Raw genomic sequence first — 70852 nt, 5'->3', positions numbered from 1 at the left:
AAACAGACATTTCTCCAAAGAAGACATACAGATGGCTAACAAACACATGAAAAGATACTCAACATCACTCATTATCAGAGAAATGCAAATCAAAACCACCATGAGGTACCATTTCATGCCAGTCAGAATGGCTGCGATCCAAAAGTCTACAAGCAATAAATGCTGGAGAGGGTGTGGAGAAAAGGGAACTCTCTTACACTGTTGGTGGGAATGCAAACTAGTGCAGCCACTATGGAGAACAGTGTGGAGATTCCTTAAAAAACTGGAAATAGAACTGCCTTATGACCCAGCAATCCCACTGCTGGGCATACACACTGAGGAAACCAGAAGGGAAAGAGACACGTGTACCCCAATGTTCATTGCAGCACTGTTTATAATAGCCAGGACATGGAAGCAACCTAGGTGTCCATCAGCAGATGAATGGATAAGAAAGCTGTGGTACATATACACAATGGAGTATTACTCAGCCATTAAAAAGAATACATTTGAATCAGTTCTAATGAGGTGGATGAAACTGGAGCCTATTATACAGAGTGAAGTAAGCCAGAAAGAAAAACACCAATAGAGTATACTAACACATATATATGGAATTTAGAAGGATGGTAATGATAACCCTGTATACGAGACAGCAAAAGAGACACTGATGTATAGAACAGTTTTTTGGACTCTGTGGGAGAGGGCGAGGGTGGGATGATTTGGGAGAATGGCATTGAAACATGTATAATATCATATATGAAATGGGTCGCCAGTCCAGGTTCGATGCATGATACTGGATGCTTGGGGCTGGTGCACTGGGATGACCCAGAGGGATGGTACAGGGAGGGAGGTGGGAGGGGGGTTCAGGATGGGGAACATGTGTATACCGGTGGAAGATTCATGTTGATGTATGGCAAAACCAATACAATATTGTAAAGTAATTAACCTCCAATTAAAATAAATTTATATTAAAAAATAATTCCCCTAAGGTGCCACAAATGCAGGTTTTCCTAGACAACGTACAATGGCTCCTCTTCCTTTTGTCTGGAATCCAGTGGAAGAAAGGTCTAAAATTCATCTCTAGGTTTGCTATGCCAGAGCCTGCTATCAAGATAATTGAGTCCCCAAACCTGGAAGTTTAATAAAAAGAAAAAAAAATACAGTTGAACCCCTTGCTTGAGAGGCAAAGGAACTGAGATGACAATCAGGGTGCCCAGAGTCTTAGAAACCTTTGGGGCCTCAGGCTTGGGCCTGGGAGGAAGTGAGAGAGAGGTGAGGAGGATGCCAAGGGGTCCAGGTGAAAAGAGGTCCCTCTGGGACCTGGAATGCTGCCTGCTTGGGCAGACAGGTGCAGTGGGGACAGGAGGCAGTGAGCATGACCACGCGGCCTCCAGGCTGGCAGATGCCACCGGCTGGCTTTTCCCTTCACTCCATCTAACTGAAGGGATAACATGTGCCAGCAGCTCTCACCTCCCGCCTGGTGGGTGACAGCCTCAGCCACAGGGGCTTCTTGGGAAGATGAAATCTCCTCTCGGCCTCTGGAGGATGGTGGTAGGAAGCAGCTTCATCACTTTTGGGGCAACATGTGATCCTGTTTCCTCTCTGTCCTTCCCAGGGGTTTTCTGAAGCGATGCCGTAAGCCAGCTTTCCTTTGAACTCCTTTTTCAATGGGACTTTGATTCTGGAGCAGTTGCGTAACATCAGTTTGGACCAACCTCCCACCATCAGGCTGCCTGACTGACCTCCTGTTTCTGCTGCGCTGCTGGGTCTTCAAAGAGAAGTCAAGGGCAGCTTCCGGCTCTGGGTAAGTGCGCTCACAGCTGAGCTTTTCTCAGTTCACCACTCCCTCAAGCGCTGGCCTCTACCCACCTTTCCAAAAGCATTGCTGCTAACCCTTCACATGTCCAGGCTGCAGCTAAATGCTATACATCCTTTCTCCCAAGCCTCTGGGGGCTGTGCTCTCTCTTTAAACTCCCTGCCCTCCAGCTTTCTAGAGCTGCAGACAAAGAGACCCTTCAAGTCAAATTCCACCAGGTCCAGAGAGCATCCCTGATTCCTTGTAGTTGGATGAGGACACAATCTTCTCTTCCCCGCTGTACCTGACCTGCAAGTTTCCAATAGCATGGATCACAGGCTGTTTTCTGCTTGTCATCTGTTCCCTGCCTGGTTTTAATACCACCACCACCGACAGCACCCTTGACCCTATGAACCTGTGTGTCCAGCCCGCATCTGGTGGACATGGGGACTCACTTCCTTCAGCCATGCGGGCATGGTCAGCAGACAGAGCCCAGCTCTCCACTCCTTCAGGGTCTGCACTTCCCAGGGGAAGGATGCACCCAATGACCAAGCAAGATGGGGATGTAAAGGTCCAGTCATTTCAGCCCAAGATGGACAACTATACTGAACGATGTTCCCTCCTGAGCTCAGGGGTGGCCAGAGCTCTGGGGAGCTGGCACTCCCGTTCCCCTTTCCCATCTGCCCTCATCCTGTCTCCTCTCACTTCCACTCATGGTGTTGATCCCCATCAAGGGTCTTCTACCCCAAACTCCTACTCAGCGCTGCCTGCTTTCTGAGAACACAATCAGCAGCACTGGGCCTTCTCCTGGGCTTCTTTGCTTCTTCTTTCATTCAGCAAATCTTGATCCAGCCCTGACCACACGCAGACACTGTTCTGAGCAATTGAAATTTGGCAGCAAAAAATGTGGGACTTGAAGATACGTGGGGAGAGAGATGAGAAACAGCAAATAAACAAATAAGATCATGAAAATGCTGTGAGAATACACAGGTAATGGATCAGAGAGTGACTTGTAGGGAACCAGCCTGGATGGAGCAGGAGGGTGCGGAAAAGCTTCTCTGAGGGAGAGAACTTTAATGTGAGTGATAAAGGTTGAGAAGGAGCCAGACATGGGAAGCCTGTTCTGTGTGGTTGTTTTTGTCTAACTGCCTCCTGGACATTTCACCAAGTGCTCCCAGGCCCCAAGTGGCCTCCCCCGTCCCCAGTCCTTACTACACTCCTCTGCTTGTATTCATGATCTCAGGAGATGCCACCTCTGTCACCAACGACTCAGCCCAGATCCCTGCAGTCACCGTGCCCCCTCCCTGCCCCTCATCACCAGGTCCTGACGCCACTAATCCACTGTGGTGACCACACCCCCAAGCTGCCAGCACCTGTCATCAGCTGTTGCAATACTCACCTGACAGGTTGCCCTTCTCTGTCACCATCCTTCTCGCTCTTGAGATCCAGATCCAGTGTCCCTTCTTTATAAAACCCTGCATCTGACCCCACCCTCACCTGTCTCACAAAATGAAGCGCTCCCAACTCTGGGATCACCCATCACCTGGTGTATTACCGTGCTGGGGCCAGTGTCACAGGGAACCTCAAACTGGGAGGCTTGGACAGCAGCGGTGTATTCTCTCACAGTTCTGGATGTGGGAAGTCTGAGATCAAGGTGTCATTGGGGCTGCACTCTCCTGGGGACTCTGGAGAGGATCCTTTCTGTCTTGTCCCAGCTTCTGGTGGTGGCTGGAAGTCCCTGGTGTCTCTTGGCTTGCAGCAGCATCAGTCTAATCCTTGCCTCTATCATCACGTGACACCCCCTCGTGTCTCTTCACATCATCCTAACTCTGTGTGTGCCTGTCTCTGTTCAAATTTCCTCTTTTGGGAAAGACACACGTTACATTGGGGTAGGGCTCACCCAAACGGAGTCATTTTAACTTAACTACTATTGTAAAGATCCTACTTTCAAATAAGTCGCATCCTGAGACATGAGGGTTGAAGACTTCAACACATCATTTCAGCCCATGACACCTGCCAGGCTCCTACCTTAGTCTTACATTTTGGCATCACCTTCTTCCCTCCTCCATTCCCTTTCCAACATCTAGATTTGCAACAAAATTATTATTATTTTTTTATTTTTCAGCACAATTCTTTTTTAAAGCACAATTTTATATCCCACTCTGATATAACGAACACAAAGGGGAGATGCTTTCTGATTAAAAGGGAGGGTGGTAAGGACTGAAGGTAATCACCCTGGCCATGGCACCTTCACCAGCTGGCCTTTGAGGTCTGGGGTGCCATGACCCACAGTGGAGAAGCGTGAACAGCGAGACCCTTGGTAGTGAGCCTGGACCTTGGCCAGTGGGAACCCGAGAAGCCCAGGCATGTGTCCTCACTTCCTCAAACCTAAAATTCAGCTTCAGCGTTGTCCCCCTGATGACATAGGGACAAATAGTAACACCCAGCTTTCTCTCCCCCAACCCTGTCCTGCTTTATTTTCCTCCCTAGCACATGTCACCCTACTTATTTGCTGTTTGCCTGGCACTAGAATGTAACTTTTGTAAGGACAGGCACCTCCTTGCTGTTCTTCCAGTGGCTAGAACAGTTTCTGGTAGCTGGTAGAAGCTCAGTAATTATTTGTTGGGTGGATAACATTTTTCTTTTAACAGCTTTATTGAGAAATAACTCTCATTTCAAACAACTCAGGCATTTGAAGTGTACAATTCAAATGAATTTCAGTGTACTCATCACACTTGGGAAAACACAGTAGACCATCATCATGATATTTCCTTCTCTGAATGACAGTAGACACAAGTTACTCAACACTAGCTGAACAGTTTATTATGTATATTAGTTCATGAAAAAGGGAAAATCAGGGGTTTTGACTACGAGATGAGCATTGACATGGAATTTTTTGTAGGTAATGTTTTTCTCTTAACTTGTGAGAAAACACAGGCATTATACTAAGAAATCAAATACTGTATACAAGCTGACAGTTTAGGAATAGATATTAAAAGTTGTATAATGTTGTTATTCAGTGAGTAAGTCATGTCCAATTCTTTGTAGCCCCCTAGACTGCAGCATGCCAGGCCTCCCTGTCCTTCACTATGTCCTGAAATTTGCTCAAATTCATGTCCATTGAATCCACTGAGTCGATGACGCCTTCCATATTATACAACATAAAAGTTGTATAATAAAACAACACAAATTCATTAAATTAAAAAAGTTGAACAGCTGTGCTATGTGTATGCAGTCGTGTCCAACTCTGTGACCTCAAGGACTGTGCTCCACCAGGCTCCTCTGTCCATGGAATTTTCCAAGCAAGAATACTGGAGTGGGTTGCCATTTTCTCCTCCAGGGGATCTTCCAGACCCAAGGATCGAACCCGAGTTTCTTGCGTCTCCTGCGTTGGCAGGCAGGTTCTTTACCACTGCACCACCAGGGAAGCCCTATAAGAGCTGTAGCTGATGTCTTTTATTTTTATTTGCTGAGAACCCGTTACCCAGAAACTTCCCCTTCCCTATCTCTGGATGTTTTCTGTTGCTATGGCAGCTGCCACAATGGTCCAGTCAGTCAGTTTAGTCACTCAGTTGTGTCCAACTCTTTGCGACCCCATGAATCGCAGCACGCCAGGCCTCCCTGTTCATCACCAACTCCTGGAGTTTACTCAAACTCATGTCCATCGAGTCAGTGATGCCATCCAGCCATCTCATCCTCTGTCGTCCCCTTCTCCTCCTGCCCCCAATCCCTCCCAGCATCAGGGTCTTTTCCAATGAGTCAACTCTTCACATGAGGTGGCCAAAGGATTATCAGTCCTTCCAATGAACACCCAGGACTGATCTCCTTTAGAATGGGCTGGTTGATGTACCCAAATCTGTACATGACTGATTAGTCCCAAGAGAGCTCCAGAGGCGAGCTGGGCTCTTCAGAATCTGGACTCCAAACTAAGTTATGCTTCATCTGACTGCTTGCTGGATAAAAGAGATGTGAACGTGGAGCTCTTGGCGATTTTGCTTTGCTATGTGGACTAAGAGGGGATAGATTAACTGGTGTACAGTAAGAAAGAAATATAAAGCAATAAAAGAAGGAAATGGAGAGGGAGACAAGGAGGAGAGAGTGATAAGGGGAAGAGGAAGGAAGAAGAAGACAATTCAAAAGCACCCAGGATGCTCTCAACAGTGTTTAGGGGATCAGTTATTCATTCCCCAATAATAACAAACAACCATAGGACTTCAGTGGTATAGGATCAGCCTTGCTGGTGTGTCAGGAAGTTGGCTGACTGCCAGCTAATCTAAGCTGGCTTCCCCCAGTGTGCCTGAGTGCCGCAGCTGTGTTCCACTTCTCTCTCACTCTCTTCTAGACCAGCCTGCCCATCTTCTTCTCCTGTGATGGCAGAGACAAAAGAACTCAAGTGGAAACATGCAAGGCCAGGGCTGAGAACTAGCCACCTTAATCTGTAGATCAGAGTAAGTCTTGCTGTCGAACCGGGATCTGAATGGACCGTACTACACGTTGATGTGCAAAGCACATGCGTGAAGGTCGGGGGGCGGAGTCGGGGTGGTGTTTGCAATCTACACCACGGATGCTTGACTGGGATCATGACAACGTATAAAAATGAAGATTTTAATGGTCTCTATTCTCAGTGAGAGTGCTGAGTGAACCCACTTCAGATGTACCTCATTGCTCCTCTGCGTCGATAAAAGTGATGCTCTCTCCAATCCTCTCTAGCAGTGAGAGCTCCTGCCTGGTCTCCCCGGACTCACAGCCTTTCCCAGATTGCTCAGGGCCTCCAACCACAGTCTGCGCTTCAGTTCGATTCATGGTCCTTCTCAGTATGGCCCCAACTTGCTCTGCTTGCCTCATGTCTCCTTTTTCTGCGCTTTCTACCCTGTGGTTCAGTCAAGCAGGATCACTGCCCATCCTCTGCCACGTCTGCCAGGCCGCGTGCTCCATGTCAGTCACAGGTTGGCTGCTGGTCTGCTCCAAAACATCTTCACTCTGGAACCCAAACTCCTTCCCAAACACTGTCACGCTGGCGATGGGAAATGCGAGCAGGGTGAGCTGCGCATGCTCGTAAAGCTTGTTCCCAGAAGAAACACGCCATCACTTCTGCACTTATTTGAATGTCCAGAGTCAACACGTCACCTTTTCCCAGGGAAGGCACACCAGTATACGCCAGGTTCAAAATCTCTGAAATCCTTTGTTGGGGGTGGGGGGGAATTAAATAGGTTGGAAAATGTTGTTGCCAAGTGTTTTCAAGTTTACAAATTAGATTTTTACAGGTAACATATTTACATGGCTATCAACAACAACATTGGGTAAAAATAGAAATGTTTCTTTTCAAAAGATTTCCAAAGAATGAGGATGGCTTTTGTTTTTTGAAAACTGTTACTTTCTTACTACCAAGTAAAACCTCTTTTATATCAGAGACAGATTGTTTTCTGAAAACAAATCCAGTTGGGAATGAGACCCACTTTTATTGCAAAGGAAAAAAAATCAACAAATTTGAAATACCTATCCTGTGTAAAAAAAAAAAAAAAGAACAAACAACGCAGCTCATCTTTAAGAATGATACTTTGAAGTACTTTACAAAAGATAAGCTGAAAATTTCTCTGTAGTATCAAAGCTTTCATATAATTCCTTATTTTCTGAAGAGTCAGTCTGAAATATTCTTTTTATAAAACTCATTATATTGATAATATCTTTCAAATCAAGACTTTGAAAATGACTATCTTACTATAAAGTGTATTCTGATAATATAACACATTGATGGTATAGTTTGCTTATGTATATAAGAAAAGAATTTCACATGTGTTACTTCTATAAATATACCCTAAATCCTTCATATCTTCCAGTCTAAACAAATACTGCATCTGTGCCTACACTCTTTCCCCATAAAAATATTGTTTTGACTTAAGAAATAACAGTGTTGAAAAATATTCTCCAGTACGCCTTTCCTTTAGTCTTTCACCAAAAATAATAGTTTTTTTTTTTTTAAGGCATATTTCATTGCTGAAGCAGCATCTGAAAATCTAGCAAACATCCTAATGTGAGACATATTAGTCTCAATACTGTCATCCAACTATAAAGCAAATCATCCACATGAGGAATTTGTTTGATTCAAATCCTTGTTTTGAATCTTCAGCAATGTTTTCTCTGGTTCATTAAGCAGTATCTGCTAACCAATGGGCCCATCTTAGTTTATTGTCATATTATTTTTCCATATATTAGTTTAGTCATTGTTCTAAAACAAACAGTATGTGATCTTTCACTTTCATTATTAAGAAAGATATGTAAAAAGAGGCTTCTTGTGGGAAACTGGTCACATTATCTTTCCTGATCTGGGTCCTGGCTATTTGGATGGGCTCGGTTTGTGAATAATTAATGAGCTGCACACTTAAACAATATGTGATTGGTTCTATATGTGTATTATACCTAAATAAAGCATATTTAAAGAGATTCCTAAAATGTGTTAAAATGTGTTAAATTAGATAGCATTTTACAACATAACTGATTGAAATATACATGAGTTTAAACACTGCTGAAAAAATCTAAAGGTTGGTATTAGTTTTTAAATAGCTGGCTAATTGTGATTATTCCACACAGTTGGAGCTAATATTGCAAAGAACAACATTTGCTGAGGAGTCAACCATCTAGAACTGTGTTCTGTAGCAAGCAACCCAAAACTTGATCAAATAACAGCTTAAACAAATGAGGGCATTTTTTTTTTCATACAGCAGAAAGATAACAGTGCTTGGCATCACGCAGAGATATCAGGACTAGTCTTTACCACTGCCTTGTCCTTTCTCTCAAGATCACAAAAGAGCTGCCACACCTCAAATCATCACATCCGCATTCCAGAAAGGAGGAAGGAGGAAGGGTATCATTCACACTACAAAGAAAAAAAATTCTCCCCAAATCCTTAGAAGACGTTCCATTATTTCTCTCTAGCCAAATTGCTGCTTGATTATCATCTTTAGTAGCAAGTGCATGCTAAGTAGCTTTAGTCATGTCCAAATCTTTGCGACTCTATAGTAGCAAGGGAAACTGGAAAATGGGCTTTTTTGTAGCGCACATGGCTACTCTGTATAAAATCTGGTTTCTGCTAGCATGAGAGGAGGAGCTGGCCATTGGAGAATCACTGGGCAGTGTCACAAGGCAAGGCCTGGAGTGGTTGATTGTGAATGTAAATCTGTGTTTCAAATGGTCTTCGAGGCCTCTTGAGCACTTTGGCTGATTCCTTGTGAGAAATGGCTTGAGTATCAGAGCCCCGTGTGATGGGGCTGTTGGGGGACCAGTACGAGAAACAGGAGAGGGAGGTGGGGAAAAGGCATTCTGTCTAGGAGGACACAGCCCTGCACTTGGGAAGAAGGACTGGCCCCTAGAGTGTGGACTGATGTCTGCCGCCTGCCTCCTGTCCAAGTGCCCTTGTGCAGTTTGCAACCTGCACAGCTGTGTCCAGCAGCCATCAGAGCAACACATCCTGGTCCTGCCAGTTCCTATGTGAATAGTTCTCTGTGCATAGTAAGCTTGACTATCCATAATCCACAGCTGCCTTGTAGGAATCTCTTTAAGCGGGCTATTCATGTTGTGAGAGTTACTTCAATTAACCCCTGGGTAATATATTCTGCATATTCTGTCAATGCGCTGAGCCAGGCATCCAGAAACTACAATGTGAACCAATCATCAGAAGTGGAGCCAAGGACCAAGGATAGCACTGTGGGGTGCCCCCATCAACATAACGTGGATTCTGCACGTGGAGTATGCCTGGGTGTCAGGTAACTGAGTAACGGAGCCAGTGTTAACCCATATATTATATAGGAGTAGAACTTCATTTCTTTTGAATTAAAACAAGAAAAGGTAAACCAAAAAACCTGGTATTTTCTTCTTGCTCCAATGGATCATCTCATATGCTTTGATTTGGAGACCCTGAGATCCCTGTAGAGCCAGGTGTCTGCTCTCATGAAGGTTACAGCGATGAGAGAACAGATTCTGTATGATTTCAATATCCTTTGTTGTTCTTGTTCTGTCCCTAAGTCATGTCCGACTCTTTGCAACCCCATGGACTGCAGCACACCAGGTTCCCCTGTCCCTCACAATCTCCCAGAGTTTGCTCAAACTCAGGTCCACTGAAATGGTGATCCCATCCAACCATCTCATCCTCTGTCATCCCCTTCTCATCCAGCCTTCAATCTTTCCCAGCATCAGGGTCTTTTCCAATAAGTCGACTCTTCGCATCAGGTGGCCAAAATATTGGAGCTTCAGCTTCAGCAGCAGTCCTTCCAATGAATATTCAGAACTGATTTCCTTTAGGATTGACTGGTTTGATCTCCTTGCAATCTAAGGGACTCTCAAGAGTCTTCTCTAGCACCACAATTTGAAAGTATCAATTCTTCAGTGCTCAGCCTTCTTTATAGTCCAACTCTCACAACTGTACATGATTATTGGAAAAATCATAGCTTCAACTATATGGACCTTTGTTGGCAAAGGTCTCTGCTTTTTAATAAGGTGTCTAAGTTTGTCGTAACTTCCCTTTCAAGGAGTAAGTGTCTTTTAATGCCCTTAGACTGTGAAATTTTTGCACCTTATTTTATGTCCCTGGATATGTTCCAGTGTCTCTTAGTTTAGTCTATGGGAACTTCAACAGAATTTGTATCCTACTGCTGTGTGAAAACTGTATAAATCTTGCATGCATGTGCTAAGTCACTTCAGTCTTGTCCAACTCTTTGCGACTTCATGAACTCCAGGTTCCTCTGTCCATGGGATTCTCCAGCCAAAACTACTGGAGTGGGTTGCCATGCCCTCCTCCAGGGGATCTTCCCAACCCAGGGATCGAATACAACTTTCTTTATGTCTCCTGCATTGGCAGGTGGGTTCTTTGCCACTAGCACCACCTGGGAGCCCCAGATGAATCTTAATTATGCTTAAATATATATATATATATCATACAACACAGGAATATAGCCAATATTTTATAATAATTGTAAATGGAGTGCAATTTTTACATTTTTCATTAAAATATTTTACTTAAAAATAAACTACAAAATAAAAATACAAAAAAATCTAATGAGGTGAAATGGCAAACAGATAAACAACAGATAAATGGGCATGGTGGCTGCAAGTAGAGATCACTGCTTTGAAGAGACAATGGGACAGTAGGATTTGGAGTGACTCTGGGGAGAGGCTGGGCAAAGCTCTTTCCATGGGTGCCCCCAAAGACCTCCCTAAGGAGGCCGATTTGAGCAGAGACCTGCACAGAAAAGGGACCCACCTTGGAGGAGTTCCCAAGCAGGGGCAATCGGGCGTTCAAAGGCCCTAGGGTATGGCCGAGCTTAGTGTGTTGGTGGAACAGAAAGAAGGGCAGGGAGGCCGGACTGGAATAAGTGAAGGGGAGACTGGTGGGAGGTGAGACAGGAAAGGAAATGAGGCTGGGCCATTGATGCCTCCTGGGTCATCACAAGGACTCCGGGTACCATCTTGCAGGAAACATGAGGCCTGTGGACCTTGGAGCATTAGAACCTCCTCTTCCCCAGACATCCATGTGCAGTGAAGTCTGCAGACTCCTTGGGAGCAAGGAATGTGCCTGGTATTGTGTCTCAGGGCCCCGCATTTCAGGGGACTTAGTGAGGACTGGGGGAATGTGGGCTGCCTGGCCTTCAGGCTCCTCCCAGTGCACCTAACTCATGCCAGTATCATCTCTCATCCCATGTAGGTGCCTCCTTCCCTCAGCCAGGCTTCAGAACCTCATCTCCAGGGCTCTCATCATCCCTGTCTTCTCTGGCCATGCTCCCTTCATCTGTATCCAAAGGAGGGGCACCTGGATGGGACCTGTTAGAAACAGGCAGAAATTGGGCAACTTTCATCTCTTTTATTCTAGATTCTATTCTATTTTTATTTTTTAAATTTTTAAAAAATTTATTTATTTTAATTAGAGGCTAATTACTTTACAATATTGCAGTGGTTTTTGCCATACATTGATATGAATCTATTTTAATGCAACTACCTTATAGATATGAGACAAACAGAGTAACACTGAGTGCCTATTACATGCCAAGCAGGTCATGCGCATGACTTAATGTACGCCTAACCACAGCCCTATGGGGTAGGTGTCCCCACCAATAAGTGAGGAATCTGAGGCTCAGAGAGCCAAGGGACCTAAAGGGCACCCAGCAATTTACAAACAGAGGTGAACTTCAGCCCCTTAGGACCACCATGCTTCCAGAAGCCTCTTGGGATCCGGAGATACTGTCTGGCTTCAGAAGCCTCTGTTCAGATGCCTCATCCCCAGAGGGAAACTGCCCCTCTCTCTCTCTCTGACAGTTTCCTTAGCTCTGCTTCACCCTCTAGGAAGTTTTTCACTCTTTTTGACCCGCTGATGACCTTCCATCACTCTCTTCCATCTCCTACCCCTGCTTTACCATGCTTTTGTTACCTCAGCCCCATCCCAGCAAACCAAGGCTCCGTGACTCCTTGGTGGAGAGGGCAGACGGAATGAACACTACCCACCCAACCAGGTTCTGACCCTGCCTCGCCCCTGGATCCTCACGGGCCTTATTAAGTCTCGATTTCCTCCAAACAGTTGGAATCGGTCAGCTGATCTCCATGCTGGCCTTGGTGGTGACCCCTTGGAAAATGTGGTGAGGGCTGAGGATCCTTTCTGAAGATCAAAACACAATTAAAGGACCCCCAGGTGGGCCCATGGGAAGCTGATGAGAGAACCTCTTTGGGCTCAGTGAGGCAGGCTCTGAGATACAAGGGGAGCGGGGAGGCATGGGTGCGGGGCAGACTAACGAGTAGAAGACAGGAAACCCTGAAAACCCATGTAGCAATATTGTCACCTGGAAAATGAGCCCAGCCAGGATCATCTCTGTCTGGTAAAAACCTAACAGAGACAAAAAATGAGGGCAGTGGGGGTGCTGAGGCTAAAAATTCCAAAGGTTTATCAGTCTCAGGACTTTGAGGGATGAGGGAACTAAGACAAAAAGCAAAAAGCCCTCACAATTTTGCCTTTCATAGGGAGAACATGATGACATCACCTAATTGGCTGCCCAGTTCTTCAGTGAGTCATGGCAGGTGTCGGCTCTTCCAAGTTTAGGAAACACATCCCCATCCTTTACCTGGGGAAATACATCCTCCAGTGATGCAAGGGAGCATTATTACTCCTGTTCACGGATGAAAGAACCTGCAGCTCGGGTGAGGGATGGACTCGGCCAGGCTGAGCCGGTGAAGATGGAAGTCAGGGTATGTTGGAGTGTCAGGCTTCAGATACTCCACAGAGGAAGGGCGAGCACGGAAGCAGTATCCATGAAGACAGTGCACCTGCACGAAGCAACCTGGGCAAAAGTCGGCAGACACTTGCCCAGCATCTGCTCAGAGAGATGCAGGCAATTCAGGTGAGCCAAGGGCTCTCCATCTTGCAACCAGAAGATGAAATCACAAAACTTGCCTACATCTGCTGTTCTTCAGACGCATTGTCCATGTTTTCTAGGCTGTCCTAAATGCATCTTGATATTTGTTCACCTGTTTTACAGTAAATCAATTCAGAGGGCTTATGATTTATAAGAAAGGTCTTCTCTAATGGAATCTTTTCCTCCCAGGCTTCTGATCATCTATTCTGGGGATCAGCAAAAAGGCTGAATTTCTGATTATCTGGTTCTGCACTCTTAGCAGACATGACTAGTTGATTCTAGGACTCTTATCTGCTGAGTATGGCACTTCTCAACCCAGTGCTCTGGGCAGCGTTAGTATCTGATCAGGAGGCAGTGTCAAAATGCAGCTATAGCTATTGCCCATCCTCAGATGTGGAGGGGCCGGTTCAATCCAGTTCAGCCAACTTTTCCTGAGAACTTCTGTGGATGCAGGGAGAGAGACAAAGAAATCAGACCCTCTGCCCTCAAGCGTAAGTGCTTTGTAAACCCTCATCGCAGTTTTCACCTCATCTTATCACCACATCCCATAACCATGCTGGGAAGCCACCCACACAATTAAACTCTCCCTCGGTGTCCTCAGTTTACTCATCTATAAACTGGGGCTTCTCAACCTCGGCACAGTTGACATTCTGGGCTGGATCATTCCTGGTCGGGGAGACTGTCCCGTGCACCCTAAGGTGTTCAGCCGTGTCTCTGGTCTCTGCCCACTGGGTGGCAGTATCAACTTCTCAACTGTGACAGTCCAATGTCTCATAGGTTCCCTGGGGGGCAAAATCTAACGCCGGCCCCACAGTTCAGAACCAGGGCACTAAAGCTCCTTTCAGCATCAGATTCTCAGAGTAACTCAGGTCACAGAGAAGAAAGCAGCAACCACAGAGGCCTGGGAAGGATTTTTGCACCATCTGCTGGTGACTCGAAGCCTTGTCATTGGCTGAGCCTGGTAAGCCGCACTGCAGAAGGCCAGATGCAAACACCCCTGAGAGGTGGACGCTCTGAGGCTCAGCCTGGGGAAAGTGCTGGAAAAGAAAACGGAGAATGTAAGACTCGTGTCTGTGCTTTGTGTAAGATTCACAAGTTAGAGCAGAAACCACGGCTGACGGTGTCCTTGGTGAGGAGCTGCCGGCTTCTCTCCCACTGTGTTTCTCAATAGGAGCAATGTTGCCTCCTGAGGGACGTTTGACAGTGTCTGGGGAGGTCTGGGGTTGTCACAACTCGGGGGGCATGCTACTGGCACCTATGGGTACAGAGCAGGGGTGCTGCTAAACATCCTTCATTGCACAGGATAGCAACCCCGCCCCAAGAAAGAATAATCCAGCCCTACATGCCAATAGAGTTGTGTTGAGAAATTCCATTCTAAACAAATCACTGAGCTTTCTAGAGTGTTCCTTGCCTCCAGGGGCAGACTGGGCCTGAGTACTCATAGATACATTCCAATGCACACCTGCGGAATGTGGGGAAGTGCACAGACTTTATGGGAATTGCATTTGGAATAAGGTATGGTAGCAGGGTTAGAGGGGGTTGGAACAAGGGCAGACTTGCTTTAAACCCAGCCAGCAGGGTTGTTTTCCCTCCTTATGAAGCAAGCCTTCCACCCGTAGCACATTTACCTGACGGTTCCCACAGACCCAGCCCTGGGCTGAGTGGACAAGTGAGTTGGTCACCCAAGTTGGCATTTCTGAGGAAAGAAAGACTGTCCTTGAACATTGGCTCAGCCACTTTCTCACCAGTGAGTTGGGGAAAGGACTTGACCTCTGGAGACCTCAGTTTCCTCATCTGTAAAATGGGCATAATGCCAGCAGTACTAAGCTTTCACAGTAGTTGGGCTCATTTGAAGGAAGTCGTGGGGGAGGAAAGAGCTGGGCAGTGGCACCATCAGCTCACACTCAGGACTGGACCTGCCCTGGGCGCCATCAGCTCAGCTTCCAGGCCCTCACGAGGGGGTGAACGTCGCTGCCCTGAGGGTGACTCAGCTGCTGTCTGCCTTGGGTGCTCCTGCCTCTGCCTCCCCAGGTCCTCTGCAGCCTCCAGCTCCTCCTCACCCTCCCACATTAATGCACTCTGTGCGTCCCTGAGCAAGGGGCTCTCACCAGTCAATCAATCATTGGCCAGGATCTGGGCTCCCAGTGACCCCCCCAAGGCCTGTGGCGCCCCCCAAGGCCTATCCCCCCACCCAGGCCTGTAGCCCCTGTGGGAGGGGGTGAGCTGCAGGTGAGATTCCCCACCCAAAGCCAGGGCAGGGAAGTCAGTGACACACAGTAGGATCACTCTCAGTGGGCCTGAGGTCATAGGTGCCTCAGCACCTATGCAGAACGTGGCCACGCACCTGCCATCAAGGTCAGGATGATGCCGTCAGTGCAGGGAGAGCCGGGTGAAGGGCAGAGTGCTGGCTCTCTGTAAAGGAAGGAGGCACACAGGGAGCATGGCCGGTCCCCACTGAAGGGCATGGGATAACCAGGTGTCAGCATTTGGGCTGAGCTTGGAGAGCTTCGTCTTCCAGCTGATCCTCGGAAAACCCTATGCAGTTGGAAGGACAGCCTTCTTTTCCAGATGCGGAAACTGAGGCCCAGCCCTCAGGGAAGGAAATCCCTGCCCCTGGAGGTTATAAACAGCAAGTGCCAAGGCCAGGGCGGATGGCAGGTCTTTCTGATTGCAAGCTTGGCACAGCACAGTTGCCTGGACTCTAGGTCACCCAGGAGGGCAGATGGAGGCATCCCCACTGCAGCCCGGAACGTCCCCTCCACCGCCCGGAGCCCTGGCACGTTAGCTTGGGGGGAGCGCAGGCTGCAACTTGGCTGTGACAGGGGCATCCAGGGCAGGGCTGTGACATCCAGGGGCAGGGTGAGCCTGAATAAATGCTGGTAGACCCCGCATATGTGCATGGTCGACTGCTCAGTCACGTCCAACTCTTTGCCACCCCATCAACTGTAGCCCACCAGGTTCCTCTGTCCAAGGAATTTTCCAGGCAAGAACACTGGAATGGGTTGCCATTTCCTACTCCAAGGGATCTTCCTGATCTTGAGATGGATCTCGAATCTCTTGTGTCTCCTGCACGAGCCGGCAGACCCTTTACAACTGTGCCACCTGGGATTCCCGGCAGACCCTGAAGAGGGGAAATTATGGATGTTTGGCAGAATGCTTAAATGTGGAGGACAACACGGTCTAATGCTGGCTGGAGAGGGCAGGGCAGGAATCCCCATGTGTTAGATTGAAGCATCGACTATATGAATTTCTGGCACTTGCCATTGTTCACTTAAACATCCACAGTGATATGAAGGAGCATCTAGAAGGGGCGTCTCCAACTTGGCGCTGGGAGCTGAGTGGTGGGATCAGGGAAGAGAGGGGCTGTGGATGAGCAGGAGATAGCATTCCAGGATGTGGGACAACAGCGTGAGTAAGACGAGGAAGCCAGCACAGCACTGGTGCATCTCAGCCTGACCCTTATCTGGACACAGCGGACTGGACCCGGAGCATCCCAAAGCCCCCCTTTCGTTGTCCTCCCCAGCCTGGACGTGGGACAGGCCTGAGCACAGAGCCTTCCTTCTCTCCCAGTGGACCTGAGGGAGGCGGCTCCTAAACCCCCTACTCTGGCCATCCAGACAGCCCTTCTCCTCTGCATCCTGAGAGGAGCGGGGGAGGGTGTGTAGCCTGCGAGAGCTGGAGCCACTCCCCAGGGAGGAGCTTGGGGCCGCTTTAGGAGGGACCAGCATCCTTGCCCATGTGAGCAATGAAAAACAGGTACGAAAACTCGACCCTTGTGACTTTGGTCTCTAGGAAACTTAGCAGCAAATAGCCTTGTGAAAACTTCTAACTCATAACTATGCACTTGCTGTGACTTTCCAGCTGTGGTGTTCTGTTTCTGTTAATTTACTGTGTCTTTGATAATATCTTGAAATCAGGTAGGGTAAGCCCTCCAGGTTTATTGTTTTTTATCATGGCTTTGATCAGCATTCTGACTTCATTTACATTTTTCCTGATGTTGAGGCTAATTTTTTAATTTTTAACTTTTAAATTTGAATCTAGGGAAGGTCCCTTAAGCCAGTCTCAAATCCTTTAACAAACTGAATGAAACATAAATCTTTTTTTTTTTTCTCCCCAGGAATGCAGGGTTGGAAAAGGCCTTGAAGATCTATTGGCACCAAGGTCATTGCAAACTGACAGCAAACAGGTTGAACCAGTACAAGCTGTACTGTTTGGTGTAGACAGATTTATAAAACTTATTTAAATTAGAGACCCACATTTTAAAATTGGGATTACTCCTCGCTTCCTTGTTAGTTGCTCAGTCGTGTTTGACTCTTTGTGACCCCATGGACTGTAGCCCACCAGGCTCCTCGGTCCATGGAATTCTTCAGACAAGAATACTGGATTGGGTTGCCATTTCCTTCTCCAGAGGATCTTCCCAACCCAGGGATCAAACCTGGGTCTGCTGCATGGCAGGCAGATTCTTTACCATGTGAGCCAAAATTGAGATAGCTCACATTAGAAAAAAAAAAAAAGAAATCCAGATTTACAACTCCCTTGGGACAATCAGAAGGTCCACTGGGGCTGTCAGAAGATCGGACACCAGGTTCATCTAGACCTTCAACAAATGTTTATGGAGAGTTAGACCATAAAGGAGGCTGAATGCTGAAGAACTGATGCTTTCAAACTGTGGTGTTGGAGAAGACTCTTGAGCATCCCTTGGACTGCTAGGAGATCAAACCAGTCAATCCTAAAGGAAATCAACCCTGAATATTCATTGGAAGGACTGGTGGTGAAGTTAAAGCTCCAATACTTTTGCCACCTGATGCGAAGAGCCAACTCATTGGAAAAGATCCTGATGCTGGGAAAGATTGAGGGCAGGAGGAGAAGGGGACGACAGAGGACGAGATGGTTAGACAGCATCAGTGATTCAACGGACATGAGTCTGAGCAAACTCTGGGAGATGGTGAAGGACAGGGAAGCCTGCTGTGCTGCAGTCCATGGGTTGCAAATAGTCGGACATGACTGAGTGACTGAACAACAAAAATCTGCTACATGGTAGACGCAGCTCTGGGCACTGAGAATTTTTCACGGTGCTTCTGAAACTTGCTTCATTGTCCTGTTAACAGCCTGGTCCTTGAGAAGGTTCAATGTGCAGCCCTTACTGGTCTGGCCACCTTCATTTACAGAGGGGGAAACTGAGGCCAGAGAAGGAAAGGAACCTGTTAAATGCCACCCAGAGACCACTGACCATCGAAGAACCGGCACCCAGGTCTCCAGTACCCATTCCCAGCTACACAGCCCTCCTCTTGGCCTCTAGCTGGCTGAGCCTGTTACTTCCACACCTCCCTGCTCCGGTTCCTGTTATCAGCATGTTCTCAGCAGCACCAGCAGCTCCCACTGCCCAGGTCTCGAAGGCAACTGACTAATCAGAACCCATGAAGACTTCCATCTGAGTGACTCTGCAGCCTTCTTCGGGTTCTTGCCTTTTTTTTTTTTTTTTTTTTAAACTCACTGTGATCCAAGCATCATGTACACTCAATCCATCCAAGCCTGCACTGAAAGCAGTCATTAGAACTGACGCAGAGTTCATTGTCAGCTAGCTGTCTCTCGTGCGTTTGGTTCTGCCCATGAACCTGCGGGAGGTTGGTGCCCTCACCAGCTGGTTCTCCTCCCCCTGCCCCGGCTCCCTTTGTATGGTGAGTGAGGAGTGAGGAAGAGGGACACCACTTTCTTTTCCAGAAGGTGTCTGTGGCAACAGGAGCAGTGGATGCAGATCCCCCTGGGGTGTCTCAGATGCCCCATCGCCTGCCTCATCAGTGACGTCCTGAGTGACTTGGGCTAAGCCCTCTCCCCTTGGCCTTAGCTCCCAGCCATGCTTTTCTGCATGCTTGTCCCTTCTCCTCATCCACGTCTTGGCTCAAATGTTACCTCCTCAGGGTGGACTGCCCTGACCAGCCACCTCCCAATCAGTCTGTATCTCCCCCCAACATGTTCCTTCCAACACTGACCATGATCTGATAGTCTATTAATTATGTGTTTATTTATGCCCCGTCCATCATCTGGACTAGGGCGTGTGTTCCATGAGAATGGGGACTCTGTCCTCCCCAAAGCCCAACTCCCAGAGCCTTGCACAGCGCTGGGCACACAGTAGGTGCTCAGTAAATGACTGATGACCTGGTGAACGGACTTGTGCCTCCTCTCCAGCCTCCGCCTTCCTCGCTCTTGAGAACAGCCCCTGTTCCGTGTGCTGTCTTGCTACTTAGCGTCTGTCAGGTGACCTGTGCTTTAGAGTCCTTCTTAGAAAAAAAGCAAAAAAGATCTGCTCTAAAAATACCCTAGTCTGGACTGTTTGGAAGATTCACAGTTACAAAATGAACCACCCAGAATCTCAGTCATTGAAAGCAGTGATCACTCTCTCACTTACTTGAAGGTTAGTGGTGGGGAATTCAGGCAGAGTCTTGCCAGGCAGTTTTTCTGCTCTGTATGGTGCTGGCTGCAGTCGTTCACTCAGCCGCGTGCACAGTGTGGCTGTGCGGGGCTGAGAGGTCCCGGAGGCTTCACTGGCGTTTCCGGTGCCCCGTGCTCCTCCCTGTGACCTCCCTTCCCCTCTCTCCCTCCCTTCCTATTTGGTTCCATTGGGCTTCCTCCCAGCATGGCCGCCCCAGGTCAGCCTCCTTACCCGGCAGCTGGCTTCCAAGAAGGAATCTACCAGCATGTGAAAGCAGAAGCTGCTGATCGCAAGGCTCAGCCTCAGAAGTTCACACAGCATCACTTCTGCTCCAAATAATTAAGACAAGTCACAGGGGGAAGCCCTGATTCTGGCGGAGGGAAGGAAAATAGACTCTACCTCTTGATGCAGCACAGACTTTGCGGCCACGTCTGCACAATCACTCATAAAAGCCTGTCCTCCTTTACCTCACAATCCTTAACAGCCCTAAACGCTGAGACCCAGCTGGTTGTGAGCTAAGGAGTGCAAAGGGGCACAAGACTGTGCGTCCCACCTGCCTTTGGTTAGAGCTGTGCAGAGCCAGCAGGGCTCACAGACAGGAGGGAGGGAGACAGAGTCTGAAGGACTGAGTTGGCCCTTCAAGAGCAGAAATCCCTATCTCCTCCCTTCCTTCTTGTCCAGAATGATGTTGACCTGAAATTACCTGCTCAGGATCAGATAGAAAAGCCTCATGGCTAAGATGATACCTGCTCTGCCCAGTCAGAGAGAAGAGCCTAATGCCTTTGAATCAAACCAAAGCAGGATCAACCTAAATGCCTCCTCCTCCGTGAAGCCTGCCCTGTCTCTCCTTTCCAATCCTTTGCTCTGTGGCTATGGACTTGCCTAGGGCTGCCTCACGCTGTTGCTGCTTGTGGTCAAACCTTGTCTCCTGCTCCCCGAAGGTCAAGGTGGTGCCTTGGGCACTTGTGTGTCCCCCATGCCAGCTCTCCCACCCTCCCCCATCCCCGTCATTCACACGCTGATCCTTGGGCACAGTGGGGTCTTTGCACCCATCATCATTCCATGATTCATTCTTCTGCAGAACTTTTTTTCATACTGTTCACCTGTCTGGAACACTGTTGCCTGCCCCACCCCTCTCCTTTAACTTGGTAACTCCTCATTCATATCAGCTCTGATGTCCCTTCCCTGGGAATCCCTTCCTAACCCTCATCTCCACCTGCGGCCAGTAAGTAAGTCCCTGTACAATCAGTCCTAACACCTGAACTTACCCTTCACAACTATATGCTACAGTGCATGGATCCAGCCAATGAGAATGTAACAGTGTTGCTCCTGATAGCAGGAGCTCAGTAAGCACCTGGATGAATGAATGAATGAATTCAGAGACAGGCTGAAATCTCCCCTTTGAGCCGCTGAGACTTTCTATTTCCCCTCCAACCTGTAGTCAAGTCTGAGCTCAGGAGAGGGTGTGTGGTGGTATGGACAGTGCTGTGTGTATAATTTTCTGAGCTGCTGCTGCTAAGTCGCTTCAGTCGTGTCCGACTCTTAGCGACCCCATGGACTGCAGCCTACCAGGCTCCTCCGTCCATGGGATTTTCCAGGCAAGAGTACAATTTACTTGCCTTGAGCAAGTTCTATCCCCCTCTATAAGAGGAAATGTTTGGCTAGATGAGCTAGATTTAACATTCTTTTAGAATAGCAGAGGGTGTGCTTTCCCAACCACAAAAGCCACCTTTTTTTTTCACCCAAACTCCCAGGGTGAGGGTTTTGGGAATACCTGACATCAGAGGAGATGCCTGTGTCATTAAGAAATAGTAGTTATATACCTGTGGCGGATTCATTTCGATGTTTGGCAAAACCAATACAATATTGTAAAGTTAAAAAAAAAAAAAGAAGAAATAGTAGTTAGCCCTCTGGTGGTGAAATACTAAACTGCAGGGAAGTCACACACTGACCCCATGGACTGTAGCCCACCAGGCTCCTCTGTCCATGGGATTTTCCAGGCAAGAATACTGGAGTGGGTTGCCATTTCCTTCTCCGCACACATCTGGGAGTTGATTAAAAAGGCAGATGTCTGGATCCACTCTACACCACCCTCATGATTCTGATTCAAGAAACTTGGGGAAAATCTGTGATTCTCTGCTTTTAACAAGTGTCCCTCTTGTGGAGGACCTCAGGGCCACATTTGAACAATGTTGGTCTTTGGAAAAAGGCAACCACCTCCTTTCTGATGTCAATAGTTAGAAGTGGAAGTTGTCATTTGGGCTTTGGAGCCAGAGATGCCAGAGTTCAGATCCCAGCTCTCCCATTTACTAGCTGTGTGACCTCGAGCAAGACAGGTAACCTCTCTGGGCCTCCGCTCCAGAAAGGGAAGAGGGAAACTGACACGGATCTGGGCACACTTTAGGATGCCATCTGTTTCCCTCCTATGAGCCTTCCCAACGGTAAGCACTCCTAATTTGTCAGATGAGGAAAGTGAGGTTCAGAGAGGTGGAGTGACCTGCCCAAGGTCACACAGCGCAGTGGTAGCAGAGCGTGTCTAACACCCAAACCCAACCTCTGTCTAGAGCATCACAGGGGCAGGTGCCAGGACCCAAAGGGCAGTCACTGGGTGCAGTGGGGTCAGGCTACCTGTCCCTCCAGCTGTAGCCAAGCATGTGCTGACCCCTGGAAGCCATTGCATCAACCTCTAACTCATTGCAGAAGGCAGACCAAGTAGCAGAAACCCAAATTGTGGACTAGTGAAGAACAAATCATTTGTTTTCACATGCATGAGACCAAATATCAATAAGCATCTTTCCTTCATTCATTCCCTCGGTGAATACTGCTGGCACCCCTGCTGTATGCCATACCCTGTCCTGGCACTTGGCTTAGAGCAGTGAACAAAACTGGAGCTGATGTTCCAGCAGAGTGACAGTCTGTCCACGTAAAGAAAGAACAGTTCAGAGTGCAAATCCTACCTTGGAATCTGAGCTAGCAACTTCTCTGGGCAAGATTTTTTATGGGATAGTATTGTGTGTGTGTGTGTGTGTGTGAGAGAGAGAGAGAGAGAGAGAGAGAGAGAGAGAGAGAATGAAGTGACATCAGAATTCTCTGTCTTACCTGGCACATCAGGTTCCTCTCTCATCCTGGTGTTGATGCCTTATTGTGGTGGTAATTTGGGCAAGTCCCTGAACCTTCTGAGCCCCACAGCAGAGCTGGGACTTGGGCCCTGGGCCAGCTGGGTCCAGGCCCGTGCTGGGACCTGTCCTGCCCAGCCTGGGGCTCCCGGCCCTGTCTCACTGCTCTATACTGGTGTACAGTCCATTCAGTTCCACCAAGTACCTGGAGACCCATTCAGGAAAGCCTATTGGAGGAAGCCTGCATGGTCTAGGGCATCTCATTCAGGACTCCGAGGGCCACATCACTCCCCCCAAATGGTCTGAGGAACAGCCAGACATCACCCCTACCTACAGCTATCCCAGAATGATTCAAGGCTGCCGGGGCTCCCTTTTTACTGCTCCCTGTTTACTGGAGAGACAGCAGCTTCATTTCCATGATTAGAGAGGAAGTGTGAGACTGGATTCCTGGGCCAAGGAGGTGTCTGTTCTCACCCTTGCTCCTGGGATGCAATGTCCTTGCCATCTACTGTGTGATATCTTGGTGGATTACATTGCAAAAACATGCAGCTATAAAGCTGGCAGTGAAGTGAGTGAAGTCGCTCAGTCATGTCTGACTCTTTGTGACCCCATGGACTGTAGCCTCCCAGGCTCCTCCATCCATGGGGTTTTCCAGGCAAGAGTACTTGAATGGGTTGCCATTTCTTCCTCCAAGGGATCTTCCTGACCCAGGGATCAAACCCAGGTCTCCTGCATTGCAGGCAGACGCTTTGCTGTCTGAGCCTCCAGGGAAGCTAGAAGCTAGCAGGCTCCTCTGGAAATCTCCTAGTCCAGGATTGCACATCTTTTTCTGAGACCAGAGGTCAGAAAACTTTTTTTTAAAAGAGCCAGATAGTAAATATCTTTGGCTGTGGGGACCACACAGTCACTGGCTCATCTATTCAGTTTGGCTGCAGAAGGATGACTCCAGTTCCTCATGTCCACTATTCCCCACCTTGTCACCCTGGAAGCTGCCTTCCCGGGTTCGAGAAGGCCCTCGAGTTTGTTGCCTCTGGTCTGGCCCAGCTCTCCATTTGTAGGGGGTGGGGATAAGACTGAAGTGGTAGCGCAGGGCAACAGACACTGGGAGAAGGGGATGGTGAGATTTAAGCTCACCAGGCAACTGAGAGGCAGAATGAAGACTAGGCCCACTAAGGGGTTCCCCTGACCTGCAGGGAAAAGCTTGTATCAGGAAAACCTCAACATGTAACACAAACTGGGAGGGGTGAACTCTCTTGGGGCCCCAGCAAGGACAGCGGGTTCTCCTGGGGAAAGGTGAGCCAACTCGCAATGAGGTCTCTCTGTTTTGAGATTCCACGCTGTACCCATGGGTCTGTTCATTAATAATTACCTGATAGGGGAGGTGGTAGGTGGGGGCAAAGAGGCTTCTCCAATCTTCCTGGGCTTGATAAACCCAAGCCACATCCCTGGGTGACCTCTAGAGCTGAGACAGCTGCCTGGGGGCCACTCCAGGACTGACTGTGCTGTGAGTAACCCTATAAGGGCGGCAATGGAGATGATAAAGAGAAGATGACAAATCGTCCTGGATTGACCAGGACTGAATGTTCTGGAACAAAACTTTCAGTGTCTGGGGCGAAACTAGGACAGTCCTGGATGAACTGGGACCACTGATCACCCTCATTAGAGGTGACAAAGGCTAGAGAGTCCCTTACATATGATTGCACCCACCTCCTTGTGGCCCTGGGTGGGGGGACTTGTGTTCACACCCAGAACAGCCTTCTCCAGCCACACACAGCTGGGGACTCAAGTCTTCTGGCTCCAGGTGCTTTTGAAAAGCTCCTGCCATTGGGTAATTATGTGTAATCTCACCGTGAAGCTGGAGAGAGTGTGTGAGAGGAAGCAAGGGGTGTTCCCCAGTGAGCACAGCAAACTGAATAGATGAGCCAGTGACTGTGTGGTCCCCACAGCCAAAGATATTTACTATCTGGCTCTTTAAAAAAAAAGTTTTCTGACCTCTGGTCTCAGAAAAAGATGACAGAGATTTGAATAAGGGTTATAGCAGTAGAGGGGCTGAATGGGGTGGGAGTGGAGGGAAGGCCAGACAGATAGTAAAGAGTGACAACCGGGTTTGGAGGCTGATAACTAGGTAATGGTAGGGATGTGTGATGGAGCAGAGAAGTTTTGGTGGAGATAACTAGGTAATGGTAGGGACGTGTGATGGAGCAGAGAAGTTTTGGTGGAGAAAATCTAGCATCTGGGGCAGGTTAAGTCAGTCTAGTCAAGGCTATGGTTTTTCCTGTGGTCATGTACGGATGTGAGAGTTGGACTGTGAAGAAGGCTGAGCGCCAAAGAATTGATGCTTTTGAACTGTGGTGTTGGACAAGACTCTTGAGAGTCCCTTGGACTGCAAGGAGATCCAACCAGTCCATTCTGAAGGAGATCAGCCCTGGGATTTCTTTGGAAGAAATGATGCTAAAGCTGAAACTCCAGTACTTTGGCCACCTCATGTGAAGAGTTGACTCATTGGAAAAGACTGTGATGCTGGGAGGGATTGGGGGCAGGAGGAGAAGGGGAAGACAGAGGATGAGATGGCTGGATGACATCACTGACTTGATGGACGTGAGTCTGAGTGAACTCCGGAGTTGGTGATGGACAGGGAGGCCTGGCGTGCTGCGATTCATGGGGTCGCAAAGAGTCGGACACAACTGAGTGACTGAACTGAACTGAACTGAAGTTCATTAGGAAAAGGGACCAATTTTATTTCTGAGACTTTGGACAAATCATGTTCTGAGCATCAGCGATTTCATCTGTACAGGGATGATAAGAATACCAGTTCTATTTACCTCTACGTGGATAAGAGGGTCAAACAAAATAGCATAAAAGCGATTTTGCAAACTGTAAAGAAAACCACAGATGTTTGTGGAGTCAATGCTAGCGTAGCCGTTGTTTAGCGGCTTTGCTGTGATGCGTCACTGGGTTAAGGAAATAAACTCATATGGTACAAGACAACCTGGGCTGAGTCCAGAGCCCTCTGTTCTAGCTAAGATATTAACTAGTTTGATGACTTGGTTGAGACACTTTGGGCCGAGATCAGGTGCGTTCAGAGTGGTATGGCTGTAGACAAGACACTTTGGGAGTCTGTTACCCCATCTCTGCAATGAGAATGGAGTCTAGTACCATGCAGAGCTCACAGAGATGGGAAAGGAAATGAGCTGGTGGACAAGGAGCCCTGTGCTTTGTAAATCTGAAGTCTGGCTATAGGATGCCAGGGCATCTCACACGTGGAGGTGCTGGGTGTTTGCTCGTCCCCTTCAAGCTCATGTGTAGGAGCTGAGGGACCACTTTCATCCTGGGGCCCTGCCCTCTGCCAGCCTTCTCCGAGGGGTGGAATGTTCCACTGGGGAGCTTCCTGGGCATGTTCTTTTCTCCTACAAACCTGAGAGCACAGAAGATGCATCTGGCTGGCTTCCTGCTCCTCTTTCTGGCTGGACGACTGGTCCTTTCTCAAGGTCAGCTGCATCCCAAGCACTATGGCCAGGGTCATGCCCACCTCCCCCATCAGGCTCCTGGCACAGGTGAGGGCTTCTCCAGCCTCAAGATCAACCCAGGCAACACCACCTTTGCCCTCCGCTTCCACCACCTGTTGGCTTCCCAAGCCCCCGAGGGCAGTATCTTCTCCCCTCTGAGCATCTCCGCAGACTAGCTATGCTGTCCCTGGAGGTCAGCTTGCACAGCAGGACTCAGATCCTGGAGGGTCTGGGCTTCAACCTCACACAGGTATCAGAATTCGACAACCACCAAGGCTTCCAGAACCTTCTGCACACTCTCCACCTCCCAGGCAACAGGCTGGAGATATGCGTGGGCAACGCCTTGTTCCTGAGCCCTGAGCAACTGCTTCTTCTGAGATTCCTCAAGGACTCCGCAACCTTCTGTGAGTCTAGACTCTTCTGCACCAACTTCAAAGACTCTGTGAGCATGACCCAGCTAATCAACCACCACCTTAGGGAAGAAACTCGGGGGAAGATTGTGAATTTGGTCAGCAAGCTCAGTGCCGATACTATGACGATGCTGGTAAATTACGTGTACTTCAAAGGTCAGTGTGTTGGTGAATCCCACTCTTCCCTTTCCCCCTAACTTATTGAAGGCTCATGTGTCAAAGAGAAACCCCTCAAAACAGAAAGTGGATGGATTGAGTCTGATACATTGAGCAGCCTTCAGGAAATTTAATGTTAGAGCATAAGATATTTAAGTTTATATAATATTGATTTCCATCCCTTCATACTTCTAGACAGGTTTTCTTATTTATTTTTTTAATAACAGCAATGTATGTGTGACAAACATCTTCTGAATTCATATCAAAGCTTTACCCCTTATCAAGAGTGCAAATCCAGCAGGCTGTTTGCTTGAAATGAGGATATGAGTCCCTGCTTCAAGTTTTATTTCTAAGGATCAAATGATCTCACATATTTATATGTTCCTTAGAGGAGGGCCTGAAGGGATTGGCAAGCTTTAGGTCCCAGCCAAATCCAACAGACCACCTGTTTGTGTAAATAAAGTTTTATTGGCACACAGCCACACCCACTCATTTATGTATTATCTCTGACAGCCTTTGCAAGACAGAGATTAACTGTTGCTATTGAGACAAAATGACCTGTAAAGCATAAAATATTTACTTTCTGACCCGTTGCAGAAGAAGATTGCAGATCTCTGAGCATTAGACATGCTCAATAAATAGAGCATTTGCAATTACTCTAATGACAACAATTTTGAAGACCTTTAAAAATACATAAAAGTATAAAAACATAATAAAAAGTATTAAAAATACATGGAAGTATAAAAGAAAAAATAGAAGTTGTCCATAATCTTACCTTCCTGAGTGAACCAGCATTATTTAGCCTAATTCCTTCCAGTCTTCTATTTATACACATATGTTGATAAAGTTGAAATCACAGGTGGGGACGGTTTTGTACAGTGTGTATCATGTAGGGTGCCATCCAGGGAGCAGAGTCACCGTAAGTGTTAAGAGAAAGAGGATTGTCCTAGGAATTAGACTTGGTGTATTTGTGGGAGGGACTGGGGAAGTGAAGGTCTGGAGGAAGAATTTGGAGGGAAAGAGAAAAAGGCACTGGAGCTGGTAGACAAGTTGGAACTTCTCTGGAAGTCTGTATGCCAGCTGGGCACATCCAGCCACCAGATCGGTTTCACATAGGGGGAGCCTGGGAAGAGGCCCAGGCCGTAGTCTGGGGACACAGTTGGGCACCATGGAGGAGCTGGACATGAACTTGGAGGACAGCATGGATATCTGCAGCACACACCTCCTCTGGTCTGTCCATCATCTCGTCTGCCTTCAACGGGAGATGGCTGTTTCACATCTGACTCCCAGTCTCCTGCTGTGACCACCTTGAATCTACAGGAAACACATTCTGGGAAACAGCCCCAGACTAACAATTCAGCCACACAGGTCATTACTTGCATTTTACATGTAGAATTTTTACACGTAGAATTTTTACACACCATTGAAAATTAAAAAAAAAAATTACATGTAGGATTTTTACACACCATTGAAAATTTAAAAAAAATTAAATTCTGCAATAACTATAAAATCACAGCAAGTTGCAGAGTTGTGTGGAGAGGTCCCATGTACCTTTCACTCAGGTTCCCCTGGATAATGTCTTACATTTGCTGCTGTTGTTTAGTCGCTCAGCTGTGTCTGACTCTTTGCGATACCACGGACTGTAGCCAGCCAGGCTCCTCTACCCGTGGAATTTCCCAGGCAAGAATACTAGAGTGGGTTGCCATTCCCTTCTCCAGGGGATGTTCCCGATCCAGGTGTCAGACTCACATCTCCTGCATTGCAGGCAGATTCTTTACCACTGAGCCACCCAGGGAACATCTTACACAATTGTATACAGTTGCAAACCATGAATATATTTATAAAATTTTATTTTATTTATAAAAATAAACTTTATTCAGATGTTATCAGTTTTCACATGCACTCGTGTGTGTGTAGTTTTACGCTCTTGAAAAATTTATTTAGATCTCATTTTAGTGGCTGTACAATATTCTATTAACTCCATTCAACTGGAAAAAATAATATAATTTACAGGTATAATATACACTATCACCACACCCAAATCTCTGGCTAGAAATAATGAAGTTTTTGGTGCTCTCTTCCTGTAACCTTCTTTCCAATTGGGTTAGTGCTCATGACACAAGCAAAAGGCTCTCCAGAAATAGAAGGGAAATAGCCTGCCCTCTGACACATTTGCCCGTCACCTTGGGGATATAAATGTAGCCTCAGGCCCTCAATCTAGGTTACATGGTGTGAAGAGTGGAATGACTGTGGTTTATCTTCAAAAATGAAAAGTACCTAGAAGAAAACAAATCAAAGATGTGCAGCATCTTTGTAGATAAAATTATATTGAGAGATACTGAAGTGGGCAAATGAAAAAAAAAAAAAGTATACTGATTTTATGAATAGGGAGACTTAAGGTGCTAAAGATGTCAGCCCCCCAGCAATTGATCTAAATTTTTTAATGTAATCCCAACAGTTTGGGGGGTAAATTTTTGTTTATTTTTGGCTGCACTGGGTCATCACTGCTGTGCACAGGCTTCCTTTAGTTGCCGTAGGTGAGGGTTACTCTCTGGTTGTGGTGTGCAGGCTTCTCTTTGTTGCTGAGCATGGATGGTAGTGTGCGAGGGCTCAGTAGTTGTGACCCATGGGCTGAGTTGCTCTATGGCACATGGGATCTTCCTGGACTATAGATTGAATCTGTGTTCCCTGCATTGGCCGATGGATTCTTAACCAGTGGACTACTAGAGAAGTCCCTCCTAACAGCTTTTTAAAAGATTATTTTTGGTGCCAGTTAACAAGCTGATTCTAAAATGTATGTGAGAGAGCAAAGGACCAAGAATAGCTAAAAGGGGAGAACCTGCCTGCTGGGGAGCAAAACCGGTTATAAATCTATATTAATTTAGACTGTGTGGTACATGTAGACCAAGGGGACAGAATAGAAAGGCTGGAATAGAACCCAGAAGTGGCCCCTTGGATATACAAACATCTGATATTTGAAAAAACCTGCATGATAGAATGTTGAGAAAAAGGATAGATTTTTTTTTTTTTAAGTGGTGTAGGGACAGTAGCCTCATGGGGGGAAAAATGATTTTATACGCCTCCCTCCTACTGATAATAAGCATTCATTCCAGGTGACATAAAGCCCTAAATGCAAAAGGTAAGAGCAAAGCTTGTAGATGATGGAGGGAAGTATCTTCAGGACCTGGAGGTGGGAAAATGTCCCTAGGTAAGACACAGAGATCTAACCATAAAGGAAAAAAACTGATATGCTCGCTGCATCAAAGTGGAGAATTTCAGTCACCAAAGCACACCATTATGAAAGTGAGAAGACAAGCCAGGGACGAAGAAAACTCACAGACAACATACAGAATTGATAGACAACTAGTGTTAGAGAACTGCAAATCACTAAGAAACAGCCCTATAGAAATATGGGTCAAAAATGTCGCCTGGCACTGAGCCAAAATCAAACTAACAACCCACTACCAAAACTAATAAAAAACTCCCATGTGCTTGTGCTAAGTCACTTTAGTCATGTCTGACCCTGTGCAGCCCTATGGACTGTAGCCTGCCAGGCTCCTCTGTCCATGGGATTCTCCAGGCAAGAATACTGGAGTGGGTTGCCATGCCCTCCTCCAGGACATCTTCCTGATTCAGGGATCGAACCCGTATCTCTTACATCTACCTGCATTGGCAGGGGGTTCTTTACCACTAGCGCCACCAGTTGATCCATAAACACAAGAGTACTCAATCTTACTTTAAACTGAGAAAGGGCATGTCTGAAGCACAACAAGCTACCACTGCACAAACACCAGGTTGACAAAATGAAGTCCAACAATTTCAAGTAACTGGTGAAGACATGAAAAGATCTTGCTGGGTATCCTCTTGGGTCTCTTACTTTAGAATCTTTCTGAACCCCCAGATCCATGCCCCAGGCAGGTCTGGTGTTGAACTGATGGGATGGTAAGGTAAGGGTCTGGAGTGATGGTTGGGGGGATGTGTTTCTTGGATGGAGGATGGGCTTATTGGTCCACAGATGCCTGGTACCCTCTTCCCTTCTTCCCTCCAGCTCTGCGGGAGAAACCACTCATCCCTTCCTTGACCGCTCCCCACAACTTCTATGTTGATGAGGACCCCACAGTCAAGGTGCCTGTGATGCCACAGGATACCCAGCACCACTGGTATCTTCACGACAGGTACTGCCCTGCTTGGTGCGTGGACGGATTGCCAAGGAAACACAACAACCCTCTTTATCCTTCCTGACCAAGGGAAGATGGAGCAGGTGGAAGCGGTTTTGACTCCCAAGATGCTAACAAGATGGAGCAACTTGCTCCGGAAGAGGTAATCCATCAGGGCATGGTGCAGGCTGAGTCTGCACTGTGAACCCTTTCAACCAGAGTCAGTGCCCCAAATTGGCAGGGGGATCACCAAATTTTGGAAGAAGTCTTACTTTCTCCAAGACTTTCAATGCTGCTGCTTAGTCGCTTCAGTCGTGTCTGACTCTGTGTGACACCAGAGACGGCAGCCCACCAGGCTCCCCCGTCCCTGGGATTCACCAGGCAAGAACACTGGAGTGGGTTGCCATTTCCTTCTCCAATGCATGAAAGTGAAAAATGAAAGTGAAGTTGCTCAGACGTGTCCGACTCCCAGCAACCCCATGGACTGCAGCCCACCAGGCTCCACTGTCCATGGGATTTTCCAGGCAAGAGTACTGGAGTGGGGTGCCATTGCCTTCTCTGACTTTCCATGGGTTTCCTTAAATAAGGATTGCCAATACTGTATCTAAATTTTGCCCTCATTAGTGAAAAGAGAACCAAACTAGGAGTTAGGAATCCTGGGTTTACATGTAGCCCTTACACTACCCACTCCAGAATCCTTGCCTGGGAAATCCCATGGACAGAGGAGCCTGGTGGGCTACAGTCCATGGGGTCGCATAAGAGTTGGACATGACTAAACAACAACAACCTGTACTGCACAAGTCCGGGGTGAAGAGACACCAGCTCTCTGAGGGTCCACCTTGTGCAATGAATGAGTAGATTTCTGGTCAAGATGCTGACCATTCTGCTATAGAGGCATTTAGGAAAACCCCACCCACCCACCCCAGCAAGTACCAAGGAAGCTTTCACATCACCCTGAGGCTATGAGGAGGAAAAAGTCTTCAAACACACTTGAGAAAAGGACCTCAGGTCAAGGCCATATGGGGATGGGCAATTCACACAACACATGTGGTAGAGGAATTCTATCCAAAGAAATCACCGGTTGCAAACAAGTGAAAACCATGGGGCCCCATCAGTTCAGTTGCTTGGTTGTGTCCAGCTGTTTCCGATTCCATGGACTGCAGCATACAGGGCCTCCCTGTCCATCACCAACTCCTGGAGCCTGCTCACACTCATGTCCATCGAGTCAGTGATGCCATCTAACCACCTCATTCTCTGTCATGCCCTCCTCTTCCTGCCTTCAATCTTTCCCAGCATCAGGGTCTTTTCCAATGAGTTAGCTCTTTGCATCAGGTGGCCAAAGTATTGGAGTTTCAGCTTCAGCATCAGTCCTTTCAATGAATATTCAGGACTGATTTTGGCCCCATCAGAGACAAAGGCAAAACTGCCGCATGAGGAGACCAGTATCTCCTGACACGTGTGTAGAAAACCACATCTGCTTAGAAGAGCTGCCAGAGGAAGGAAGCCTTGCAGACGGCTGACCCCGGGGTCAAAGGAGCCTGACTTTAAGTCACCGGGAGCACTCACTGAGGGCATGGCACAGAACTCTGATGGAGTGAGGGCAGGGAGCGAGTGCCCTCGAGAAGAGCCCAGCCCAGACAGAACCCCTGGCTAGTTCAAGAGTCCAGTGTTTTAACCCACTGCCTCTTTCAGCCATTTTTGCAGGAAGCTCAAGTTGTATCTCCCCAAGTTCTCCATTTCCAGCACCTATAGATTAGATCGGATTTTGCCCGAGCTGGGCATCACAGACCTGTTCTTGCAGCGGGCTGACTTGTCTGGCATCATGTAAGAGCTAAACCTGCGGGTGTCCAAGGTAAGTCATCCATGGGTATCAACCCCTGGAGACCTTGGAGGGGAACTTCAACCTCTTGGAAGGTGCTGGGTGCTGGGTGCTCTACCGGCCACCATGTGAAGTTTCAGAGCCCAAGTTTTACCCAATAATCCCTGGGCATAGGGAGTCAAGAAGTGACCCACCATGTGCTGGGTATGGTGCTCGATGCTGGGAATCCAGGGGCCACCAGGCCCCTGCCCTCAGAGAGCTGTCCCAGTCAAGTCATAGACGGTGGCAACAAGAGTGACAAACGCAGTAACAGAAACAGAGGAAGAATGCAGACGAGGCTGGGTTGTTCCATGCATTTCTTAGGTGAAAAAAAGGGACCTGTGACCTCAGTTACATAAGATAAAGTTGTGCTAGAGGGTAGAGTCTTGGGTTTGAGAGTTCAAGTTTTAGTTCCACCTCTTATGACATTAAAAGTTCCGCCTCTTATGACCCTCCTTTGACCCCACGGTCAGCTGTCTGTAATGTTACCCAGCCTCTGGATTAATCTTTCCTCATCTGTAAAACAGACATTAGACATTGACATCATAGGATGGTTAAGAAGATTTAAAAGAGTGTAGGCACACAGTATGTGCTCAATAAATGATCACAATCACCATTGTATAAATAAGGGATCTTTAGCTCAATGACCCTCCCCATGGTGTAGAAATTCCTGCTGTGTTTTCTCAACAAATGGCTTTGGTCTTCAGTAGTCTCTGGTCTCTCCAGGCTTCCCTAAGCCCTGACTCATGCTCTCTGGTGGCTCAGATGGTAAAGAAGCTGCCTGAAATGCCCTGGATCAGGAAGATCCCCCAGAGAAGGGCATGGCTACCCACTCCAGTGTTCTTGCCTGGAAAATCCCATGGACAGAGGGAGCCTGGCAGGCTACAGTCCATGGGGTCGCAAAGTGTTGGACACAGCTGAGCGACTAACATACACATGCTCTCTCTCGGAGCTAACACTAGTCATTTCCCTTCCAGAGTTTCCGCAAGGCCATCCTGGAGGTGGGTGAAGTTGGCACCCAGGCTGCAGTGGCCCCCGGCAGTTTTGTCACCTTTTGGCCCCCAGGACAATTGCTAAGCCCTTTGGTTTAACCAGTTCTTCCTTGTGATCTTTTCCACCAACGCCCAGAGCATCTTCTTTCTGGGAAAAGTGGTCAACCCCACAAAACCATAGCCCTCCCAGGGCTGGCTTGTCTGTTACAAGCAGGAGGACGTAGCCTGGAGGGTGAGGTGTGTGCAGCTCTGGGGTTGGAGTGGAGGATGCAGAAGATGCAGAGGATCCGGGGAAGAAGTTGTTGGTGAAGGATGCGGGTAGTATCTGAAGGGTGTGGACTGGACACCCAGCTCCTCAGGGCTCTGTCACCCCAGACAGATCATCTAACCTCTTTGAGCAGGTCTACCTTGGAAAGTGGGAGAAATGTCCACCACCACCCCCACCGCCCAGGGTAGTTATACAGATTAAACAAAATGATGGCTACGGGGAGCCTGGCTCAGCGCTTCCCATATAGTGGATACTCAATCAATGCATCCCTTTCCTATCCCTCTGGGGTTTGCCTGTGGTCCCCTGGCACACCTGGTCCAGGACACAGTGGTGAGATGTTCCAAATTCCAGTAAGTTCACGAGGTGTGTGTGTGTGGTAGGCAGTCGTGGTGTGGGCAGCCAGTAGACAGGGCAGGTGCCATTTCAGAGCCAGGGTTCAGAAGGCCTTGGCAGGGAGAGTGCCCACCAAGGCATCTGCTACCGAGACTGGAGATGGAGGCTCAGGGAGGCAAGCTGTCGCAGGGGAGCTCAGGCCCTGCCCCACCTGTGGTCACGGGGATGTGGCCAGTATCCCTCTCAGAGCAGATTGCCATGGCCACGGACTGAGCTTCACAAGAAGGAGAAGTGTGAGATGTAGGAGTCTAGAGGCCTATCTTCCCATCCCTGCTGTGCCCTCGAGGTGCTCTGAGACTTTTGTGGTCCTTCCCACTCTGGACTTCAGTGTCCCAACATTGGTAATGTTAGCTGGCCCAGTATTAAAAAGCAGAGACATCACTTTGCTGACAAAGGTCCATCTAGTTAAAGCTATGGTTTTTCAGTTATGGTTGGATGTAAAAGTTGGACTATAAAGAAGTCTGAGTGCCGAAGAATTGATGCTGTTGAACTGTGGTGCTGGAGAAGATGCTTGAGAGTTCCCTGGACAGCAAGGAGATCAAACCAGTCAATCCTAAAGGAAATCAGCCCTGAATATTTACTGGAAGGACTGGTGCTGAAGCTGAAATTTCAATACTTTGTCCACCTGATGTGTAGAGATGACTCATTGGAAAAGATCCTGACCCTGGGAAAGACTGAAGGCAGGAGGAGAAGGGGACGACAGAGGATGAGATGGTTGGATGGCATCACCGACTTGATGGACATGAGTTTGAGTAAACTCAGGGAGATAGTGAAGGACAGGGGAGCCTGGCGTGCTGCAGTCCATGGGGTTACAAAGAGTCAGACATGACTTAGCAACTGAACAACAACAGGTGGCCCAGCTCAGACCGTCTTTGAGTTTGCGGGGTGAAGCCTCTGAGGAGGGACCACTCAGAGTCTGTGAGAATAAACCTCTCCCCCTCCCATGGGAGGAGGCAGGCTGACAGGACCTGGCTGTGTTTGTCCTAAACCTCAGTAATTTCCAGCAAATGCAAGGTCTAGTGGGTTTTGTTCGTTTGTCTGTTTTGATGCTGAATGTCAGAGGCAGCAGGAGGTTTCACAGCCACAAAATCAGAGTTTACATTGGTGACAAGGAAAAGTAGACTGAGCGCCATCTACAGAGCTGACAATTATTCAAGAATCAAAATATTCCAGGGACTGTGTGACTTGGTCCTGGTCCTTGGCCCAAATAATGCCACGATGGCAGAATAGGATCATGGCAGGAAGCTAGGAAGCCAATATCTGGAGCAGGAGATAGACAACTTTTTTGACAGAAAAAGCCATGGGGAACAAACTGAGGAGCGGAAGATTCTGGGGTCTCCCCCATTTCCTCTGTAACACAGCTGATGGCCTCAGGTGTCACCGACAGAGAGAAGATCGTATAGGAGGAAATATCTCAGCAATGCCAGCCCAGCGCTAACCACACCAGCTCTGGGCTACAAGGTCAAGAGCCTGCCAGGGCTCAGCACCAAGTCCTCCAAGGCCCTGAGGACCTCACTCTTTTCTTGCCAACCCTGGTTTAATTGGTCCATTTCCCCCTGCACCTGCTGGGATGTTGGATTCTATTTTTCAACAGCCAGGCAAGAGATAGTTAAGCGCAGGCTGACTCACTTCCCTGTCTGCCCCTACAGCAGCAGGGGTGGGTGGATTTAAGAGTCCCAGACAAGCCTGGAAGAAATGCAGGCCTGGGGTTACCATGGCAATGACACTGCTGGAGTGATGTGAGGAAGTGAAGCTCTGGTATGAGGAAGGGGAGGAGAGGGGTGCAGTCCCCTTGAGAGTGATGCCTTCTTGTTCTAATTAAGCTCATCTCATTCCCTCCTCTGCTCAAAAGCACTCATTGGCTCCCTATTGCCTCCAGGATAAAGTTCATATTCTTCCAACTGTAGTCAAGGCCCCCCCCAATCTTGTCCCTGCCTGCCTCTCCCGCCCCCCACCCCTCTCTTGTCCTCACTCACCCAGTGACTGCACTCATGGAAAGTCTGATGTCTTCCCAGGCTGCCCATAGCTTCCCACCTTTGGGCTTCTGTCCCTTCAGATCCCTATCACCCAGAACGCTCCCTTCCCCACCTCTGAGAATCTATTAGGATTTCCAACAAGCGCCTCCTGCTGTCCCTAAGGCAGACGGTCTTCCTACCATCAAACATAGCTGGCTGACATTAATCTCTGCCTCCCACTGGGTCAATCCTGGCCCCTGTTAGACGGAACATCTCAGAGGGAGGACCCTGTTCACATTGCATTCCCTTCACTCACCTCAGTACCTGACCCCAGTGCTGATCGTCTGGTCTGGCACGTGACTCAGGCCCAACCAATGGTTGGTGACTGAATGAATGAATGGAAGAGGCTGTACCCTGAGCAAGGTCCCCATGTTATTTGTTCTGTATCGCCACCCCCCGACACACCCCAGGAATTGATTGGGTAAATATTTAGTCCAGCTTCTCAGATTTCAAAATGTCCTTTTGGAGCATTAAAAAAAAAAAAATCTACAGGGCTGTGTGTGACCCTTGTTTTGCTACTTGGGAGGCACACCGTGGGCATGGAGTTCAGTGTCGGGAGGTGGGGTATGCTGGTGATTTCTGTCATTCTCCTCTGGCAGGAAAGGCACAGTCTTTCTTCACTTTGCAATTGGAGAGCGGAGGGAGGCAAGGGAGTGTCACGAGTGTCATGGTGGAGCCTGGGGGACCCGGATGCCAGTGGATGGATGAATTGCCCCGCCCTCATAAGCAAGTGTGGAGAGAAACATCGCGGGTTCATTTGGTTATTCATTCTCTCCTTTAACAAAGACTGGACTGGCCACTAGCCAGGAAGCCAGGGGTATTTCCTCAATGCGAGAAGAGGCACTTGAAACTTGGGCTGGGACAGAAAGTCTGCATTCCTGGCGTCTCTGTTACCTGCACCGAGGACAACCTCTTACCTCTCTGGATTTCACTTTCCGCACCTGTAAGTGGGTACATAATCCTGCATCATCTATAGAGGTAGGGAGCAGATGGACATGGGATCCATGGAAGATCCAGGCCTGGGAACCCCCAGCTCTGACGGAGCCTGTGAACGTGTAGACATGTGAAGGGCAGGACAGTGTCTGTTCCATCCCTGGCTGCCTGGGAAGGTGAAGTGTCCTTCTCTGAGCCAGAGCAGATCTAAGCCTAATGGTTTCCAAGCCCTGAGCATCTGCAGCGAGCAAGGCACAGTGACAAGTGCTTTCAGGGTGTTACCAAGAGGCCGTGAGCATCTGAGCACAGAGCTGGACTTTGGAGGCAGAATGCCTGTGCTTGAACCTGCACTCGACCCATGACCGAGTACACGAGTTGGTTAGTGTACTAATTTTGCTCTAACAAAGGACCACAGCTGAGTGGTTTAACAACAGAAAGTGTATTATTTCACCCTTCTGGAGGCCAGTAGGCCATGATCAGAGTGATGGCAGAATGGTGGAGTTGGTTCCTTCTGAGGCTCGGAGGGGGCATCTGTTGCGGCCTCTCCCCTGGCTCCTGGGGGTTCCCTGGCCATCTTTCCTTGGCTTGTAGATCTCTGCTTTGTCTTCACATGGTGTTCTCCTTGTGTGGGGGTCTCTTCCCAGATTTCCCCCTTTTACAAGGACGTCAGCCATACTGGATTAAAGGCCCGGCCTCGTTCTGAATGACTTTACCTGAACTAATTACATCAGCAATGACCCTATTTCCAAATCAGGTCACCTTCTGAAATGCTGGTGGTTAAGTCTTCAATTTTGAGGAGATGCGCTTGAACCTCTGACCCGATGCGGGACTTGGGTCCCCCGTCTGTGCCTCAGTTCCCTTGCCTGTGAAATGGAGATGAGGCACCTAACGCATGAGTAGACTCTGGATGAGTCACTGTACCTAAAGCACCTACCTTTGCTGTTCCACAAATGCTCGCTACTGTTATTTCATTTTATCTCTTATCACAATTCTCCCCTAGAGCAGGGTCACAACTCCACCTGCCCGCCAGAGATGGCAGGTGGCCCGAGCAGGTAAAGCAGGCTGACAGCCATGGGGACCAAGAAGGTGGAATAGTAAGAGCCCCCATTGAAAGACATTTCTGTTCCACGTTGTCACACTCACTTGGGGGTGACAGAACTCAGTTCTGCCCAGGGTGAAACTCACCTATTGGGAATAGTGCTCTTCATTGCTCTTGATGTCAATGGAAAAATAAATCTAGCATGACTTACTCAGTCCTTAAAATCCCCATATCCTGGCCACTGGCTCATCCTATCTCACCCCAGTTGTTGTGGACTGAATTGTATCCTCCAGAAGTTTGTATATTGAAGCCTGAACCCCCAGTGAATGGGCCTTCAGGGAAGTAATTCAAGTTCGGTGAGGTCATAAAGATGGGATCCTCATCTCATAGCACTAAGTGTGCTCAATAGAGGAAGAGACACCAGAGCTTGCTTCTTCTTTCTCCCCCTCTTTCTCTGTCCCCACACAGGCACAGAGGAGGGACTGTGTTAGGACTCAGCAAGGAGGTGCCATCTACAAGCCAGGAAGACAGATCTCACTAGAAACGAACCTGGACATCACCTTGGTCTCAGACTTCCAGCCACCAGAACTGAGAAACATGTTTCTTTTGTGTGAGCCCCTCCGTCTGTAGTCTTTTGTTTTGGTAGAGCAGACTAATCCATGCCCTGAGACACCCTAAGAACTTTCTCTTTCAAGTGTTCCCGTCCCCAGCCCCCCTTCCTTCAGAACCTGAGTGGCAATGGGGAGTCAGGGCTTGCCCCATTCCCCAAATTCTCAAGCTAGTCCCTAGACTGTAAGCCTGGGACATGGTACCTGGGGTGCCTCCACGGACATACACACGGGCTGGAGAAGTCTTTTCAGCATCTCGTTTAGCCCCATCTTTCATCAGAAGCCCGTTTTAAGGTATTACACTAGTCTCCCATCGCTGCCGTAACCAGTTAGGACCAACTGAGCAGGGTAAAGCAACACAAGTTTATTCTCTTATGGCTCTGGAGGTCAGAAGTTCAAAATGGGTCTTCCTGGGCCAACATCAAGATGTCGTGTCAGCAGAGTTTTCTTCTGGAGTTCCTTGGCCCAAGGCTCCACATCCCATTGTTTGTTTCCTCCTGCTTCCCTGATCATGTCTCCTTCCAAGAGACTCTCAAAAGGTAACAAACACTGATTCCCTCTCCTCCTCTGTCTCTGCTCTCTCTTTCCCCCCGATTCTGCTTCTCTCCCTCATAAAGAAGGGCCCTTATGATAACACTTAGGACTCACCTGTGAAATCCATAACAGTACTCCCCAATCCCGTTTCAAGATCAAAGTCCCTTTTGTTCTATCAGGTTACTGTCACAGGTTCTGGGTGTTAGGACATGGATATCTTTGGGAAGCTGTTGTTATCCATACTACACAGCTTTGATGTTCTTCGGTTGCTGCTGCTGCTAAGTCACTTCAGTAGTGTCTGACTCTGTGCAACCCCATAGATGGCAGCTCACCAGGCTCCCCCATCCCTGGGATTCTCTAGGCAAGAACACTGGAGTGGGTTGCCATTTCCTTCTCCAATGCATGAAAGTGAAAAGTCAAAGTGAAGTCACTCAGTTGTGTCCGACTCTTAGCAACCCCATGGACTGCAGCCTACTAGGCTCCTCTGTCCATGGGATTTTCCAGGCAAGAGTACTGGAGTGGGGTGCCATTGCCTCCTCCATCTTCAGTTGCTAAGTTGTGTCTAACTCTTTGCCACTCCATGGACTGCAGCCTGCCAGGCTTCTCTGTCCTCCACTATCTCCCAGAGTTTGCTCAAATACACGCCCATTGAGTCTGTGATGCCGTCCAACCATCTCATCATCTGTTGTCCCCTCTCCTCTTGCCTTCAGTCTTTCCCAGCATCAGGGTCTTTTCCAATGAGTCGGCTCTTTGCATCAGGTGGCCAAAGTATTGGAGCTTCAGCTGCAACATCAGTCCTTCCATTGAATATTCAGAACTGATTTCCTTTAGGATTGACTGGTTTGATCTCCTTGTGTGGGACTTTGTTCTTGCAAGAGACGCTCAAAAGGTAACAAACACTGATTTCCTTCCTAGAAAGCATAGTTTGGGAAGTTCTTGGTTATGAGATGAGGGACTCTTGCTTACATCACGTGGCATGATGGATGGAAAACAAAGCCTGAAAAATGAGACCTAGTCTCCCCTTGTTAAGGCCTCTCCCTAGCAGCCGTGTGCCGTTGGGCTGATCACCTACCCTCTCTCGACTTCCATCTTCTCACTGATTCCTTAGGGGTTCCAGCACCCATCCTCCAGTGCATGGCGAAGGTCGTGAGCACACTACAAAGCCCGGTAGTGACTGTGCTTGTCTCTAGATTGAGGCAAAGTTCAGTATTATCCCCTTCGCAGGGCGGCTGGAAGTACTCAACTAGATAAAGGGCCAAAACTGGGTCCAAAATTATGGGGCGAGAAAGCAGATGTCTCAGAGGTTCTAGAGGGACCCTGTTTGCTGAGCAGCAGGGTCACGTTCTCTGGGTAATACCCGACCCTCTGTTTCCTCTACCAACTGCACACCCCACATTTACTCACACAGCCTTCTGGGTCATGGCCACACACTGTACACCCCAGTTATTTGGAAGCCCCAGGCATGAGGACATTGGCAATGAAACAAGGGTTGAGCCAACACCCCACAACTTGAAAACAGTCTTGAAAGAGTGGGGCTGAGTTTTGAAGCCCCAATGTCAAGGTAGAAAAGGACAGTTCAACTGAGCCCACAGAAATCCTGGGGACAGACTTTTGCTTTGCAAAACACACTGGCCTTGAAGCTGGTAGCCTGAGCAGTCAGCCCCACTCTGTCCCTAACTGATGCACATCTCTGAAAAGTCCCTTCATCTCTCTGAGCCTCAGTTCAGTTACTGGTGCAATAAGAGGGGTGGAGACAGTGATCCCTCATCTCAGCCATTGTGGTGGTGGTGGTTTAGCCGCTAAGTCAAGTCTGACTCTTGTGATCTCATGGAGGCTTCTCTGTCCATGGGATTCTCTAGGCAAAGTCCCTCTTGATACATTTAATTTCCACCAGGAGCTGGCTGTAGGGGTCCATGAACCTTGTAAGTGCACAGCCTGCATAGAGTTTGGGCTCTCATTTCCCCAGATCTGCAGCAAATTGGCTGCAGGAAACAAAGCTAAAGAGGGTTTGGAAGGGTGTTTCTCTTTGTGTCTGGACAGCTGGTCACCTGTCCAGCCTGGTCCGCCTAGGGTGTTTGTGCCATAGCAATTGGTGGCTGGTGTAGGGTTTTCAGGGCAGTGAGGGGCTGGTCCTGATCAGAGCTCAGCCCTGCAAACGACTGGACAGGGAGGAGCCAGGGAAGGGGAGGAGCCACAGAAGGGGTGGGGCCAGGGGAGAGGCAGTCAGGGCTCTGCTTGGTCAGTGACAGAAGCTGGCTCCAGTCCAGCCAGTTCTCTACCAAGCCCTACGACAGTCGCCTCTGCTGTGTGCACGCTCATCACCGGACAGAGTAAGTACAGGCAATGTGGACCGAGGACCTGTGGGGCTTGGGGTGGTGGTGGGGGGGGTGGGAATGGCCTCTGGAGTTATGGCATTTGGAGGGCTTAAAAACTCTGGAGGTGTCCCAGGGTGAGCAGGACAGTGGTGGGGAGGGAGGAAGCCAGGGCCTCTGAGATATGTGTGTGTGCCCCCCCCCACCCCGCCCCTGCTGTGTAGTCCTGGGGACAATGCTCTATCTGGCTGAGTCTCAGCTTTCCCGTGGATAAGATATAAATTATTGTACCCCTTGCAGGGTGTGATTGTGAAGATTAAATAAAGTGATTCTCACCCAAGTGTGATTTGCCTCTTGGGCACTGCTTCATCTGGAGGCACTTTTAGTTGTTATAACTGGATTGGGTGCTGCTGTTGGCTTCCAGGAGGAGAGGACAGGCCAGGGATACTGTGAACACCCTATGCTACACAGGACAGACCCCACCGCAAAGAATGACCTGGCTCCAAGCGCCAGTAGGGCTGAGAAACCCTGAACTAAGTGGGGGACACAACGTCTGGTCCCCGGAACATGCTGGACAAACCATAGCTTCTATTGTTTTCTGTGCCTGGAATCTTTCACCTTCAGAAATCAGGAAAAATGATCGAATACAATCTGTTTCCCTAAGATAAGGCTGACCTGCCAGGAGGTTGCCACCCAGAGTGGTCATTTGGCCATTTGCTAAGTAAGCAAAATGTAGACATACAGTGAGTGGAATTTTCAGTTTTTCTGAAGATAAGGCTTTGGACATGAAACACAATAAAAGGGAAACTGCTCCTCTGGGCCAACATCGTACTGACAGATCAAGAAACCACAGCTTAAAGAATAAAGGGGGTGGGAGGGAACTTTGGGAAGTGGTGGATGGCAGGGATGATTTCACAGGTGTGTACGTCCCTGCTCTCCTAACTCATCAAATTGTGTACAGTAAATATGTACAGCCTTTGGCAGGTCAGTCCGACCTCAATAAAGTATTAGAAAAGAAAGACAAAGGAAACTGAAGCTGAGCTTCAGTGCGGAAGTTATTCAAGGTTAGCTGGCAAGTTAGCCCCAGGAATGCCAGGGCTCAGCCCTGGATGCCCAGACTGGCTCACTTCCATGACTCGGTGGCCAGCACATGTTCTAACACCTCTGAATTACAGAGAAGGAGCCCGAGTCCAGTCATCCATCCACTCATCCATTCATTCCACAGGAGTGCTGGAGCACCACCTCTTGACTGAACGCGTCATGGCGGGACCAATAGAGATGGAGGTCCTTTTTTACAAGCACAGATTCTAGTTGGGGAAAGGCTTGGACAAAAGAAGCCCGCAGCACACACATATGTAATTTCACTTCTGTAATTGATGGAGCCATGAGAGAAACAGGCAAAGGAGCCCTTATAGAGAATAGCAGTGGTGAGGGTATGGCCAGGTATGGACAGGGTGCCATCAGGATAAGTGGAAGCCTGGACCCAGAGAGCAGGTGGCGTTAGTGAAAGAGGCAGGGAAAGGTTTCCAGGAGGGAAGGTGGAGTGTACAAGGGCCCAGGACTGGGACAGGGCTTCTGTGTTAGGAACTGAAAAACAAGACGTGTGTCCTGGGGGACAGAGCTGGTCAGGTGCAGCTGGTGAGAGCCAGACAGAGCTGGCAGCCTCACGGGTTATCGTGTAATCACAGTTAGGTTTTACCGAGCCAGTGGGCAGCAATGGTGTCCTTAGGCAAGGGAGCGCCCTGCCCGTGTTTGTGATCGAAGGGGATTATTTGAGAATATACTTAAGTATGTCGAATGGCTCTCAGGGGCAGGAGAAGCAGAGTCCAGGAAAAAGAGGCTTCCACTGGGATGATAGCAAGGAAAATGCGGCAAGGCAGGCAGATTTCAGAGCTAGAAACCGACAAGCCTTGCTGATGGTCTGGAGATAGAGAGGGAGGTTAAGAAAGGCCCAGGCCCCTGATTCCAGAAAGCTCTTCCCCCCTGGTCTGTGGGATCTAGGGGAAGTTGTGTTTTATCTCTCCCACTCTGCCTGGGCTCCAAGTCCTATCTCTCTTTGTGTAATTAGCAGATAGTAGACAGACCCTCCTGAGCCACATGGCCACCTCCCACAGCTGAGTCCAAAGTCGACCTTGGTGGGACTTTGTTGCTTAACATTTGGAATAAACACCAGCAGATTTCCAGGCTGGATGGTGGGGCACCAGTGGGAGGACCGCCCAGGACCTGCCTATCCGATGCCCAACCTCTGTCATCGCAAGTCCCTTTGGCCTGGGGTGCCAGATCAGCCCGATCAATTTGCTGTCTTCCCTCTGACACGTGGGAGCATCTCTGCAGACACACTGGCGTCAGGGACCCAGGAGAGGGTCAGCCAGGCCAGGCTCTGCCAGCACTCAGTGGGGGCTGGTCTCCTGAGAGCCAGGTTCACAGAGCCTGAAGACTTTCCACTGGCTCAAGGTTGGCACGAAACTCTGTAAGCTGTATATTTGCCCCCAGAGGCCCATGAGTGCAATTTTAAAGCCTGGACTTAGAAACTCAGAAACCTGAAATGAGCACCCCCAGGCCTCTACTATCGCAAAAGTAACCTCTCTGACCCTCTGTTTCCTCTCCTGGACAATTGTGACAATGATACCAACTCCATGTTGCTATGAAGTGAAGTGTTAGATGCTCAGTTGTGTCCAGCTCTTTGTGACCCCATGGACTGTAGCCCACCAGGTTCCTCTGTCCATGGGATTCTCCAGGCAAGAATACTGGAGTGGGTTACCATTTCCTTCTCCAGGGGATCTCCCCAATCCAGGGATCCAACCTGGGTCTCCTGCATTGCAGGCAGACAAGAAACATGAATGAGCTATTTCAGGTGAACAAGTTAGGAGACACCTGGGAATCAGAAGAGGGGGAACAGCATGTCATCCTCATAAATCGGAGCCAAGAGGCAGCGTGTACACCAGTCAGAGTCTGGATTTTAACCCAGATCCATTACTCACTGGCTGGAACAAGCTATTCCATTTTGCTAAGCCTCAGTTTGTTGCTGTTGTTTAGTTGTTAAGTCAGGTCCAACTCTTTTGTGACTCCATGGACTGTTGCCCGCCAGGCTCCTCTGTCCATGGGATTTCCCAAACAAGAATACTGGAGTGTATTGCCATTTCCTTCTTTAGGGGATCTATCCAACCCTGGGATTAAACCTACGTCTCCTGCATTGGTAGGCAGATTCTTTACCACTGAGCCATCAGAGAAGACTCAGTTTATTTGGCTATAAAATGGGACTAATAGTACTTTGGGTAAAGATGAAGTAGTTATATTTAGAGAGCATTTAATCAGTCCTTAATAAATAGTGGCATCAATAAGAGGGAGAGAGCTAAATGGAGCAAGGTTTTCCCCAGAGAAGCCTGAGAGAAGCAGCTCTAGTCCATCAGATTGCTGGTGTTTCAGAGGGGTGGCCAGTGGTGGGGCCATAGCACCAGACCTCCAGGCCTGGGAGGGGAAGGGCCTGGCCCAAGGTCACCAGACTGTTGCCAGGGACAGGATGCTGGGAGGTTGGAACTCTCACTCCTGCTCCCTGACTGCTGCCCCTGGGCTCCGCTGTCCAAGCAGGAAACTCCTCTGTGGCCTGTAACAATTCTTTGAAAGCATTTCTTTTATGGTAATTATCAGCTCAGTGTTATCTGTGTGTGGGTGTAGAGGGAGGGTTGAACTGAGTTGCTTCTTAAGCAGCATCCTGCTACACTGATGATTCTAAAACTCCGCGGACTAAAGGACACAGTGATCACGCCACCCACCCATGCTCTTTAAAGACCTTCGTGAAGGTCAGTCTCAAAGTGGGAACAAAAAGGGAGTGTCAGCATGGGAAACTCGGACTGCTTCTTGTTTATTTTTTTATTTGGCTGCCTTGGGGAACACAGGCTGTTTATTACATCCTATGGGTCCTTCGATGTAGGTCACAGACCCTCTAGTATGGCACCCAGGCTCAATAGTTGTGGTGCATAGGCTTGGTTTTTCTGTAGCATGTGGGGTTTTAGTTCCCCGAACATAGATCGAACCCATGTTCCCTGCACTGCAAAGCAAATTCGTGACCACTGGGCCACCAGCAGAGTCCCCAGACCATTTCTCAATTCTCTGCAGAGGCAGAGAATACAAAATTGGAAGGCTGTAGCACAGACAGGGGAGGACCAGGGATCTGGGGAACTGAATGATGTGGCGGTTCAGAGCATGAGCTTTCAGGGTCCGAACTGGGTCTGAGCCCAGGCTTTGCCACTACTAGCGAGTAACTCAAACTCTCGGAGCCTCAGACGACCCGTCTGTAAAACGGAGCTGATCTCGTGGCCTCGGCCTGCACCGTCTTGGAGCAGAGCCTGGGTTCCCAGCCAGAGACTGAGGCCAGGTCACGGCGGTGAGAGCACCAGATCCTAGCCACTAGACCAGTGGTCAGTGACAAGGCCCTGCCCTTCTGCTTTGCAAAAAAGAATTCTCACAAAATGGAAAGTAGTGAAATAAGTGAAGTATTAGGAGGAAAAGGAGTACAGTAAGTGTGGATAGACACACAGGCACACTCAGAGGGAGAGTCACTGAGTTCGCATCCTCATGGCAGTTTGAATTACTTTTATGGGGCGTTTCTTCCAGGTTTCCTTTGGCCAACAATTTTGATTTCCTGGTTCACAGTCCATGTTTGGCATAGCTCAGGGTCTTCCCATGTGAACACACGCATCTCTTAGCCAAGATGGATCCCACCGAGGAGGCTCATGGGTAGAGCATTTCTTGACATCACTCCTTGGCCCTCCAAGAAGCCTGTCTGGTCATGTGTGGTCAGGGAGGTCTCCTGACTTCAAGAAAGAGAAACATGTGTTTTCTGGGTAGGGTCCAGCCCGCTCCCTTACTTGTCCTGCTATTCTCATCTTGGAGTTTTGGTCCACAGAAAATGAATCTCCAATCACTCTTCCCCTGGGAGTACATCTACCTCCTGCCTCATAGCCCGTAATCGAACCTGCCTCCATGGATGTGTGTAAGGCTAAAGGAACTGATGTTTGTTGAGACATCACAGCACCCAGCAATGGCAAGTGCTGGCAGTGGACCTGGGCCTCCCATGGGCACCGGGACCTCTGAAGCCACTGTGTTTGGCTCAGGGTCACTGGAGGTTCGGCAGACAGAACATCCTAAATGATCTTCCTTTGTGGGCTCAGGTGTAATTTATTTTTTTGTTTGTTTTTGATAATGTGAGAAGTAGATTTATTTATTTAAACTGACACACATTCCATAGACAGAATCTGGTTTGTCTCAGAAGATGAGAACAGCCCTGGTAGAAACAATCCACAGAGTGTGGGCCATCTCAGAAGGCGAGAGGCCCTCAGGTACAATTTGGAGGCCAGGAGTGCTGAGTGTGACTTGCTTGAGTCCATCAGTTTCATTCAAAGACAGGAGGGTCCACGGACCCCCAGGCTCACTGGTGTCCTCCCACCAGCCATATCCAATGCAGCAGTGGGGGGCCCTTTGGAGTTTGGTTTTGCGTGGGTCTGTGACTCTGTGGCCATGCTCGCCCTGAGCCTGGGGGGCCTGATGACATGGTGTCCATGGGGAGGAGCACACCCAGCTGAAGGGGATGCACACCGGGCCCATCATGGGAATTAGTTGTCTGGCTGCCACTGGGCTCCCGTGAGAGCGTGTGTGGGAAAGCATGTGCCCCTGCGTATAGCCGGGGAAGCAGGGGTCTCGACTGGGGCTTTGGTCCATCATGGCCACACTGCCAGCTCACACTTGGACAGCACGTCTGCATAGGGCCCAGTTCCAAGCCATTGCTTATGTGGACTCCTTAAAGCCTCAGCCACCTCTGGTGTGGGTTCTGTCCTGACCTCTGTCTACAGGTGGGGCAGCAACACTTGCTCCATATCACACTTGGAGGAGCAGTGAGGTTGGGATTTGAACCCGGTGCTGCCTTTAGAGTCTGTGCTGTTCACAGTGGGTGGAAGGAGGGCTTTAGGAGGCCCAGGCACAGGAACAGTTTCTGGGTGGACAGGGGGAGTCTAGGTAGGTGGCAGGGGAGAGACTGAGGGTGGAGGACAGGCCAGAATGATGGCAGAGCCCCAGGGCCCACCTGAGAGTCTGTAGAGAGACAAGAGGTGAGGGCCTCCTATCTGGGGGAGGCAAAGAAGAGCGCCGGGGAGGTCAAACAACACACGTTCATGGTCTCACAGTCCTGGAGGCTGGAAGGCCAAGGTCAAGGTGTTGGCAGGGCAGATTCCTCCTGGGGCCTTGCTGCTTGGCTTGTCTGTGATTGTCTCCTGCTCCTTCCTGTGTCCCCACATTTCTCATGTGGTCACTCCTCAGTCTGCGTGTGTCTGTGTCCTAATCTCTTTTTTTTCTTTTTTAAATCCTTGATTATATTTATTTTTAACTGAGTGATGATTGCTTTACAATATTGGTTTGATTTATATCAATACATCAACATGAATCAGCCATAGGTATACATATGTGCTCTCCTTCTTGAACCTTCTTCCCACGTCCCACCCTTTTCCAGCCCTCCAGGTTGTTACAGAGCCCCAGTTTGAGTTCCCTGAGTCACACAGCAAATTTCCATTGGCTATTTTCCATATGTTAGTGTATCTGCTTCCATGCTCTTCTCTCCATTCGTCTCACCCTCTCCTTCCTCACACGCCCTTGTCCATAAGTCTGTTCTCTAATCTTTTCTTTCAAGGACACCAGTCACACTGGATCAGGGCCCTGCTCCAAAGACCTCATTTTAACTTAAGAAAGTGAAGTTGCTCAGTTGTGTCGGACTCTTTGCAACACCGGACTGTAGCCTCGGAGGAGGCAATGGCACCCCACTCCAGTACTCTTGCCTGGAAAATCCCATGGAAGGAGGAGCCTGGTAGGCTGCAGTCCATGGGGTCGCTGAGAGTCGGACACGACTGAGTGACTTCACTTTCACTTTTTACTTTCGTGCATTGGAGAAGGAAATGGCAACCCACTCCAGTGTTCTTGCCTGGAGAATCCCAGGGATGGGGGAGCCTGATGGGCTGTCGTCTATGGGGTCGCTCAGAGTCGGACACAACTGAAGCGACTTAGCAGCAGCAGCAGGAGGACTGTAGCCTACCAGGCTTCTCTGTCCATGGGATTCTCCAGGCAAGAGTACTGGAGTGGGTTACCATTTCCTTCTCCAGGGGATCTTCCCGACCCAGGGATTGAACCCAGGTCTCCCACATTGAAGGCAGATGCTTTAACCTCTGAGCCACCAGGGAAGCCCCCATTTTAACTTAACTGCCTCTTAAAGGCCCTGTCTCCAAACGCAGTCACATTTGGGGGTCTTGGGGTTCTGGACATCAGTGTATGGATTTGGGGGGCACAATTCAGCCCATCACAGAAGAAGAGGGTAGTCTGGGAGCTCACACTGTGTGTGTTAGTTGCTATGTTGTGCCCGACTCTTTGCGACCCCGTGGACGCAGCCCACCAGGTTCCTCTGTCCATGGGATTTTCCAGGCAAGGATACTGGAGTGGGTTGCCATTTTCTTCTCCAGGGGATTTTCCCGACCCAGGGATTGAACCTGAGACTCCTGCACTGCAGGCAGATTCTTTACTGACTGAGCCGCCAGGGAAGCCCTGGGAGCTAACAGTAAGAGGACAGAATTTCCTTAAGGGAGGGAGGTGCCTCTGATGAGGGACTGGGTGGCTTTATGGAGTCCTAGAGCAGCCCCTGGGGAAGGAGAGGGAGACTGATGGTATCCTGTGTTCACTCATGAAGCACAGGAGCCTGGCGCTCTGCCCACCACCTGGATGCTCCGAATGAACAGGGACAAATCCAGCAGTGTGGCTGAGACCACGGGGAGTAGCTACCCTGAGCTCATAGCAGGAAATGAGGTATTGCAAATGCTACGCCCCAGCAAAAAAAAGTGAGGGATAGGGGTCATTCAGGGATACAGGCTGCTCAGCTCCTGGTAACCTCAGAGCTGCTGAGCAGGCAGAATCTTCAGTCCCCTGTGATGGGTACTTCCCTATGGATGAGAAGCGTCTTCTTGCCCGGTGCCCACAGGGGTCTCACTCCTCTGCCTTGTCCTTCTCCCTGCCATAGATACCCACATCCCCGAGCCTCTGTCCTTCCGCCCCTCTGGTGCTCTCTAAAACCTCACTCCCTCCCAGACGCTGGGGTTCATCATCGCCCTCTGAGGCTGCTGGTGGGCACGGTCTCCCCCTTCGGAAGGTCAGCCCTGCCCCTAATCTTCCGAACTTCTCACGGAAAGGATGTGCTAGCCACCCAGCCTTTCTGAGGTCATCTTCCCACTCTCCCTTTCAGAACGAGGGGTTAGCCACGATGCGTCTCTGTCTCTTCCTGTGCCTGGTGCTCCTCGGGCCGCGGATGGCCACCCTCCGGCGCTCCCAAAAGAAGAAAATCCAGGAGGTGCCGCCAGCGGTTACCACGGCGCCGCCAGGCAGCAGGGACTTTGTCTTCGACCTCTACAGGGCCTTGGCCGCAGCTGCCCCCAATCAGAACATCTTCTTCTCCCCTCTGAGCATCACCGTGAGCCTGGCCATGCTCTCCCTGGGTGCTCAATCCAACACGAAAGCGCAGATCCTGGAAGGCCTGGGCATTGGCCCGGGGGAAGGCTCGGAGGAGGAGCTCCACAGCGCCTCCCAGAGGCTGCTGCGCGAGCTCCAGCAGCCCCGAGACAGCCTCCAGCTGAGCCTGGGCAGCGCCCTGTTCACCAAGCCCAGGTTGCCCATCCAGGAGGCCTTCCTGGGTGCCATGAGGACTCTGTACCTGGCAGACACTTTCCCCACGGACTTTGAGGACCCCGAAGGGGCCAAGAAGAAGATCAACGATTACGTGGCAAAGCAAACGAAAGGCAAGATTGTGGACTTGATGAAGAGCCTGGATGGCACTGAGGTCATGGTCATGGTGAATTACATTTTCTTTAAAGGTAAGACCCTTGGGCTTGAATCTGAACTTTCTCTTTGCAGATGCTTTTTGTCAAAAACAAACAAACAAAACAAAAAACCCCCAATCCCTCCAAAACAAAACAAAAGACGAAACAAAACCAGTTCCCACACACATAAACGAGCGGGAGTGGGTTTAGTACTCTCTGGTCCCTGATGATAGAGTGAAGTCAACAGTCAGCCAGGTGAGACGATGCCTTCTTAGCCTTCTTGGTGCGTATGTGTGTGTTTAGTCGCTTCAGTTGTGTTGGACTCTGTGTAGCCTGCCAGGCTCCTCTGTTCATGGGATTCTGTGGACAAGAATACCAGAGTGGGTTGCCATGCCCTCCTCCAGGGGATCTTCCCAACCCAGGGGTTGAATCTGCATCTCCTGCACTGCAAGCAGATTCTTTACTGCTGAGCCACCAGGGAAGCCCCTCTTAGTGCTTCAGGTGATATAAAGAGCCTGATGCTGTTTCCTCCACTGGGGAAAAGCCAGCTCCTATTTGGGCCCCCAGGAACACTTAAAGCCACAGCATCCACATAAACTCTGAAGCATGAGTTTGTCAAGGCCACAATGCCAAAGAAACGGACACCATGGCTACTCAGGGAAGGACTGTGGGTCTTAGACGTGCCTTAGAGGGCTTTTGCCAGCTGCTCCGAGGCACCCACATCCTCACCTCTGTGCCTTCCTGGGAGCTGGTTCCTTAGCCCAGAAATTCTGGGACAAGAACCTATTCCTCTGAATTGTCTTCTCTCCCCCACTTGAGAGTCAGTCTCCCCATCTTTGTCTCCCTGGCATTTCTTGTAAATATCCCTACTCATCTCAGCTTGTATGCCTGCTTCTCCTTCTAGATGCTGAGTCCTGAGCACCCTATATGGGGCCTGACTGAGAATAGAGAGGGGAGTGGGGAGAAAGGGAAAGAGGAAACTAGTTAAATTGGTACCCAAACCCCCTTCCTGTGGTCACAGAGAGTGAGGATCAAGCTTGCCTTCTAAGAATTCTTGTCCTCATGTCCAGGTCTAGGCTTCAGAGGACAGCTGTGAAGTAAGCTAACTGGCCCATGGGAGTTGGATCTATATTTGATAACTACTAAGAAGATGAATGGAGAAGGCAATGGCAGCCCACTCCAGTACTCTTGCCTGGCAAATCCCATGGACCGAGGAGCCTGGTAGGCTGCAGTCCATTGGGTTGCTAAGAGTCGGACACGACTGAGCGACTTCACTTTTACTTTTCACTTTCATGTAATGGAGAAGGAAATGGCAACACTCCAGTGTTCTTGCCTGGAGAATCCCAGGGACAGCAGAGCCTGGTGGGCTGCCGTCTATGGGGTTGCACAGAGTCGGACACGACTGAAGTGACTTAGCAAGAAGGTGAAAGCAATTACTTGTATCACTTTGAACAAAATACCCATATGAAACAGAACGAGCAAGAAGCACAACCAAAGACTTCCCAGCAGGAAAAATCATGTTTTTTTCAGGACCCTTACGAACCTTTCCTCCAAACCTAGATTGAAATTCAATATTGGGAAAAGAATGGAAAAGAGAAGAACTCACCCTCCTCACTGGGATATTTGAGCTTGAGTACCAACATCAGAGAACCAGACAAACAGCATTTAGGGTAAAGGGTGCCCGAAGACATGAAAACCAACCTCCTTGTTTTGCAAATGTGGGAGGATAGCCCCACAAAGTTCTAGTCTGTCCCCTGAATTAAGAAGGGGCTTGTCTTTATATTGAAGAGGCTTTGCTGTCACTTCTCCCAACGATACTGCTCTAAAGAGGATGCTCTTTGGTAGGTTTACTGTGAGCACACTTTTCATTGGTAGCTGACAATTTCTAATTCCTTTTCCATTTTAATCTGTAGCTAAGTGGGAGACAAGCTTCAACCTCAAAAGTACCCACGAGCAGGACTTCTACGTGACCCCGGAGACGGTGGTGCGGGTCCCCATGATGAAACAACAGGACCAGTTTTACTACCTCCTGGACCGAAACCTCTCCTGCAAGGTGGTGGGGGTCCCCTACCAAGGGAACGCCACTGCCTTCTTCATTCTCCCCCGCGAGGGGGAAATGGAGCAGGTGGAAAATGGCCTGAAGGAAAAAACACTGAAGAAGTGGCTCAGGATGCCCATGAAGAGGTATTCTTCACACTACTCTGGGCCAGCCTGCTGCAGCACACCCACAGGGCCACACTGCAGTGGTGGGAGCACTCACCTGGCCCAGGACCTGCCTCCAAGCCCAGAAGAATCATGTGACGTCCCAGCTCCGGGGCCTGAATCCCCTAGCTGGAGGGAGCAGGGCTGGAAGCTGGGTTTTCTGGTGGGACATCTGAGTGGGCAATGACCACTGGGGACAGCTCAGGTCCAAGTCCAGAGTTGGATGGGTTCCTTTCTAGACAACAGGTTGGAGGAGCATTAGGAAACCTAGAGATAGCAGTAATATGAGCCAGTGCTCTCGGAGAGTCTAAGAAAAGGTCCTCTTCTCTTTCCAGGCGGCTTGAGCTTTATCTTCCGAAGTTCTCTATCGAGGGCTCCTATCAGCTGGAGAAAGTCCTCCCCAAGCTGGGGATCAGAGACGTCTTCACCTCCGACGCCGACCTGACCGGCATCTCCAACCACTCCAGCATCCGGGTCTCTGAGGTGAGCCCAGAAGCTCCTGAGCACCTGCTTCTAGAAACTTCTATCCTTTTCTGTTATATTCTATTCCATTCTATTCACCCCATCCCTCATTCCATATTCTTTGTCTCTCTCTCTCTCCTCTTTTCCCTCAAGAAGCAAAGGTTTCACTTTGCCTCTTGTCCTCTGAGCAGTGGAAAGCTGTATCCAGCACCGTGTCTTGCAGAAGGTGTCTTGTCTTAAGCAATCAAACCTAAGAATCAGATGCTGACTCCTTCGCTTACTGCGTGACCTCCAGAAATTACTAGACCTCTCTGAGCCTCCTTTCTCTCTATAAACTCAGAGAGTCACACCCTTGCTGTGAGAGGCAGTGAGAATTCAATGAAAAACATGTGAGCACTCACCCCTAAGCCCTGGGGGCACAGTAGTTGTTCAGTCACCTCATCTCCTGTCTGCTTCATGGCTCAGGAGCACAGAGGTTCAGACAGTGGTGCCATCGGCAGAAGCTTGGCTGTTTCCCCCAATGGCATCTCCCCGCCTCTGGTGGCTCCGTGATGCCTGATGTCTCCGTGATGCCTGATGTCTCCCCTGTAGATGGTGCACAAAGCTGTGGTGGAGGTGGATGAGTCTGGAACCCAAGCGGCTGCAGCCACGGGGATGGTCATCACGTTCAAATCTGCCCGATTGGGCTCTCAAAGAATAGTCTTCAACAGGCCCTTTCTAGTGCTCATTGTGAAGAACAGCAAACACATCCTTTTCTTAGGCAAAGTGACTCGCCCTTGAGATGAGGATTTCTCAAGGGGCCTCCATAGTGGAAGATGAGTGTGCACGATGGCTGTCTATCTGCTGGGAGCTGCTGATTTACACAGGTTTGGTTGACTAATGAGACTCCCACAAATCATAATATTAAGAATATCATTAAAACACTGATGACTGCTTCTTTTCACATGAATGCAAGACATGGGTGCCTTGGAGAACATTTGGTTTTGCCCTTGCCTTTCATCAGTGGAGATTAGCCCTGAGGCCCAGAGAGGTTGGTTGACTTGCCCAAGGCCACACAGCATGTTAGTGGCAGAGAGAAGCCCAGAATCTAAGCACCTGTTACCCAGCCCAACACCACCAATTTCTGTAGGAGCATTGTTCCAGTAGATATTTCCAACAGAAAGTGTATCCCTAAGCCTAGCTTCCCACCTTTTGGCAGTACCAGCTATCAGTTTATCATGGTTTGGAAAAAAAATGCTGGGATGGGAGTATGAAACTGGGCTTCTGTCCCAGCTGTGTGACTTTGGGTAATACTATCCCTCTCTGGACTTCAGTTTCCCCATGTCAGGTGAGGGACTGAAGAATCCTTGAAATCATATAAAAAGGCTAGAATGTTCCCCACCAATCACTGTTGATTTCAATGCATTTAAGTGCCACTCATCTTTTAAGAAAAGCAGGTGGACAGCTGGGTAGACATGGACAACCTGGGATTGTACTGTCCTGTGGGTTAAGTTACAACCTCGTGGGCTTGGCTAGGTGTGGAAGAATGGAGGCCTGACGCAAATACTAGAGTGTCATTTGAAGACCCTAATGACTAACCGTGGATTTTAGTGTCAGCAATAACAATAAAGCATTTTGAAAACATTGGATGTCATTGTCCTTCTGGAGGCAGTGCTGGGAATGGTGACATTCCTAGCTTACCATGTTCTAGGACCAATGCTAGCTGCTTCACCTGGATTGTTAGACTTACCCTTCACAATAGCCTGTACCAGGCAGACACTCCTCTTACTTCCATTTTACATATAGGGAAGGTGAGCCTTATTGAGAACAGGTAATCTCTCCAGTCACACAGCTCCTTGGTGGTAGAGGCAGGATTGGACCCTGGGAGTGTGGCCTCAGGACCTCCCTCTCAGCCTTGGGCTCTGCTGCAGAGCAGACATGACCTGGAAACAGAAGCCCAGGTCAAGTGCATCAGGGCACCAGCTCCGCTGTCATCCAGGTAGGCTCAGTCTCCTCCTTCATGAGTCCCATCACGCTTCCCCATCTGTCAAATGAAGGGGATCAGGCACATTCCAGCATCAAGGAATGAATGAGTGAAGGAGTCCTTCACTTAGTCTCAGACGGTCCCCTAATTTGCTGCCCCCAGGTCTGACCCGTGAGTGCCTCACCCCACTCTGCATGCCCGTGGCTTGCTTTTCATGAGCCTGTGCTCAGGATACCCTTGCCTCTGTGGCAGGTGTGTGCCCCTTAGAACTAAGGTCAGAACCCCGAGCTTTGACCATCCCCTGATGTAGGAGCACTTACTATGTGCCAGCTACACTTTGCATCTGTGATCTCTGATCCTTCGACAACCCTGCATGCCTATCAGAGTCCCCATCTCACAGAGGACAGCCTGAGTGCGTGCCCAGAGCCCTCCAGTGAGAGGCCCAGGCTCGGGGGCCCAGATGGCAGGAGTATTGGCTGGCGGCAGGGCAGATGCTGCAAGCAGCACCAGGCGGCTTGTCCTCGCATGTGCGCCTCAGGCTTGGGGAGCTGGGGAGGATGGGGCCTCTTCGTGGGGCCTGACTCACTCCTGGGTGCCTTTTCCTTTCATAACACCTAGTCTTTTTTTTTTTTTTTTGGCAAATATTTCTCTCAGCGTTGACTCAGCCAGTCCAAGGTCAGGGGAGGCCCTGACTGTACCACGTGTGTCAGGCCAAGGTCCAGCGCTGTCTAAAGTTCACTCAGCAAATAGTCACTAAAAGCCCCCGTGTGGGGGACCAGCCCGGGCTCGGGGCAGCTGATTTGGGGGGGCCTGGAGGGAAACTCTGAGCCGGGAGTCAGCACCGCTCACATGAGTCAATTGCCTCACCATCCTGGGATGAACAGATTGATATAGCCACTCAGACAGAGAGAGAAGGAGGGTTACATTCTGAGGGGGCAGGCGAGATTTTTGCCAAAGAAGTGACCTGAAGTGAGCAGATAGGGCTTCATGGGCAGCAGATTTGGGTACAGGGCTGGGCCGTCTGGCTGGGGGAACAGCTGAAGCAGAGTGTGGCTGAGGAAGCTGCAGTGTGCACGGGAGATGGTGGCGGCTTCAGTTTGGACCAGGGCCACCATGGGGAGGAGAGCAAGGAGGGAAGAGGGGGCAATGCTTGTGGTCCAGTGACAGGGACCCTGGACACTTCTCTCTCATCCTGAGCTTCAGGGTAGTTTGACCATCCTCACCACACCTAAGTCACTCCCTGGACCCCTTCCGGGCCCTTGCTCTTCCATCTGTGTGTCCATAGATGCCTCACACAGCCCTTTAGGGGGGGCTCTCACACCCATCCATACCTGCTCCTCCATCGACCCCACCAGACCTGTCTTATAGGTGCCTGCATTATAGGCATGGCTGTCCCCATCCGGGGCCTTCCCAGCTGGCACTAGTGGTAAAGAACCCGCTTGCCAGTGCAGGAGATATAAGAGACACAGGTTCGATCCCTGGTTCAGGAAGATCCCTTGGAGGAGGGCATGGCAACCCACTCCAGTATTCTTGCCTGGAGAATCCCATGGACAGAGGAGCCTTCTGGGCTACAGTCCACAGGATCGCAAAGAATCAGACATGAATGAAGCGACTAGGCATGCACACACACCCACCTCTGGACCTTCTTTCTTAGCCCTTATATTCATTTTCTAGGGTTGCCATAACAAAATCCCACAGATGGGGCAGCTTGACAACAGACATGTATTATCTCACAGTCCCAGAAGCTGGAAGTCTGAGATCAGGTGTCTTCAGGGCTGTTTCTCTCTGAGGGCTGTCTTTAGTGTCTGCAGATGGCAGTCTTCTCTCTGTGTCCTCACATGGGCTTCCCTCTTAATCTTCTCCATCTTAATCTTCTCCCCTTCCAATCTTCATCAGTCATATCGGATGGTAGTAGTTCTAGTCGTTCAGTTGTGTCCGACTCTTTGCAACCCCATGGTCTGTCCATGGGATTCTCCAGGCAAGAATACTGGAGTGGGTAGCCTTTCCCTTCTCCAGAGGATCTTCCTGACCCAGGGATTGAACCCAGGTCTTCTTCACTGTAGGCATTTTCTTTACCATCTGAGCTACCAGGGAAGCCCATATTGGATGGGGACCCACCTTAATTTTAACTTAATCACCCTTTTAAAGATGCCACCTTTGTATATAGTCACATTCTGAGGTACTGGGGTTAGGACTTTAACATATGGATTTGGTGAGGACATAGCTCAAACCATAGCAGTCACCCATCTTTGAGTTCCTTGGAAGCTATTACCAGATTCACTGCTGTTCTTAGGAACCCATCTTCGCTTCCCTCTCTGACTACATGCACTCTGAGGCCTTCCCCCCTGTGGACTTCAGAGAGCAGAGGAATGGTTCAAGGGCCCAGGATTCCTTCCCCCACCATTCCCGGTAGAAACCCAGACCAGAAAGAATGACCTTGGTCTCCAGAGAAAGCACTTCACACCCCATGGAACAACCTTGGCTAGCCTACCCTTGTTTGTTTAACTCTATCATTTGAGGGCTATTGTTCAAGGGGTTCCTACAGGGAATCAGGCAGGGAGCTAGGACAAAGATGTAAATGGTGAGCCTAGCAGATGCAGGCTTAGGCAATAACCAGGCATGCACACAAATACACAGAATTACAGGCTGTAATGAGGGCTATCCTTTTGTTCCCAGATGTTTATTAAATATCCCTTGGAACTGCTCCAGGTGCTGGAGATAAATGAAAAAATCAACAAAGATCTCTGCTCTGGGCAAGCTATATTCTAGCATGGAAAGACAACAACGAAAAAGAGGGAAAAAAATCAAAAAGTAAAATATGTCACATTGTCAGTTGATGACAAAGTGCTATGAAGTGTGAGTTTGACAGTCGAGCATAGGAAGTACAGAATACAGGAGAGAGACTTGACATCCATGAACTTGGGTTATGGAGCTTGACTGTATGATCAAGGTCAGCTTCACCAGTGGTGTGGCATGTTATCATCTTGGGTTCTCTGATATGGAGTGACTAGAAAGGAGCATTGCCTCAGTGGGATCTTCCCCCAAACACATCACCTCCTCACTCTGATCATGAGAAAACACCATATAGACCACAGCTGAGAGACCGTCAACAAAATACCTGGCCAGCCCTACTCTTCAAAAGTGTCAAGGTCACACAAAGCAAGGAAAGCCTGATGCTATGAACCGAAGGTTTGTGTTCCCTCAAAATTCACATGTTGAGGTCCTCACCCTGCAATGTGATCATGTTAGAAGGTGGTGCCATCAGGAGGTGACTAGGTCATGAGGGCAGAGCCCTCATGAATGGGATTAGTGCCCTTGAAAGAGACACAAGAGCTCGCTCTTGTCCTTTCCCACATGAGGACTTAAGCAGAAGAGAGTCCTCACCTGACTATGCTGGTTCCTGATCTCAGCCTGGATGTTCAGCCTCCAAAACTATAAAGAGTAAATTTCTACTGTGTATAAGTCACTAAGCCTGTGGTATTCTGTCATGGCAGCAGGACAATTTCAGAGACCTAAAAACTGTCACAGGCCAGGTGAAACTAAGGAGACTTGGAAACTGAGTATAATGTGGTTTCCTGGATAGGAGACTGGAGGAGAAAAAGGACATTAGTGGAAAAAGTGAAATCCAAAAGAGTCTATACCATGCCAAAGTTCGCTCCTTAGTTTTCAGAAATATGCCACGGCTACATAAGATGTTTATGTCTCAAGAGCTCTCTTCACTGTCATCACAACTTCTCTGTACATCTAAAATTGTTTCAAACTAGAAAATTGACTTTTTTCAGTGAGATGTTAAAAAAAAATGTAGAGAAGAGAGTAGGTATGGGGTTGGGTGGGGCAGAAGCAGGGGACTAGTTAAGGAGGAGGATAGGCACCAAGAGACAGGCAAGGACCTTCTACTGCTGCAAGAGAGAGCGCTGTAGGTGGGTGGAATTGAAGCCAAGAGCTGAGGGACAAGCAGGGATGAATGGGGAGACTGTTGCTTGTACAGAACGTGAGTGAAGACCAAGCAATGGGAGAGTGTGTCCTGTTCATGGAACTGACAGGGGCCGAAAGATACAGGCAGCTGGAACCCAGGAGGCTCAGTCTTCACCAGCACCAGTTAGACTATGCAGGGTGCCAGGGTGGGGGTGGCAGCACTCCTAACAGTGGGTGGCACTTGGATGCCACCTCCTGAGCACCCACACCACTCAGAGTCCTCTGCATATATTGTCTCAGTTAATGAAGAGGCAGAGAGGCGCCTGCACAAGGGGTTGGGAGGACAAGTGGGTGACATCAATGACATTCTCCCATTTTCTATAGAGCCCCACTCCAGAGCTGACCATCCACCACTTTTCCCCAAGGAATGAGGTGGGGATGAGATGATCCCTGCGTGGCAACAGCTACAGACACAAAAGTGTTTTGCCCAACTGAGAGAATCCAGTGTGAGAGACCACATGCCATTCCTGATGATCATTTTCCATGAAGACATAAAGAGTACTGACAAAAAAAAAAAAAATAATGCTCCTACACATGTCCAGATGTGCTTGCTACTTGCTCATATGTGCACACGTGGGCACAGTCTTCTGGGGATACGTGGCTGCTAATTTTCTGGTTGAATTAGAAGCTGAGCATTCATTGTATACCTGGGGGGTTGGATGGGGCAGGTGGTCCCAGAGCCTTCCCCTATCTGGGTCCTTGCTTCTCCATCCCTCCCCCAGAGAGGCTGTGCTATGAATCATTCATGGCTCTGAGCAGGAGGTACATGTTCCTTCTGATGTTATGGGACCTGGGCTGGGTTGGGGTGGGGCAGGCTGGAGATTTGGGAAGGCCAGTCTGGCAGGTCTGGTGGGTGTGTGGTGAAAGAATATGAGACGGGCCCAGCCTCTGCTCCCAGGTACTCAGAGCCAAACACACAGTATGTCCATTTTCCCCACTGCCGTGTAGGGTGATGGTAAGGAGGCTTGGAGGAAACCAGGCAGGGGCATATTGAAATTACCAGCAGATTAAAAATCAGGGACTTTGCTTTCCCATCAAAGGTCGTCTAGTCAAAGCTGTGGTTTTTTCCAGTAGTCATGTATGGATGTGAGAGTTGGACCATAAAGAAGGCTGAGCACTGAAGAATTAATGCCTTTGAACTGCAGTGTTGGAGAAGACTCTTGAGAGTCCCTTCGACAGCAAAGAGATCCAACCAGTCCACCCTAAAGGAAATCAGTCCTGAATATTCATTGGAAGGACTAAAGCTGAAGCTGAAACTCCAATACTTTGGCCACCTGATGGGAAGAACTGACTCATTTGAAAAGACCCTGATGCTGGGAAAGATTGAAGGTGGGAGGAGAAGGGGACAACAGAGGATGAGATGGTTGGATGACATCACCGACTCAATGGGCATGAGTTTGAGTAAGCTCTGGGAGTTGGTGATGGACAGGAAGGCGTAGTGTGGTGCAATCCGTGGGGTCGCAAAGAGTCGGACACGACTGAGCAACTGAACTGAACTGACCGGAACTGAAGGCAGGGGCAGGGCCCTGACCGTACACCTGACACCGGTGTTTCTGTCTGTGATCAGTATCACCAGAGACTGGGGTGGGGGGTGGTGGGGGGTGGGTGTTTGTTAAAGAAGCCTCTTCCTGGCCCCTACGGGAGGAATCAGTCAGTGTGTTTAACAAGCCCCCCTCACCCTTGGGATTCTGATGCACAAGCAGAGCACAGAGTTATCCAGTTTGGCTCAGATCCCAGTGAATCCACACCCCCTCCTATCTGCAGCTGCCACCACCGAGCTTCAGTGCCCGGGGACTCTCATACACTCATACTCTATGCCCCAAGGGCCTGGATACTCTTCAGTTTTAGCACTTTCCCAGCTAATCCTTGCAGAGCCACTGCCAGGTAATAAACACAAACACCAGCACATCCTCAGGACTCTGCCCAGAAGTACCTTCCTGACTTCCTGATCAGTGTCTTTTTTGCTGTCTCGTACACAGGGTTATTGTTACCATCTTTCTAAATTCCATATATATGCGTTAGTATACTGTATTGGTGTTTTTCTTTCTGGCTTACTTCACTCTGTAGAATAGGCTCCAGTTTCATCCACCTCATTAGAACTGATTCAAATGTATTCTTTTTAATGGCTGAGTAATACTCCATTGTGTATATGTACCACAGCTTTCTTATCCATTCATCTGCTGATGGACATCTAGGTTGCTTCCATGTCCTGGCTATTATAAACAGTGCTGCGATGAACATTGGGGTACACGTGTCTCTTTCCCTTCTGGTTTCCTCAGTGTGTATGCCCAGCAGTGGGATTGCTGGATCATAAGGCAGGTCTATTTCCAATTTTTTAAGGAATCTCCACACTGTTCTCCATAGTGGCTGCACTAGTTTGCATTCCCACCAACAGTGTAAGAGGGTTCCCTTTTCTCCACACCCTCTCCAGCATTTATTACTTGTAGACTTTTGGATCACAGCCATTCTGACTGGTGTGAAATGGTACCTCATAGTGGTTTTGATTTGCATTTCTCTGATAATGAGTGATGTTGAGCATCTTTTCATGTGTTTGTTAGCCATCTGTATGTCTTCTTTGGAGAAATGTCTATTTCGTTCTTTGGCCCATTTTTTGATTGGGTCATTTATTTTTCTGGAGTTGAGCTGTAGGAGTTGCTTGTATATTCTCGAGATTAGTTGTTTGTCAGTTGCTTCATTTGCTATTATCTTCTCCCATTCTGAAGGCTGCCTTTTCACCTTGCTAATAGTTTCCTTTGATGTGCAGAAGCTTTTAAGGTTAATTAGGTCCCATTTGTTTATTTTTGCTTTTATTTCCAATATTCTGGGAGGTGGGTCATAGAGGATCCTGCTGTGATGTATGTCAGAGAGTGTTTTGCCTATGTTCTCCTCTAGGAGTTTTATAGTTTCTGGTCTTATGTTTAGATCTTTAATCCATTTTGAGTTTATTTTTGTGTATGGTGTTAGAACGTGTTCTAGTTTCATTCTTTTACAAGTGGTTGACCAGATTTCCCAGCACCACTTGTTAAAGAGATTGTCTTTAATCCATTGTATATTCTTGCCTCCTTTGTCAAAGATAAGGTGTCCATATGTGCGTGGATTTATCTCTGGGCTTTCTATTTTGTTCCATTGATCTATATTTCTGTCTTTGTGCCAGTACCATACTGTCTTGATAACTGTGGCTTTATAGTAGAGCCTGAAGTCAGGCAGGTTGATTCCTCCAGTTCCATTCTTCTTTCTCAAGATCGCTTTGGCTATTCGAGGTTTTTTGTGTTTCCATACAAATTGTGAAATTATTTGTTCTAGCTCTGTGAAGAATGCTGTTGGTAGCTTGATAGGGATTGCATTGAATCTATAGATTGCTTTGGGTAGTATACTCATTTTCACTATATTGATTCTTCCAATCCATGAGCATGGTATATTTCTCCATCTGTTAGTGTCCTCTTTGATTTCTTTCACCAGTGTTTTATAGTTTTCTATATATAGGTCTTTAGTTTCTTTAGGTAGATATATTCCTAAGTATTTTATTCTTTCCATTGCAATGGTGAATGGAATTGTTTCCTTAATTTCTCTTTCTGTTTTCTCATTATTAGTGTATAGGAATGCAAGGGATTTCTGTGTGTTGATTTTATATCCTGCAACTTTACTATAGTCATTGATTAGTTCTAGTAATTTTCTGGTGGAGTCTTTAGGGTTTTCTATGTAGAGGATCATGTCATCTGCAAACAGTGAGAGCTTTACTTCTTCCTTTCCAATTTGGATTCCTTTTATTCCTTTTTCTGCTCTGATTGCTGTGGCCAAAACTTCCAAAACTATGTTGAAGAGTAATGGTGAAAGTGGGCACCCTTGTCTTGTTCCTGACTTTAGAGGAAATGCTTTCAATTTTTCACCATTGAGGATAATGTTTGGTGTGGGTTTGTCATATATAGCTTTGATTATGTTGAGGTAGGTTCCTTCTATTCCTGCTTTCTGGAGAGTTTTGATCATAAATGGATGTTGAATTTTGTCAAAGGCTTTCTCTGCATCTATTGAGATAATCATATGGTTTTTATTTTTCAACTTGTTAATGTGGTGTATTACATTGATTGATTTGCGGATATTGAAGAATCCTTGCATCCCTGGGATAAAGCCCACTTGGTCATGGTGTATGATCTTTTTAATGTGTTGTTGGATTCTGATTGCTAGAATTTTGTTAAGGATTTTTGCATCTATGTTTATCAGTGATATTGGCCTGTAGTTTTCTTTTTTTGTGGCATCTTTGTCAGGTTTTGGTATTAGGGTGATGGTGGCCTCATAGAATGAGTTTGGAAGTTTACCATCCTCTGCAATTTTCTGGAAGAGTTTGAGCAGGATAGGTGTTAGCTCTTCTCTAAATTTTTGGTAGAATTCAGCTGTGAAACCGTCTGGACCTGGGCTTTTGTTTGCTGGAAGATTTTTGATTACAGTTTCAATTTCCGTGTTTGTGATGGGTCTGTTAAGATTTTCTATTTCTTCCTGATCGAGTTTTGGAAAGTTGTACTTTTCTAAGAATTTGTCCATTTCTTCCACGTTGTCCATTTTATTGGCATATAATTGTTGATAGTACTCTCTTATGAACCTTTGTATTTCTGTGTTGTCTGTTGTGATCTCTCCATTTTCATTTCTAATTTTATTGATTTGATTTTTCTCCCTTTGTTTCTTGGTGAGTCTGGGTAGTGGTTTGTCAATTTTATTTATCCTTTCAAAGAACCAGCTTTTGGTTTTGTTGATTTTTCCTATGATCTTTTCTGTTTCTTTTGCATTTATTTCTGCTCTAAGTTTTAAGATTTCTTTCCTTCTACTAACCCTGGGGTTCTTCATTTCTTCCTTTTCTAGTTGCTTTAGGTGTAGGGTTAGGTTATTTATTTGACTTTTTTCTTGTTTCTTGAGGTGTGCCTGTATTGCTATGAACTTTCCCCTTAGGACTGCTTTTACCGTGTCCCACAGGTTTTGGGTTGTTGTGTTTTCATTTTCATTTGTTTCTATGCAAATTTTGATTTCCTTTTTGATTTCTTCTGTGATTTGTTGGTTATTCAGCAGCGTGTTGTTCAGCCTCCATATGTTGGAATTTTTAATAGTTTTTCTCCTGTAATTGAGATCTAATCTTACTGCATTGTGGTCAGAAAAGATGCTTGGAATGATTTCTATTTTTTTGAATTTACCAAGGCTAGCTTTATGGCCCAGGATGTGATCTATCCTGGAGAAGGTTCCATGTGTGCTTGAGAAAAAGGTGAAATTCATTGTTTTGGGATGAAATGTTCTATAAATATCAATTAGGTCTAACTGGTCTATTGTATCATTTAAAGTTTGTGTTTCCTTGTTAATTTTCTGTTTAGTTGATCTATCCATAGGTGTGAGTGGGGTATTAAAGTCTCCCACTATTATTGTGTTATTGTTAATTTCTCCTTTCATACTTGTTAGCATTTGTCTTACATACTGCGGTGCTCCCGTGTTGGGTGCATATATATTTATAATTGTTATATCTTCTACTTGGATTGATCCTTTGATCATTATGTAGTGACCATCTTTGTCTCTTTTCACAGTCTTTGTTTTAAAGTCTATTTTATCTGATATGAGTATTGCTACTCCTGCTTTCTTTTGGTCCCTATTTGCATGGAAAATCTTTTTCCAGCCCTTCACTTTCAGTCTGTATGTGTCCCCTGTTTTGAGGTGGGTCTCTTGTAGACAACATATGTAGGGGTCTTGTTTTTGTATCCATTCAGCCAGTCTTTGTCTTTTGGTTGGGGCATTCAACCCATTTATGTTTAAGGTAATTACTGATAAGTATGATACCGTTGCCATTTACTTTATTGCTTTGGGTTCGAATTTATACACCATTTTTGTGTTTCCTGTCTAGAGAATATCCTTTAGTATTTGTTGGAGAGCTGGTTTGGTGGTGCAGAATTCTCTCAGCTTTTGCTTGTCTGAAAAGCTTTTGATTTCTCCTTCATACTTGAATGAGATCCTTGCTGGGTACAATAATCTGGGCTGTAGGTTATTTTCTTTCATCATTTTAAGTATGTCTTGCCATTCCCTCCTGGCTTGAAGAGTTTCTATTGAAAGATCAGCTGTTATCCTTATGGGTATTCCCTTGTGTGTTATTTGTTGTTTTTCCCTTGCTGCTTTTAATATTTGTTCTTTGTGTTTGATCTTTGTTAATTTGATTAATATGTGTCTTGGGGTGTTTCGCCTTGGGTTTATCCTGTTTGGGACTCTCTGGGTTTCTTGGACTTGGGTGATTATTTCCTTCCCCATTTTAGGGAAGTTTTCAACTATTATCTCCTCAAGTATTTTCTCATGGTCTTTCTTTTTGTCTTCTTCTTCTGGGACCCCTATGATTCGAATGTTGTAACGTTTAATATTGTCCTGGAGGTCTCTGAGATTGTCCTCATTTCTTTTAATTTGTTTTTCTTTTATCCTCTCTGATTCATTTATTTCTACCATTCTATCTTCTAATTCACTAATCCTATCTTCTGCCTCTGTTATTCTACTATTTGTTGCCTCCAGAGTGTTTTTAATTTCACTTATTGCATTATTCATTATATATTGACTCTTTTTTATTTCTTCTAAGTCCTTGTTAAACCTTTCTTGCATCTTCTCAATCCTTGCCTCCAGGCTATTTATCTGTGATTCCATTTTAATTTCAAGATTTTGGATCAATTTCACTATCATTATTCGGAATTCTTTATCAGGTAGATTCCCTATCTCTTCCTCTTTTGTTTGGTTTGATGGGCATTTATCCTGTTCCTTTATCTGCTGGCTATTACTCTGTCTCTCCATCTTGTTTAAATTGCTGAGTTTGGGGTGTCCTTTCTGTATTCTGGCAGTTTGTGGAGTTCTCTTTATTGTGGCGTTTCCTCACTGTGTGTGGGTTTGTACAGGTGGCTTGTCACGGTTTCCTGGTTAGGGAAGCTTGTGTCGATGTTCTGGTGGATGGAGCTGTATTTCTTCTCTCTGGAGTGTAATGAAATGTCCAGTAATGTGTTATGAGATGTCTATGGTTTTGGGGTGACTTTGGGCAGCCTGTATCTTGAAGCTCAGGGCTGTGTTCCTTTGTTGCTGGAGAATTTGCTTGGTATGTCTTGCCCTGGAAGTTGTTGGCCCTTGTGTGGTGCTTGGTTTCAGTGTCGGTTTGGAGGCGTTTGATGAGCTCCTGTCAATTAATGTTCCTTGGAGTCAGGAGTTCCCTGGAGTCAGGGTTTGGACTTAAGCCTCCTGCTTCCAGTTATCGGTCTTATTTTTACAGTAGTTTCAAAACTTCTCCTTCTATACAGCACCATTGATAAAACATCTACATTAAAGATGAAAAGTTTCTCTACTGTGAGGGTCACTCAGAGAGGTTCACAGCGTTACATGGAGAAGAGAAGTGGGAGGAGGGAGTTAGAGGTGACCCAAATGAGATGAGGTGGAATCAATAGTGGAGAGAGTGGGCTAGCCGGTAGTCACTTCCTTATGTGCACTCCACAACTGGACCGCTCAGAGATGTTCACGGAGTTATACAGAGAAGAGAAGAAGGAGGCAGGAGACAGAGGTGGCCAGAAGGATAAAAGGGGGAAATGAAAAGGAGGGAGACAGATCCAGCCAGTGATCAGTTCCCTAAGTGTTCTCCACCGTCTGGAACACACAGAAATTCACGAGTTGGGTAGAGTAGAGAGGGGTTAGGGAGGAGATACAGGCGACCTGGTGGAGAAAACGGAGTGCCCAAAGGGAGAGAGAGCAGTCAAGCCGGTAATCTCGTTCCCTAGTGAAAAATGGGTCCTGAAGATTGGGTTCTTAAAGGTACAAAATTGGTAACAAATACATAAAAGCAAAAATTAAAAATCTAGAGTAGAGTTTGGAATTTCAAAAATGCGATGTTAATGAAAAGAAGAAGGAAAAGAAAGAGAGAAAAAACGAACAAAGAAAAACAAACAAGGTTGTGAAAATTATAAAGAAACTACAGGTACAAAATTGATAACTAATACCAAAAAGCAAAAATTAAAAATCTAGAGTAGAGTTTGGAATTTCAAAAATACAATGTTAAAAAAAAAAGAAGAAGAAAAATAAAGAGAGAAAACAAACAAACCAACAAAAACAATGTCGCAAAAATTATAAAGAAAATACAGGTACAAAATTGATATCAAATACCAAAAAGCATAAATTAAAAATCTTGAGTAGAGTTTGGAATTGCAGATATACGATGTTATATAAAAGAAGAAGAGAAAGAAACAGAGGGAAAAAAAAGTCACAGAAATTATGAAAAAAACTATAGGTACAAAATTGATAACATATACCAAAAGGCTAAAATTAAAAATCTAGAGTAGAGTTTGGAATTTCAAAAATACAATGTTAAAGAAAAGAAGAAAAATAAAAAAACAAAACAAAACACGGTCAAAAAATTATAAAATATATATATGAAGTTTGCTGAAGAAAAAAAAAATAGGGTCTTTTTTTTTTTTTTTGCAAAGTAATAGTTATAAAAGTGAAAATTAAAGGACAATAGAGGACTTAAAAAAATTTTTTTTAATTAAAAAAAAGAAAAATTGATCGTAAAAATAGTAAAAATATATCTAGGTCTTTCTCTGGTTTTGTTGTGAGTATTGTGGGTTCAGTTCATTTTTGGCTAGTTCCTTGGTCTGACTTATATTTCTCCAGATCCATAGGCCCCTTCCTATGTAGTTCGTAGTAACCACAGGGTTTTAATCTATGGCCTATAGCTTCCAAGGCGTTTCCCTCTGTTAGAGCTTCTTCTGTTTGCTGGTCTCTTCAGTGTCTGGTTCCCGCCCTGACACAAAGGGGACGGTGGAGGACACTATTTTTTTTATTTTATTTAGGCTCACTTGTTCAGCCGCGCTGTGGGGAGGGAGGGAGGGATGCTGCAAACAGATAACACTGGCGTGCGCTCGCAGTGCCTCAGCCACACCGGGTCTGCCCCCGCTCACGGCGCGTGTAGCCTCCCTGCCCACACTGCTCGGGCTCTAGGTTGTTCCGCCGGGAACAATCAGAGGCCAGCCCTGGGCTGAGCTCCCAGGTCCAAGCCGCTCAGGTTCAGGCACTCGGGTAGTTCTCAGAGGCGCAGACTTGGTTGGGCCTGCGTTTTGTGCTCTTCCCAGATCCGAGCAGCTCAGGTGATGAGGTGTTTGGCAGGCGCCAATGCTGCGACTTATCGCCTCCCCGCCACTCCGTTATCTGGGTGTAAAACCGGCGCACCTTCTCAGGCAGATGTTGACCGTCCAGACCCCCAAGAAGTTTTAGTTAGCAAAGAAGCCTGCTTACAGTTTTATAGATAGTGTCTCTCTGGGGCTGCGATTGCCCCCTTCCGGCTCTGGCTGCCTGTCACCGGAGGGGGAAGGTCTGCAGCCGGCTATCTCTGTTCAGTCCTTTCTTCTGTGCGCGGGCCTGGCGGTGTCTTAGGTTAGGGCTGGCTTTTCGCGTGGTAGATATCCCACAGTCTGGTTTGCTAGCCCAAATTATTTCGCTCAGATAGCGCTCAGGACATTCGGGCCAATTCTTACTCTAAGGGACACAGCCCGCGCCGCGCTTCCCTGCCCAGCCCCCGCTTGCTAATGCCGTGTGCAGGCGTCTGCGCTGCTTCTCTGCTGGGGGAGTTACCGTAGGGCTCACAATCTGCGATTTTTAATTGTTTATTTATTTTTTTTCTCCCTTTTATGTTGCCCTCTGTGCTTCCAAAGCTCAGCACAGCTTCAGCAGTGAGAAGGTTTCCTGGTGTTTGGAAACTTCTCTCTTTTTAAGACTCCCTTCCCGGGACGGAACTCCGTCCCTCCCTCTTTTGTCTCTTTTTTTGTCTTTTATATTTTTTCCTACCTCCTTTCGAAGAGTTGGGTTGCTTTCCTGGGTGCCTGATGTCCTCTGCCGGCATTCAGAAGTTGTTTTGTGGAATTTACTCGACGTTTAAATGTTCTTTTGATGAATTTGTGGGGGAGAAAGTGTTCTCCCCGTCCTACTCCTCCGCCATCTTGGCTCCTCCCCCTTAAAGATGTTCTGAGGACCTTTCAGAAAACAGACTGAGAGGGAGCAGGCAGGGAAGAGAGCAGGCAGCCCAGGGGCCAGTGACCCAGGGAGCAGTGCCAGCAGCTGGGACCAGAGTGTGGGCAGCAGAAACGGAGAGTAGGAAGTAGGTTCCTGGGATGCAGAAGAGGATACCTTGCCCACACTGAAGGGGAGGCTGGAGGTGGGAGGGTGCCCCAGGTTCCTGGCTGAGCTGGGGAGTTAGTGGCACTGTCCACTGAAATGGGAAGCTGAAAACAGAGGGGTGGGGATGAGGGCTATTTAGGGCATAATTTGTGGGATAGATCCCAAGGAGAGAAGCCAAGGAGGAGCAGTGTCAAAATCCTGATTGCCAGAAGTCTCTGAAGCATGGTGAGAGCTGCAGCATTCCAGGTAAGAGGTGGGAGGTGACCCACATGACAGAAAACTCAGCAGGTGGAGACCACCCTGCTATGGAGAGTGGATGATCTAGGAGAGGGTCTCAGGTCAGACCAAGCTGCTGAGAGGGCACGGGAAAAAGTTGGAGAAGCACATGAGGGCTTGGTCAACAACACCCACATTAACCAAGAGCCCTGCAGCCTGCCGCATCTTTGTGCCCTGAAAATGAAAGTGAAGTCGCTCTGTCATGTTGGACTCTTTGTGACCCCAAGGATTGTGGCCTACCAGGCTCCTCCGTCCGTGGGTTTTTCCAGGCAAGAGTCCTGGAATGGGTTGCTATTTCCTTCTCCAGGGGATCTTCCCTACCCAGGAATCAAACCTGGGCCTCCTGCATTGTAGGTAGATGCTTTACCATCTGAGCCACCAGGGAAGCTGCTTTGTGCCCTGTGATCCCTAAAATCAGAAACTATTGCCATCCACATGTTACTGAACCAAAATTGGGTCCACTTGCCCATGTGCCATGAAGCCAATCTAATACCAGGTTGTAGTAAAGGAAAGCACAGTTTATCACAGGTGCCAAGCAAGGAGTATGGGCAGTTCAGTTCAGTTCAGTTCAGTCGTGTCTGACTCTTCACAACCCCATGAATCGCAGCACACCAGGCCTCCCTGTCCATCACCAACTCCCGGAGTTCACTCAGACTCACATCCATCGAGTCAGTGATGCCATCCAGCCATCTCATCCTCTGTCTTCCCCTTCTCCTCCTGCCCCCAATCCCTCCCAGCATCAGAGTCTTTTCCAATGAGTCAACTCTTTGCATGAGGTGGTCAAAGTACTGGAGTTTCAGCTTTAGCATCATTTCTTCCAAAGAAATCCCAGGGCTGATCTTCAGAATGGACTGGTTGGATCTCCTTGCAGTCCAAGGGACTCTCAAGAGTCTTCTCCAACACCAAAGCTCAAAAGCATCAATTCTTTGGTGCTCAGCCTTCTTCACAGTCCAACTCTCACATCCATACATGACCACAGGAAAAACCATAGCCTTGACTAGACGAACCTTTGTTGGCAAAGTAATGTCTCTGCTTTTGAATATGCTATCTCGGTGGTCATAACTTTCCTTCCAAGGAGTAAGTGTCTTTTAATT

The 70852-nt window shown here is 48.1% G+C and overlaps 2 protein-coding genes and 1 non-coding gene across 5 annotated transcripts; 2 read left to right on the top strand and 1 right to left on the bottom strand.

Annotated features, from left to right (window-relative positions):
* Nucleotides 1-25328: 25328 nt before the first annotated feature.
* On the top strand, nt 25329-34900 carry SERPINA4 (serpin family A member 4). The gene is given in 7 exon segments (XM_006049523.4): nt 25329-26381; nt 26384-26779; nt 30828-30975; nt 30977-31099; nt 32629-32788; nt 33772-33851; nt 33853-34900. Coding segments are annotated over 7 exon segments (1302 nt in total). The 5' UTR covers nt 25329-26101; the 3' UTR covers nt 33968-34900.
* A 2203-nt stretch (nt 34901-37103) lies between these two features.
* SERPINA5 (serpin family A member 5) lies at nt 37104-55018 on the top strand. Of its 3 annotated transcripts, none has more exons than XM_044932821.2 (5): nt 37104-37405; nt 50161-50785; nt 52645-52915; nt 53269-53416; nt 53987-55018. In XM_044932821.2, exons 2-5 carry the CDS (start codon nt 50179-50181, stop codon nt 54173-54175), a joined length of 1215 nt encoding a protein of 404 aa, XP_044788756.2. In that variant the 5' UTR covers nt 37104-37405; nt 50161-50178; the 3' UTR covers nt 54176-55018. The 3 variants fall into 3 exon arrangements, with proteins under 3 accessions (XP_044788756.2, XP_025126762.3, XP_044788757.2); XM_025270977.3 differs by lacking the exon at nt 37104-37405 and adding an exon at nt 41750-41906; XM_044932822.2 differs by lacking the exon at nt 37104-37405 and adding an exon at nt 49326-49349.
* A 15053-nt stretch (nt 55019-70071) lies between these two features.
* TRNAC-ACA lies at nt 70072-70143 on the bottom strand. The gene has a single exon. It is a non-coding gene; the product is annotated as a tRNA-Cys (tRNA).
* Between the last annotated feature and the right edge of the window lie 709 nt (nt 70144-70852).

Source organism: Bubalus bubalis, chromosome 20 (assembly GCF_019923935.1).
Source record: "Bubalus bubalis isolate 160015118507 breed Murrah chromosome 20, NDDB_SH_1, whole genome shotgun sequence".
In the NCBI taxonomy this organism is placed as follows: domain Eukaryota; kingdom Metazoa; phylum Chordata; class Mammalia; order Artiodactyla; family Bovidae; genus Bubalus; species Bubalus bubalis.
This window is presented reverse-complemented; position numbering and strand designations above follow the sequence as displayed.

Excerpts from the sequence above, each read along its gene's own strand:
- SERPINA5 (XM_044932821.2), top strand. The coding sequence starts at position 50,179 with ATGCGTCTCTGTCTCTTCCTGTGCCTGGTGCTCCTCGGGCCGCGGATG. Across the intron at positions 52,916-53,268 it reads CTCAGGATGCCCATGAAGAG|GCGGCTTGAGCTTTATCTTC; the intron begins GTATTCTTCACA and ends TTCTCTTTCCAG. Across the intron at positions 53,417-53,986 it reads CCAGCATCCGGGTCTCTGAG|ATGGTGCACAAAGCTGTGGT; the intron begins GTGAGCCCAGAA and ends TCTCCCCTGTAG.